Genomic DNA, 71,405 nt, shown 5'->3' with positions numbered 1-71,405 from the left:
TAGGAGTGATTAAAGTATTAACAGGTAAGAACTGCTCCCGGCCACTCTGCTATAGGAAGGGTACATTCATCGAAGGACAAACTGAAAACATTTCCTTCAGAGACTTATCACGTTTGCACATTCCACAGCCCAGGACCTGGCTTAGGGTGAGGGCTCAATAAATATTTATTGAGCATATTAAAAAGCATGCACCTTACGTTGGAGCAATTTCACAAATAGGAGAATTGGAGAGTGAGCAGTGTTGCTATATGGAAATTCCTATGTGTCCCAAGTGGTTGTTTTTAGTGAAACCGCAATTTATAAAATTACAAAAGTTTACGAGATTGATACCTGTCCGTCCTGTTGATTACTGAACAGCACACCCTATCTTGTTCTAGAAACTGCCTCACCAGTCCCCCCACCCCACCCCCCATGGCTCACCCTCACTGTCTATTCCCTAATCTGCCTTTCAACCCCCAGGACCAAAACCATTTTGCCAAGTGAATGAATGAACAAGAAGAAAGAAGGAATGACGAGATTGTTTCTGGACTCGAACATCTTTGAAGGAAAAAGACGCCTACTAAGTTCAACAAATATTTACTGGGCACCTACCGTGTGCCAGGTGTTAGAGGGATACAGAAATGAACAAGACTGGACTGATTTCCTGGCCCTCATTGCACCCCAAACCACAAATATCCACGGGAGATTCAGGTGTGCTTGCACTACACTGGCGAGACACCACGAACATTTAAGCCACGTGCACAGTGGTCTGGATCTCATCCCATATGGATTCTTGCCTTTCAGAGAAGAGCAAGTGAGAGCAGCAAAGACATTGTATTAAATCACAGTCTAGCCACGCACCACACCGGAAGCTCTGTCCTGTCCCGTCCACTCGGGGACGCTCTCCCTGCTCCCGTGGTCTCTCACGTTCTCAGCTTCTCTTACTCCCTGGAGTTGCCGTCCAGCCCACCGCAATGAGACAGAAACAGAGGCAGCCGTGGTGCTTTTGGAAAGGGTGGTTTCCATGATAAAGAAAGACAAATGGATCTGACACCAACTGCCCCACCTCTCCGGCTACCTAAACACGGGGTGTGAGTGCAGCCTGGAGAGCCATCTGGCCCCGGGGTCCAGGACAAGATGGTGCAGACACAGGAGACCCTGGGTTGTCAGAGCAGCTGAACCAAGGCCAGCCACCAGCCCCTTCCATGGCTTGTCACAGAGGACACAGGGAGTGTTGTGTTGCTGGCCAGACATACAGTAACGTACAAGGACATATGCACATGTACTGCATGGCACTGGGAGATGTGTGTTATGGGCTGAACTGTGTCCCCAAAAGATATGCTGAACTCCTAGGTCCCAGCGTCTGGGAACATGACCTTATAAGGGTCTCTGAAGATGATCAGCAGAGTGGGTTCACCCCAATATGACTGGTGACGAGCCATTTTGCCTATCTTAGTCCATCCAGATATCCCTAACAAAAATTCCACACACTAGGTGGCTTCTAAACAACAAACATCTATTCCTCACAGTTCTGCAGGCTGGGAGTCCAAGAACAAGGTGCCAGCAGATCTGGTGTCTGGTGAGACCCATTTCTGGTTCACAGACAGCAGTCTTCACCATGTCCTCCCACAGAGAAGGGGCGAGGGAGCTCTCTGGGGTCTACTTTATCAATACAAGGGCACTAATCCCATTCATGAGGGCCCCACCCTCACGACCTCATCTAAACCTATCACCTTCCAAAGTCCCCACCTCCTAGCAACATCCCACTGGGGGTCAGGTTTCAACATACAAACTTGGGGGGCACACAAACCCTGGGTCTATAGCATCACACGTCTACCTGAGGACAAGAGGGAAGTTAGTAAGGTCTCAGTGAGCGAGACTGGGAGGAGCAGCGAGAATAAACACGGAAGCAGAGGCAATTTCTTAGGGTCCCACGAGCTGAGGGACTAAAGATCCCGTTTTTCTTCTTTCTCATACATCCAGCCCCCCCACCACTCTACCTCCCGCTATCTCAGGCTAACGTTTCAGCAGGACACAAAGAAGAAGAAACAACTGCGATCCCAGCAGGGACACCCAGCTCTGTCTGGTCCACACCAGCACTGGCGCCGCCTCACCCCTGTCAAGCGATTAGGAAGAAATATACAGTTTCCGCCAACAAATTCGGCTCCCAAGGCGCCAGCTCTGAAAGCCTTCGGGAAGCTCTTTGTATTCCATTGTCCTAGGACTGTTATGAGCCATGCATGTGGTACCAAGAAGTACCATGTGGCAATCAGGGTGTCAGGAAAAATCAATTTATGGGACTGTTTGTTTCTTTATGTTCTTAATGGCATATCCAACAGCCAGCCCCCCAGGGTGTCTGCAAGCCTTCCCACTTCCCAGAGCAAAGCTGCTCTGGGAACACACAGCCTACAAGATGCTCTTGAATGCAAACTGGCCCCATGCACCAAAGCAGAGGGGAAGGCACTCAAAAAACAGACCCCTCGGGGACAGAGAAGACACTCACCACTATGGATTATCTTACATGCCCTGTAGGTCCAGAACCTCTAACAGCTCTGTTCTTCTATGTGACTCGAGGGTCCCCACCACATTCACCTGGCAAACACTCCAGGAACCCTGATCACCTCTTTACCTAGAGCACCTCTGTCTCCCATTAGAAAGATCCAGACTCATGAGGCTGATGGAGCCTCACCCTCAGCCCCGGGTCCCCGACATCCTCATGAACACATCCTGCAGTGTCCTGCTCTGTGGCCTGACCTCCCCAAAGAGAAAACATCTCTCGATTTGCTCAGATCTTGCTGGAGAACAGAATGTGAACCCTGATCCCATCTCTTTGTCGATAACCTGCCTCAGGTTCCCTTTTGAACCAGGTTTCTCTATCTTGGATTCAACCACAGAGCAAAAATTCATTTAGAGAGAGCACGATAGGCACTGAGGGAATGCAAACATGAAGAAGTTCCTACCCTTGCAGAGCTTATAATTTAGTAAAAGAAATGATAAAGTTACAGGAAAATTAGAGTAGAGAGGTTTAAGAGCAATTACAGGTTCTGAAAAAATGTTGCTGTGGAAACACCTGGTAGAGAAGAGGCTCCCAGCTCACGGGAGAAGAGGCTGGGGCCTGGAAAGAAAGGGGCCTGGCTGGAGCCCCAGTTCTGCCATTCCGTCCTCTCTGCTCCGTGCCTGCACTTTCTCATCTGCAAGACGCCAGTGCTGGAGGAGTCAGCCTCTACGGCTCCTACGTTGATGACCCCACAGCTTTAAGAAAAAGGCAACATGTGTGCGAAGCCTGGAAGGATCATTAGGAATTTGGCACGTGAAGGTGATGGGAGAACGTTCCAGGGCCTACGTGTGGAAGCCGCGGACAGATCAGCCTGGAAAGACCGGCTGGAACCAAGTGGGGAAGAATCTCAGAAGCTCGATCCAGGGGCACATGCGTGACTTAACAAGCAACGGTGTCTCAGCAGGAAAGTGACAAGAGGTCAGTGGTGAGCCTGGAGGCGGACACCACTGGGAACCGCAAAAGTCGTCCCGGGAAAGTGAAACAATATCTGCATGATTCTGGCCTCAGAACACCTACTGAAGAGACTGTTCTACCTTGAGGTCAAAGAGGCCCCTAATGCAGAGGTCTGCGCACTTTCCACCCATGAGCGGGGCGGGGGAAAGCAGCCTCTCTGCCCAGGAGGCTGCCCTTCCTGTAGGGTGTGTGCGCAAGCCTCCCCGCGGAGGGGGCAGCAAGGGGTGGCCAGCGGGGCTGTTCTGGAACGTGGGAGCACCTGAAGACCTGCCAGCTACAGAGGACAAGCAGGGAGGGGATGCACACACCACCTGCTGCTGGCCAGGGACCACGTGCCAGACGCAGAGACAGACCGTCAAGGAACGGCTCCCTGGCTACCTGCGTGGCTAGCGGGTCAGTGGAAGTGCGAAAGGCATTCTGTTCTCCTTCGATGCAGCCTGCACAGCCCACCTCCCTTCAAACCACCTTTACATGCTGCCACCTCAACATCAAACATGCTCTGTTTCAAAGGACTGTTTGAAAACTGACCCTTCGGAGGCCAAAACATGTCCCAGGTCAACCATATCATCCCCTGGGTCTGGAACTCCCTGCCCCACCAGCTCTTCCCGGGTTCCTGCCTGCAGGGTGGAGCCGGCAGGAGCAGGGGTGACCCCAGTCTCACTGCCATCCTTCACTGGGGCTCACTTCCAGCTCGGAGCTTCCCCACTGCAGGCCCGGCTGCCATCACCTGGGGAATCACAGCAGCCTTGCTCAGGTGACCCCGCAGACAGAGCGTGGCAACGCTGGGTTGTAAAAACCATGGCTGCTGCTGGGCTTCCTCTCACCTTCCCTGAAGCCTCTCTCCTCTACCAAGGAAACTGGGGGCGGGAAGGGAAAAGGAGGGAAGACTTCTAGGACAGAGGCTCCAACACCAAAGAACGGAAGTCCCCCGCACTGCTGGGATGGTCCAGGAGATTCCAGAAATGAAAGCAGCGGCGTTGCACCCAGGGGCTTGGTTTGAACAGGGTTCAGAGATAGCCGGGCCACCCTCCAACAGGACAGGGGCTCAGCCCCGCCGTGCCGGCCCGAAGTTCCCTTCCCACCCCAGGCAGTTTCTTGCTGTTCCCAGACCCAGAATTTGACCCTGATCTTCTCATTCGCCTGGTTAACTGGGACTCATCCTTCGGGTCCTAGCCAGCATCAATGGCTCCAGCGGGCAGGCTGCTCACCACGCCCCACTGCATGCTGCACACCGACCCCAGAGCTAGAACAATCTGTGACTGTCTACCTTCCGCCCCCCAGACCGTTGCCTCCTCAAGGTCACGGAGGATATCCTTTTCCACAGGACTCTGAGTTCCATGTCAGCTTCAACATGTACCACGTACCTGGCCTTGGACGCCACACCTTCTCCTTGTCCATCTCACCTTGGTAGGCTGGGGACAGTAGAGATGCCTATGCTATGGGCCACGTGAGAACTGGGTCCGAGCATACAGAGCACTTCCTATCAGCACCTGGTGATGGAAAACGCTAAATGAACACCCACTGTTCCCTGGCTCTCCAGGGAGCCAAACTCCAGGGGACTATAATATGTTGGTTGACATGCTTCTTCATGCTATCCAGGAACTTATTTTTTCTCTGTAACACTGCATCCAGCTTGTCCACTTGCTTCTTGGTGAAAGCCCTACTCTGCGTCTATCTATAGGCCATTCAGGAAACACAATCCGATTCAGGCTTTAGATTCCAGGAAAGAAGGAAGATGCCAGACTCTCATCACCAAGGAGCCACCCTCTTCAAAGCCCATCTCTCAAATTATCATCTTTGAGAAAAGCCATTGTTCTGAAAGCAAAAATATATATATAATGTTTTTTCTTGCAAAATTCTTTAAAAATGGTTGCATTGGCAATATTGATGCTCCTGGAAAAGACCTTTAAAGCAGCACATTTTTATATCTGGATCTTGGAAATCATTTAGACCAACACCTTAGTTTCACAGTTGAAGGAACTGGGGCCACACAGGGAGGTTAAGACAATTGCTCAAGGTCACAGAGCTGGGTCAGAAAGTTGTACAAGCTCTGCCTTTTGGCCCGAATCCCCAGCAGGTATGGTGCTTCCGTTTAATTTCTTCATCTAATTAAGAAAAGGTATTCATGTGTGTCAGTAATGCAGAAACAAAGGAGAGAGGAGGCTGGTTCCAGAAATGATTGCCTCACGTGACTTTTCCAGTCTTAAAGGAAAGAACCTTCAACTTAGTTCTCGGGTCTCCAAGGTAGGAAACTACCCAAGGGAATACGGGGAGGGTCCATCTTCCGTAGAAGCATTCCATTCTACTCACAGCCCCATGGCTGCCTCTGATCTTCCACACCCCAGGGATCCAGGGGAGGTCCTTATTGGCCAGATGCGCTGGAAGAGTCTGGGGGGCTCCAGACCACCAGACCCCAGGGCAGCTGACACGTCTTCATCCTCCCAGTTCTAGGGTGGAACAGGAGAAAGAACAGCAGACCGTCGGGAGAGCTGATGCCAGGCCCAGGCCAGCCATGGCCCTCTGTGTCGCTGGGGCCCCTGACCTCCCCCCTCCAGTCCACAAAGTCCTCAATCACAGTGGGCCGGCTGGCCTGGTGACCTGTGCTGACCAGCGAGCTCCGTGATGCTCTGTCTGCGGGTACAGACTTCCCCTGTCTCTACACCAGAGAGAAAGGCTCTCAAGAAGGAGAAATGTGCACAAAAGAAGGCACTGGGGACAAATTATGAACCACAGTGGAAAAAACAGGCAACGTGGCTCCCGGCGTCTGGCCCTGCCGCCGTCTGGCCTAGCGGCACGTTCACCCGCTAAATGCCAGCAGCTTCAGCTGAAGTGTGGGCAGTCCCTTCCAAGTCCAAAACAACATCGAGTCCACAAGCCAAGCCCTGAGCTCAGGTGAAGACCTGGATGCAGGGATTACACTCGATCAAAGTAAGGGCACCGGAACACGCTTCTAAAACACAGGGATTGGTAAGTGCTCTTGCAGGTTTCAGTACCCCCATCTTCATGGCCCGTGGGCGCCCATACCATCATCTGCCGGCTGCAGCTCTGCCCCCAGCACTTGAGTTCTCCCTTCATCAGCTCCTCTTCCAAGCGTCCTGACACTTGAATCAGAGCTTCTTTAAACAAACTCCCAAACCCCAGTGGTGCTGGATCTGGAAAAGGCCCCTCCCATTAAAATTAGGTCATCTGCACCTTGTTTTCTCCTGAGGTTCTGAATCCATGCCTGACCTTTCATAAGGGGCAAGGGCACAGGTGGGAGCCCACGCTGGGGACTAAAGGCGACACACCCCACACTGGACAGTAAGGTGCGGTCCCCATCCTTCAACCCCGCCTTCACCACTCTAAATCCGGGCCCAGCTCACTCTCCAAAAGCATCAATGGCTCCCACTGCCACAGGATCAAGGTCAAAGGAGCCTGGAATTCAGAATGTCACGATCTACCCTCATCTGACCACTCTAGGCATAATTCCTTTGCACTCTCTAAAAAATAATAAAAGCAAAAATTAAAAAGGTGCTGGAAAACTGCAGAAGACCAGGTCCTGAGTCTCAGTACCAGGAAAGGGAACACTTGGGCTGCAGGCCTGTGGGAAAGTTCGAGGGTCACACTTTGTGTTCCTTCCCCCTTCCTCCGCTGGGCAGTTCCTTCTGGCCTGGGGCCCTTCCTGTCACCTAGAACCTGCCCCTCCTTCAAGCTCTGACCCAGGACCAGGCTCCCCAGCAGCTGGGACCCTCCTCCCCCTGCCTCTACCTCCTGGGCACTCACAGAGCTCACAGCTCTTCAGGCAGGTGTCCACACACAGCACTTTCCTTCTCACAATTTACTAACCGCACAGCTATCTGCCAGCTGCCCCCGGCCAGATTCACTGGAATGTGTCCTTATCAGATCCCCAGGCCGGCTCCTAGAAAAAGGCTTTCCTCCCACAACAGTTCAAAGCAAGATGTGAGGTCCGTTTTTAGTTCAGGGACCAGAGCTCCCTCCCCGCCCAGGGCAGCAGGACCCCCTGGGGATACTCCCCTGGGGCTCCCTCACCCCGCCTGCCCTAGGCCTGGCACAAGGCCAGCATGGGATACTTGTTGAGCGAGATTTTTATTATTATTATAATTGTTCACTGGGAAAAGGGCAGGCAGAGAGAACTTCTGGAGTGCCCATCCAGAGGTCTGCCTATGGAGATCAAAAGGGTGCACGAGGCACCCGTTCCTCCCCGCGACCCTGAGCCTCCAGGCTCGCAGGAATGCCCAGGGCTGGGTGCCCAGGACAGTACGGGGAAGCTGGGGAGCCACCGCCAGAGGGTGGGGCGGGGAGACCCGCAGGGAACTTTCCGCGCGCCCCTGGGGAGGGGACGGCTTGGAGGAGCGAGGCTGGCGGCCGCGGGCATCGGGCGCCGGGATGTGCCCCGCGGAGGACGCGGCGCCGGCCCACTCTGGCTGGGCGGAACCTTCCCGACGCCCCCACCCCGCCCCGCGCCCCGGCGGCTCGCCCTCGCCAGGCCCCGTACACCGCGGTCGTCCGTCCCGCGGCCCCCAACCCAGGGCCGCTCCGGGACCGGCCGGAGCGCGGGGACGCGGCGCTGCAGACACGGCGGACCGGGGAGGCGGCCGGGGTCCCGAAGGGGCCGCGGCACTGGAGCCACCGAGGGGCAGGGCCAGGGTGGCGCCCTGGGCGCGGACCGGCCCTCGCCCATGCCCGATCCCGGCGCCCGAGGCCGGCTCGGCACGGCCACCTATCTCGGGCCCCTCGGCCGCGCCCGGCTCCCGCGGGGCCGACACAAAGGGGACGCGCGTCACCCACCTGCTCCCGCGCGGCAGGGGCCCCGGGGCCGCCGCTCCTGCTCGGCCACGGGCGGGGTTCCGCGCGCCGTGCCTAGGTCCGCGGTCCGGGGCCGGGTATCCGCGCTGCGCGTCCGCCGCCCCGCCCGGAGTTGCCCTTTATTCCCGTCCGCCCTCCAGCCGGGGCGCACGGCCCGCGGGGGGAGAGTGGGCGGCGGCGCCGAGTTGCACAAAGACGCGGGGAGCACAAGCTCGGCCCGAGCGCCCCCGCCCGGCGCGCAGCGCCCCCTGCCGCCCGCCCGCCGCGCCCCGCCCTGGGCCGCGCTGGCCCGTAGGGGAACCCGGTGCCCGAGGACCACCCGGACCTCACGCCGCCAAGAGGCACACAGGGCGCGTCGTCCGGCGGCAGCCAGAAGACTGTCCCAGATGCCAGTGCGCCCGGAAGAAACGATCAGCAAGACAGGAGAGAAATGGGTGATCCCAAAACACTCTTAGCGCGGATGATACAAAGAGCACTGCCTCAGAGCAGATCGGGGCTCCCAGAACCTGGGCTCGATGCCCCGGCGTGTGGGGACATTGAGATGAAGGCTGAGGGCCTTTCCACGCCAGCGTCACGTGAAATGTCTTTGCATCCCACTGCCTGATTGCTTGGACGGACGGAGAACTGGAGGCAACTTGTCTGGTCCTTCCTTCTGGGGATTCCCGAGATCCAGGCACAGCAGTTTACTTCCTATGCTTAGGGTTTCTAGCTTGTTAGAGCCAAAGATCTTTGAAGGTAGAATTTTCCTGTAAATTTTCTCTTTGCCACTCCCTCTAGTAGCTGGAAGTTGCACCAGTGCTAAATTATATGTCTCAGGCATGCGTATCTGAACAAAACCTATTGGGTATGAAAGAATGCCTCCTTCAACAGACAGACTCTTTTCTCCAGAAGTATGGGAAAACCCACCACCATAGCTTTCTTCAACACGAATTCTAATGCCATCACCTACGGGCCTAGTGACCTTAAGCAAGTTACTTAACTTCTCTGTGCTTTGATTGTCTTATCTGAAAAATACAGATGGTCATCGAGATCTTGGCAGGGGTTGATAAGGCAAATATGCATAAAGCAATCTCAACATAACTGGAAAATTGTAAGGATTCCATAATCCTTAGCTGTTATTTGTCTCATTTTTCCCCAAACTACAAGATTCTTAACTGTCTCGACACTGCATCATTTGTCTTCCTCTACTACATAACCGTCTTTTTAAAAATCACGATCATAATCATAATAAATCTTCTCATCTACATTGAGAAGTTATTCCAGTAAATATTTTTCCTCCCCAAATAGGAATGAGCACTACTGATGTCTTTGTCTAATTCTTTGTACAAATGTCATCTTTCAAGGAAAAGGCACAATGGCAAGAATTCTAACAACACTTGGTTACTCCAGCCTCTCGCCAGAAGATGAAAACGATTCTGCATAAAGGCCTGAGCTTCACAGAAAATAGATTCACCCCTTCTATACACTGGTTGTGGTACCAGGAATGTACTGGTGCGATACTGCTTATGAATGAATGATTAAATGAATGAAAGGATGACAGCAAATAGCAGGAAGGAGGATGAATGGGCCCATACTGAGATGCAGATGTTTGTATGGTTAGCAGGGGCATGGGAATGGGGATGGGGGGAGGGCTGGCAGGAAGAGGGCTGAGGTGCAAAGCCAACTTCTTACCCAACTGAGTCACTGAGTCCTTAAGCAGTGACGTGTGTGTGTGTGTGTGTGTGTGTGTGTGTGTGTGTGTGACTTCATTCCCATGTTTTTTTGTTTGTCTTTGTTAACATCATTTTTGTCGGGAAGATGGGGAAAAAGGACACCATTATTGACAATACAGTTTGCAGCAGGCCATACACTGCATCTCAAATGTCATTTTTCTCTGTGAAGTCTTCCCAATCCATCACTGCTTTCCCCATCTCCAGGAGTCTGAAGTTGTACAATATGCTGATCATGGCATCTCTTAGACTTCATGCTTTGGATATTTACTGCCTGATTTTATTAGGTCGTGAGATTCTGTAGAACAGCAATGAAGTAATTTTGTATGGAATTTCCCAGAGGGCCTTGAGCATAGTAAGTGCTCAATAAATAAAGACTAGGGTCATCTCCTCTGAGCTGTGCCACTGAGCAACCTTCCTGGTTCTCTCCAATGTCTCTCAAGTTCACGTCCACCCATCACTGGTTGGTTTTCTGTCCGACTGACCCTCTGCACAGGTCAGGGCTCTCAGCCATCTCACCCAGAGGTTTGTCAGGTCAAGATCACTTTAAAAAATACCCTTTGTTGCTAAGCGTTTGTGCCTGTGGGCAATGTGACTCATCATTCACTCTCTGTACAAACCCCTTTTTGATTACCTACTAAGGGCAAGATTCTGTGCTAGATGGTTACAGGCCAGGGAATCAGTGCCACAGTAAATAAATGGTCCAGAGGCTGGAGAAATGCAAGTGTATTATGAAGTTCCTCCTTTACATAGAAAATTGAGTGAAGCTCAAGATTCACACTGGTGGCTTAAAACAGAACAATTTTAGACAATGGAGTTTGTATGAATTCATAATCACACATTCTGAAAGTATAGAAAATTCACATTTCTTTAATTTTTAAAATTAACTTAAATTCAATTCCTCATTTCTAGAGTAGCAAGTAATCAGAATGTCAGTTGTTGTTCTATTTCTCTCTCCCTAGAGGCGCACAGGAATCTGGGGGATTTTACAGTGCTGAGATATGGGATGTAACCTGTCCTCTTCAGCCCATCACCCTGTCCATCCAGCAGTCCCTTCTCCAAGCCCTGCAGTCCCTTGCAAGCAGGCTGTGCTCAGCTTCTCTTCCAGGTACACAGGAAGCTGAGAGGTTCCCCACCTCGCAGGGTGGTGCCAAGTCTCTGCCGTTCTCAGGGCTTCTTGGGAAAGCTTTCATCGTCCCACCCCTGCCTCCCTTCCCACAAAGACCTCCTCTCTTTCCTTCCCAGCCTAGATGTCCCAAAGAATCTCTTCCGCAGGCAGAGCATCCGCATAAGGAGCCCGGAGAGGCTGTCTTCAGGCAGCTCTGCCTTCTGCTGTACAAAGACCCCTGGAGCTAGAAAAAGTGCAAGGCTCCAGGTATTTTCCCAGAATACGTGGAGAGAAAATGCAAAAAAGCAAAACTGCCTTACCGTCACAATTAAGTGTGTGGTCAAAAAAACAAAACATGGGGCTTCCCTGGTGACGCAGTGGTTGAGAGTCCTCCTGCCGATGCAGAGAACACGGGTTCGTGCCCCGGTCCGGGAAGATCCCACATGCCGCGGAGCGGCTGGGCCCATGAGCCACGGCCGCTGAGCCTGCGCATTCGGAGCCTGTGCTCCGCAACGGGAGAGGCCACAGCAGTGAGAGGCCCGCGTACCAAAAACAAACAAACAAAAAAAAGCATGATAGCTTAAGGAAGAAAAACAGAACTTCAGGAAAGAAAGTACAAGTGAAGGGGAAATTTATCCTTGCAGTCACTTAACAACAGCACTGCTAGGGGTGAATTGTGTCCCCCAAATTCATAGGTTGAAGTTCTAACCTCCACCACCTCCTGATATGACCTTATATGGAAATAGGGTTGTTGCAGATGAAGTCGTACTGGAGAAGAGTGGGCCCTAATCCAATACAACTGGTGTCCTCATACAAAGGGTAAATTTTGAGACAGACAGGCACACAGGGAGGACGCCATGGGAACATGAAGGCAGAGACGAGGTGGTGCCTCCACAAACTAAGCATCACCAAAGATTCCAGCTAAGACCCAGAAGCTAGGAGAAGGCCTGGAACAGATTCTCCCTCTCAGCCCTCAGGAAGAACCGACCTGGCCAGTCCCTTAATCTCAGACTTCTAGCCTCCAAAACTGTGAGAAAATAAATTTCTCTTGTTTAAGCCACTCAGCCCATACTATTTGGTTTCAGCAGCCCTAGCACACTAATACAAGTAGCTAGAAAGTGCCCATGGGTGACTACGATTTAGAGAATAATCTCATAACAAAAATAAAAATGTCACACCAAAGTGATAAAGTACACGCTAATAAGCAAGAAGGTTACCATGTTAATAAAAAAGTAAAGATAGTTTTCTGGCACTCTCTCAGAAAGTAAAATCATTTTCTGTCTTGTTCACCACCAACCCCAGCACAGTAAGAACAAGTTCTGGGCACTTGATAAATATTTGTCGAAAGAAACAGATGAATCTTGTCTTCCAGGACTCTCTGCTACCTTGTACTTCTATATGGCTCAGATGCAAAGGCCATAGGTTCTACGCAGACATTTAGACCAGAGAGAAAGTTTAATCTCATCTTTTCGTTTCACACATAGAAACACTGAGGTTTAAAGTGGCCCTTGAAGGTCCCAAGATCACTGCCAGTTAGTGACACCCACGGTACTATTACTCAAGGCTCTTGGTTGATTCAGTTATTTTCATGTTTTATTATATTGCTTTTCTAGAACAATCAATGGGATCTGACCCTTGTGGCTTGACAGAATTTTAAAAGGCTTTTCCAGTTCTGAAGGAATGACTGTTATATTCAACATTAGATGGACTTAATTGTGGGCAGACATTTGATACTCACTAAATATCTACGTACTTCCGCACGTCTCCCAGCCCCTTGCAGGTAGGAGGGGGCATGTGACTCATTTTGTTCACCAGACTGTGCGCAGGACTGTCACTTCTGAGCTGAGACAGAGAGAAGAATTTCAAGACCTCTAACTGACCTGGCCTGGCCCCATCACAGTGAGCACACAGCCACCTAGTGAGACGGTTGGACCCTACAGGGAAATCAGTCTGGGTTCCTGGGTTACCTCCTGTTAGGTAATTCTTCTGCTAATTCCCAGAAGAATGTACACTTGCACGTGTTAAGCTCTGGAAACCTAGTCTACCCTTACTAATGCCTTCGTTCTAGACTTGCTGTCGAGTCACAGTAATTCACTGTGGGTCTTAAGGAGAGTCAATGTGCAGTCCCAGGTAAGTAGAATGAGTCATCAAGTCTTAGATGTGAGAGCACGTTTGAGGCAGGTGGCCAGGAGCCAGAGAATATGGGAACCTGGAAGGAATGGAGGTATCAGAGAGGCAGAAAGGCAACACCGTGAGGAAATCAGGCGAGAATCAGAACAGAGATTGTGGTGCCCGGAGCTCATTCCTCATGCGTGTGGCCATGTGGTATAATGTCTTAAAGGTTTACAATAAAGGCTGAGAGGGGAACAGGACATGAGCTCCGTCCAGTGGACAGGGTTTGGGAGCAATCTGACAGGTCGATGCAGTGCCTTTGCACAGACCCGCCTATAGAACCTGCGCTCTTCCATCCTACCGTGGAACCATGGTTCCAGGCAGCACTCACTCCCCAAGCTGCCTGGAGTGAGGGGGTGTTGACAGCTCACTTCCTGGGAATTCTCCTCTGCCAAAGGAAGCTGCCTCACCCAAATGTCTGGAGGCAGTGCTTCCAATCATCGGTCCATTGGGAGTTAAAGGCCTGCTCAACTGCATTAATTTGGAAGAGTCCTGAAGGGTCCCAGCCAAGTCCCATCAGCTGAAGCTCTATCGCAACCTCCTCCCAGGCCCTCTTCTCCCCACTCCCTATGAGAGCCATTCAGAGAGCATTCCCTGCCAGGAAACATCCATGGCAGAGCCTGCCTCCCAGAGAGCTGATCCGGACATAGTGAACAGCGGGAAGAGCCCCAGCACAGCCACAGAGGGGAGAACCAGGACACATCAGGCGGGGTCAACTGGTTGGGCGAGGCAGTGGGTTTGTCTACCAGAAATGAGGGTGGATGGTGGGTCCTGGACAGCCAGGATCCACGGGGCCTTGGGTACCACCTGTGGATGGACAGTTCTGAGGGACCATGGGAGTAAGAATAGAACCGTGGCTACAAAGACCCTTTCTGGATCTAAACAGACCTGGAGACCCCTTTGGAGATTCTTGTTTCTGTTTGTTTCTAAGAACCATTTGATTTCTTTGTATTTAACTTTTATTCTGCTATGATTTTAAGGATACTTTATGTTAAGGAGATTATTCAATCTCTTTAAGTTCTCCAACCCCGGACAAGCTGGGAAACTTCTCCTAATATTTCAGAACTCAGTTCACTGCTGTTGCCTTTGGTGTCGTTAGGTCGTCAGCCTTTGTGCCTGACCCGAGCTCTCATACTTTCCTGCCTCTCGTGGTGTCCATGGCTCTGACACCATGGTTCCACGTTAGGATGAAAGAATGCAGCTTCCTCTTCCTCCGTCCCCATCCTGCATGTGTATGAAGGTCTGTATCAATTCTCTGTCTTCCCCTTTCCTCCCTGTCTTATTTCATATCTGTGTATGAATGCTGGATACCAGGCTGTATTTCTGAGAACTTTTTCTTATCACAGGATCTCAGGGTAAGGCCACATCTCATTTCCCTGAAAGAAGATGCACATTTAGAACATCTACTCATCAAGAGAAGGCTCCACAGACTCAAGCAAACAAACAAATAACAACCAAGCAATACCTGGAGTTGCTGAGTCTGGGTGTCCCGGGAGGTGGGGAGGCAGAGGGAATACCCCCCTCCCAGAGCCTGGAGCCCAGGCGAGTCCTCCCCAGTGTTACCGACCGGTGGTCTCTGCCACCTGAGGGCAGCAGGAATTGCTCACCCGGCACGCAATCAGCCAGCACCTTGGTCTTGGACTTCCAGCCTCCGGAACTGTGAGAAATAAATGTCTGTTGTTTAAGGTGTATTATTATGGCCACCTGAGCTGACTGCAACAGGTCAGTTCAGTGCAGACAGCACTTGAATACAGTGACATCTGTGTTATGATGGAAGGAGTGACGAGGTATCCCTTGAGAAAATACACAGCTCCTGCTTCACACACACACACACACACACACACACACACAGGTCTTGTGACTCCTCAGTAACAGCTTATGGGGAGGAATTCTTGGAAACTTATTACAACCCAAACTCCAAGAGAGAACTGGTAGAAGTCAGTCTATTCAGACATGGAGCTAAGGGGGTTCAGGGTGACAGATCGTAATTTATAATAAGAAATACATATTTGGTCTTCATCCTCATTCCTGGTGCAGAGCTCCTAAAACCCTTGGACTTTCCTAAGTGATGATATTACTAGGTTCTTGGATCACTTTAATCACTAGAAATTGATTAGAGGTCAGATGAGGAATTGAGGCAAGGCTTTATTGGGACTCATGCTACAGCAGGAGGGCGTGAAAAAAAGTAACAGGTTTCCTTGTTTGCTCCCCAGAGGGGGCGAGCTGGTCCCTTAAATGGGGTGGGGGGGCATAGATGGGTCCAGGAGGGGTGGCTTGGATGGTGTGCCCACCTCTTTGGTGGTGCTGTGTACAGGGGACACGTGCGGTCCCCTGCTTTTGCTCCCAGCACCTCAGAAGTGGCAGCTGGGTTTTAGCCTTTTTGTATCTTGTTCATAATTTGCCCCAACTGTGCAAGTGCACAGTTACTTTTAGCTCCTATAGTTTCTTTTTATTCCATTGTTGTAGGAGACATTTGTGCAGGTGCAAGCATTTCGGTAAGGGGGTCCCAGGTCCCAGGTCCCAGCCTATCTCAATGACATCAATATGGATGTCTTTTGCTACAGTATTGAGGGGACTTTGGGAAAGCCCCTAGGCCACCTCTGGTGGGGGGTGATTGCCAGGGCGCCAACCATGTGATTAGGGGGTTAGAACTTTCAGTCCCACCCTCAGACCTCCAGAAGGGGAGTTCAATCACCAGTGGCTAATGATCTAATCAGTCATGCTACGTAATGAATCCTCCATAAAAACCCAAAGGGATGGAGTTCAGAGAGCCTCCAGGTTGTTGAACATGTGGAGACTGGGAGAGACTGGTGCCCCTGGAGCGGCCATGGAAGCTCTGGGCCCTTTCCCCATACCTGGCCCCCTGCAGCTCTTCCGTCGGCTGTTCCTAAGCTATATCCTTTCATGGTACACTGGTAACCTAATAAGTAAAATGTTTCTCTGAGTTCTGTGAGCTGGTCTAGCAAATTAATCCAATCCTAGGAGGGGGTCCTTGGAACCTTCGATATAGCTGGTCAGTCAGAAGCACAGGTGACAACCTGCAGTTGTGATTGGCATCTGCATTGGGGGGAGGGGTGGTGAGGGACAGTCTTGTAGGACAGAGCCCTTAACCTGTAGAGTCTCATGCTACCACCAGGTAGAGAGTGTCAGACTTGAGTTGAATTGTAGGACATCCAGCTGGTGTGGGAGAATTGCTTGGTGGTGTGGAAAAACTCACACATGGGAATTAGGAGCAGGATCAGACAAGGACAAGACCTCCCTGGCGGTCCAGTGAGTCAGATGACATGCTCCCAATGCAGGGGGCCCAGGTTTGATCCCTGGTCAGAGAACTAGACTTTGCATACATGCCTCACCTAACAGCCCTCATGTCACGACTAAGAAGTCCGCGTGCTGCAACTGAAAGATCCCACGTGCCTCAAGGAAAATCCTGGAGTGCCACAGTTAAGACCCGGTGCAGCCTAAAAAAAAAGGAATCAGGCAAGGACAAGCCGAGATGGCCCCAGGTGAAAAAATAAATCACTTTTGGGCAGTTCCCTGGATCCTCCTGGAATGAACTTGCGCAGAGAACCTTTCTTTTCATTATTATATGTATATTTTCTAGATGAAGTGAATTCCCAGAGCACAAGTTGCACTCACATTCATAATCAAACATGTAAACAGCTCAAAAATGAAATCCAGTGATTTTTTTTTCAAATTAACTGCTTTTTTTAGAATACCATTGAATCTCTGCTCATCTTTTTGTGTGAATTGTTAAGATCTGGCTGTTCTCATTAAAGTGTAAGAATGCTAATTGGCTTTAAAACCCTTCATAAGATATTAGTGGAAAATAAAATTGAGTAAGAGCTCAATTCTATTAAAACTATGCATTACTGGACATATGCATGAAATTAATTAGCAGTTGCCTCTGGGTGATACAATTATGGGTAATTTTTATTTTCTTCATTTTGCTTTACTTTGTTTTTCAGATATTCTCCAAATGCATATTCTTTTTAGAATCATGGGGGGGGGGAATGTGGTTAAACTCTTTCTGGTCTTTCAAACCCATTTCAACGGAATCTGAGTTGAAATTGCTATGTGGGTTTTCTGCATAATTTCCCATCCTTTTCCCCTAACTGGTACGACGTGTGCCAGCAGTGGCTTGACACTGGGTTGTGTACCCCAGATGTGGCTGTCCGTGTCCCAGCCACGATGACAGAGGACCTTGGCTGCCCCTTGAGTCTCTTTCACTGTCTTCAAGCCCCTGGATTTGACCTCTGTCCTGGGGGCTGGAGCCCAGTGTTGGCCTGTATCCAGGATGGGAAAAGGTAGTGAGGCCATATCCTTCTTGAAGAAGTGAGTGCTTGTAACCGGAGATCAAGTGCAAGTACATGTCTGGGAAATGCCGCATGTCCGAGGAGGACGAGTCTGCGTCTGGAGGATGTGAGGTGGGCATTGGAGCTAGGGATGTGAAAGTCTTAGCTCCCACAGCCAGGAAGCAGGTGGGAGGGAGAAACAGGCTGACAGGGGAAGCAGCGGCAGGGCCGGCCTGATGCATCTGAGGTGACGGAATAGACCACTTGGAACTGGGTGCTCGGGGGGAGCTCTGCACGTCCTTGGACTCCGGGGTGCCAGACGCCTGCCATTTGGACTGCTGACCAGGTCACACTCAGAATGGTGGTTCTACGACCACTCGTACCCTGGGCTGGTACTATTCCTGCTGCCTGTCTGCAGGAAGTCATTCCTTCAGTAGGGATCAAGTTTTGGACACTGGGCCCCCAAGAGGCTGGCTTTTATTTTAGAACACAAGGAGTTTTTTCCCCAGGGGCTCACCTCTGCTCCATCTTGTTGTCCAGTGGGTTGGTTGAGATGTGCTTATTAATTATTGATAACCTTCTTGATTTTTAAAGTGTACTTGCCTTTAGCGAGGGTGGTTTGTAAAAGCATGTCATTACTTTAAAACACACGCCAAGGAGAGACTTCACTACATTGACCCACTGAAAGTGAAGGTAATGTACAAAAAATACTTTAATGTATTATAACATCTTACAATACAACAGACCAGTAGTCAAGAGCATCATATATGGAGAAAAAAATATACATATTTACATATATTTCTCTAAAATTAAGAATGTCCTAAATATACTCAAGAAAAAACCTTAAAATCTTATTGCATGATTAGTCTTCAACTAATCGCAGTGAATGAAACAGTCCTTTCAACAGAAGAGCAGCCTGCGGGATGAATTATTGCCTGATGGAGCCTCATTGAGAATTTGTCCGCCTGTTTTAGTATCATGATTCTCGTTACTGATCCAACAACGAGACTCCAAACTCCAGATTGTCATAGAATAGGAGCTGACATTTCAGATGATTCAGCCAAATGATCTCATTCATCTTCAAACTTAAACAGGCAACTTTCATAGCATTTATCACTAAATAACAGAGATGGTTCATCCTTTCTAAACCAGTACGCTGTTACTAATGTCTGATCTTTCTAGGTTTCTTAAGACAAGATTCTATTCATAGTATCACAAGCCAAACTAAGCAATAATTGAAAGCACCACAAAATACTTGCCTTTAACACTTACATTGAGATACCTCACTTAAATTACCTTTTATTTTCCTAATAAAAAGGAATATGTCTCACAAAGCTGATACACATATTTAAAAACAGAAACTATAAAGCAAAATGTTATATAATCCAAACTTGAATTTTACTCTAATGATAAATGTCCTGACTTCTCCCACTTAAGAAAAATGAACATTTGAATATTTTAAACATGAAGGCTTTGAAAATTCTCTCAGTGCATAAGAAAGGGGGTTGTGGTGTAAAAACAGCTGGAAAGTGCATTTAAAATAGCTTATTTGTTTTTCTCTTTTTCTGATTTTTGTTCATTTTTGTATTTTTTTTGTTTTTTTCTCTTTATATATATATATATATTTTTTTTTTTTCTCAAGTGTAGTGTTTTGTTTTATACTTCCCTTTAGAGAAAGAGAAATGCAGTTTCCCTCAGCTCGAGAGAAATTCACTTCAACTCAGAGGATTTGGGCTTCAGATTCAGATTTTGTCTCAAATTATAATGATTGAGCATCTACTGGATACCACACAATGTCTTCTGTGCTTTCACATATGTGCCCTTTCTCTGTGGAATAATGGAATGGTCAGCAAAGTAAACTCATGTTAAGTAAGAAACAAAAAACCTGTTTTATGGTTATCTGATTATATTAAGGTCGTCATGGTTTAGATACTATCAAGACCCACAGAGGAAAAATACTTTCTAATTCTTTTTTTTTTCTTAAAAACATAAAATAAAATGGAAACTACGTGACAACAATTCTATCACAGAAGACATATTTCAGTTGAATTACAGTGATTTAAAATTTGAAGTAGGAATATCTTTTCTGGGAAAAAAAAAAAATCACATAAACCACTTTCAAAATCACCAAGTGTTGAAAAAAGATTCTGAAGCGGAATTTCTGCATGGCTGCATAGCGGAATCAGGCAACATTTAAATGCCACCTAGTGGCCAACTCTGGAACTGCAGCTGGATTACAAGAGTTCTTTGAGCAAAAAATTGTCCATGATTTTGCTTTTGTAAAACAGTGATAGGAACTTATTATTTCCCAGGAAATGGTATACTGTCTAGGTTGCATGAACAAACTGAATGTGGTATTTCCAAGAAGGGAATTTTTTTTCTTGACCCAATTCAAGTGACATGTTCCCTTAAGCTCTTTCTTAGCCTAGCAAAGGAAGGCTCTGGATCTTATATTGACCTAGATTACATTCTTATTTCAAGTGATTCAGAGTTAAATGGGAAATATTATATTGTGCCACAGCTTCATTTACAGAAAATTCTGGTTCATCCTACACTCTTCGCCACACCCTTTGCTCCACCTTCGCCTGCTGCTTTTGCAGATGAGTTCATGCCAGTCCAGGAACGTGTCGCTTTTCAGGGACACGGGGACAACCAAGCAAGTAAACTCATATGCTGTTGCTTGACAGACTCAGCAGATTCACACAGCAACCCAAGCCCTGACCCCATGTCAACGTCCTCACTAAATTTAAAGCACACCTTGGTTTTGTTAAGAATCTTGGAAGAGAAAGGGGAGCAGCAGAGATCACTCACATTCCTGGAATAGCCAGCGTGGGTCAGGGCCATGCAGAGCCCCGGGGAGATGAGTTATCTCCTTCTAGGCACTTATCAAAGCCTGGTAAGATGAGCATTTCTTATTCTTTGAAACATGTGTGGACTATTTCTAAACTTCTGGGTAAAAAGCCCAAGATTGCAGTGATATGAAGGCCGAAAAGGAAAGAGCCTCACCGCAAGCAGAAATAATCGGGGGAGATAATTTGTAATTTTTCCATATGGGAAAATAACTATCAAATGAAAGGACTAGAAAAATAACTTCAAAATGGAAATATAGGAGTCAGTAAATACTACTCAAAAATTAAATCCATAATAAGCTAATTAACTAAAGTTGATGGTCTTGCGTGTTCTAAGGATTTCAATTTTCCCAGTTATTTATCTGTTCAGTTACCACAGGCAATCAGATTCCACGTGCGACGGAAAATCGAATTTGGGGCCGCTGGCAGTGCCTACGGGAAGCAGGGCAGCCACGCGCTGAGTGCCAGGGCGGTCCCCACAGATGGGCTGAAGGCTGTTCAGCCTTCAGCTTTACCAGTCCAGCTTCAGGTCCGCCTTGCTCCATACGTATTTCCCTCCTCGCTTGAGAAACATCTTTTCATCAAAGCCGCTGAATTTTATAGCTTCTTCTACGCCAACATCCAGGATGGACGTGGAAGGATCCTTCCGCCCGTTTCTGCAGTTCACGAAGCGCATCTAGGAAATTCATGACAGAAATTGGGATATTTCCTGTAAAACTCAATTCGGGGGATCAACTCAAAATGACTTTTGATGTTCCAATCATTTCAACAGATGTTTGTGGAGAGCTGTGAACCAGATGCTTCACTGGGGGCGTTGAACTCTGGGGACACCATCTCTGTACTCAGCCAGCTCCCATCACCCACGTGAACACCTGAGACCAGGTAAGGGCATGATAAACAGAATTATATACACGTGCCTGTCCCTCCACTGGGGGGCGGGGTAATCAGGAAAGGTTTCCAAAATGTGTTGCCATCTAAGTTATGTTTTGAAATTGTAAGCTAGAGAGAACAATATCGTAAAAGCCCAGAAGCGTGAAACAGTACAGTGAGTTTGGGAAATTTCAGGTAGATGATATTCCTGGAGTGAAAACTGTGTGTGCAGGAATTTAAAAAAAAAAAGTGTAAATAAAAAACAAAGTGTAAAAGCTTCTTTTAAGAAAGGGAGATAGCATGGTAAGAAAGGTGATACAGAGGCGGGCAGGTCCCACATCAAGAAGAGTAGCACATGCCCTGCTAAGGGTTTGGTTTTTATCCTAGATTAAGCATCTTACAGACAGGAACCAGATCTTCACACCTCTGTGACCTACCATGGCACACAGCATTTTGTAGTAACACTTGTTGAATCAAAATATTCTTAGATTGCCAAAAGTAAATTTTGTTCCTACTCTATTTATTCCAACTGTAAAGAAACCAGAGAGTTTGTGGAGGAACATTGGTCAAAATCCCCAGCCAAAAAAAACAATCCCCAGCCAGTCATGGTACTCCAAAAATAAATTCTGTTTGACTTTTCCTCTCTACCTTGAACCCATAAACTGAACATTTTTGTTACCACCTTTTCCCCTCTGTTCCTTAAAGAAAGCACATATTGACAACAAATGAATGACTGTGAATCATCACTATTTAACTTGAAAATAATAAAATATCAAAAGTCACAGCAAGCATTTCTCGAAACACCAAATTCAGTTTAAATATGGAAAAGCCATGGTTCTTGTTGGAGCTCATTTCTTAAAAACAGATCTTTGAATGGAATTATTTGTCCAGTGCTAGAAATATTGGCAAAAGTTTATGAATTGGGACAGAAAAAGAAAAGAAAAAGACACAAGGAAAGGGAGAAGTGATTTGTTTTTCAGTTTGGAGAAAGATGGCATATCTCTTCCTTTGGAAGGCAGTGGGGTAGGAAGGTACCAGTGGCTTTTGGAGAGGAACTGTAACCTCTTCCCTGCAAAGCCAAGAGCTATCTGTCAGAGGACAAGCTGGCAGCATCTGAGGTATTAAAGGCAATAACGTCAAGTGTGACATGTCCTTCCTGCAAAGATCACTGGGTGCCCCTTGACCAGAGAACCCAGCCGAAGATGGCATAACAAAGGACACTGCTTTGTGTGATGTCAGCTCTGTGCGACATCCATGGATCCATAGCCATAGGGAAAAGACCATCGAGTGCGGGTGTGTGCAAACACTGGGATCAGATGCAAGCCAATGCCTGCCCAAGCCCTTAGCTCAGAGATGGACACAGCGAAGTAAGGGCTCTATAATAGTAATGTTAGTCAGTGACAATAAAAATATGAAATGCTGGCCAGAAAGAATGAATATGGACTAAATGGTTATGCTGATTATAACTCAACCCTGACCTTGCTGCTTAATGAATTTTTAAGGGATCATTTTATAATGCATTAGACATACTCACATATTCATCCAGAATAAGGTAGGAATCTCTCATCTGCAAGGCAGAAATCACATACCAACTTAGTTTCAAGCATATTTTTCAGTATGTACGCTCAACTGTCTATCTTACCGCGTTTGTGCGTTTGTGCTTTATTATTTCTGGAGGCCACGTTTCTTAAATCTCTTGAGTGTCTTTAGATGCGTCCCTTACAAGGTGAGCCATCTGCCAGTGCCCCATACCCACCTAACACTCATCTCCGAGCCATCTGTTTGTGTCCATTCGGATTCTAGCAGATTCTAGCAGGCTGGCTTCTGCCCCATGCTGGAAGGGTCACATGCCACTCTGAAAGCTCCTCTGACAGTGAAACCCCCAGGCTAATTTCCTCCAGCTCTGGGGAGCCCTGTCCTTCATTGTTCAATATTCCCTGTGTCCGCCATGCCTCTGATGGACCGCCTTTTCAGTGAATAAAGCAGAATCCCTTTACTGCTATTACCTGGGAGCTTATCTGAGGATTTTAATATTACTTACATTACTTGTAACTAGTTATGCCTTCTATAGGTATATAGAGAGTGTGCCTACACTCTCATAGGAATGTATACCCTCTATACGTACCCCATAGAGGTAGGAGTCTGCAAACATTTTTCTGTAAAGGGCCAGAGAGTAAATATTTTCAGCCTCATAGACCATGTGGTCTCTGTGGCAACTAAAAGCCACTGTGGACAATGCTTAGAGAGGAAGCATGGCTGTGTTCCACTGAAACCTTCCTTATCGACCTTGAAATTGCATTTTGTATACTTTTCATGAGTCACAGATGTCATTCTTGTTTTGATTTTTTTTCCAACCGTTCTTGCCTTGCATTCTGGGTTTGTCTCACGGGCTGTAGTTTGCCCACTCCTCCTGTGCATGGCCAGTTCGGGACCTTGTTCCTGAATGTCTGGAGGTGGGCCAGGCATCAGCATCACCTGGGAGCTGGTTAAAATGCTGAATCATGGGTCCACCTAAGACCTGCTTGCTGGTTTGCAAACTTGGGAGTTCCCTGGGGGAAACCTTACCCACGGCAGAGGTAAAGTGAGCTGACCCCACCTATGTCAGAGGCAGAGTTCACCGACCTCATCTACATAAGAGGCATGGTTAGCTGACCTCACCTACATTGGAGATAAAGTTAGCTGAGCTCACCTATGTCAGAGATATAGTTAACTGACTTCACCTCCATCAGGTATAGTTAGCTGACCTCACTTACATGAGAGGCAGGGTTCGCTGACTTCACCTATGTCAGAGGTGAAGTGAGCTGACCTCACCAATGCAAGGGAACCGACACACAAAGCTTGTCTTGGGTGACCTGCAAGACAAGAAGACCTCAGCACCCTCTGCTAGTCTTAAAAGTTTATAGAGAAGCCTGAGCTGGGTTCAGTCACATGGGCCATCCAGATGGTCTCACCGTGGGAGGGTACGTCCTGAAGACAGAGGAGGGGTTAGGAGCCTCCACTTGCCCCAGTCCAGCTCTGGGTCAAATAGTGGTCACCTCCTCTCAATAACTTCCCCAACCCTGCTGACTCTAAATCTGCATTTTAGCAAGACCCTGCCTGGGGGGCGGGGTCTGTACAATGAAGTTTGAAATGAACTGACTAGTAAGCTTCTCAGGCTTTGGAGTTATCCAAACCCCAGTTTGTCCCTTGCTGGGCTCTAAGGGAGGTGAGTTAACTCTGCCTCTGACATGGGTTAGGTCAGCTAACTCTACCTCTGTCACAGGCGAGGTCAGCTAACTTCACCTCTGACACAGATGATGTCAGTTAATATACCTCTGACATAGATGAGGTCAGTTAACTGTACCTCTGACACAGATGAGGTCAGCTAACCATGCCTCTCATGTAGGTGAGATCAGCTCACTTTACCTCTGACATGAGTGAGGTCAGCTAACCCTTTCTGTCATGTAGGTGAGGGCAGTTAACCCTATGACTCAGCCTCAGAGTTTCTAAAACGGGGGTAATATTTCTGGCTCATGAAGCCTCTGTGAAGTGCTCAAAAAGCAGTAATTTATGACATATTTTCTTTGATCTCACATTACCTATGTAATTAAGGCAAATTTTAAAAAGTCAAATAAAATAGTGTATAGATATGAGTATTCTCCTCTGTTCTCTGGCTTCTTTTCAAAAGCTGCTCTGACCCCATTCAGGAATTTTTTTATTCGTACTCTGGTCAACATTACTCAGAAGTCTGAAGTATAAGGAATGAATCCTTGTTCTCAAATTTCTAATATGATGTAAGCATATGAGGGAGAGATTTTGCTGCATGTATCTTTTTTGGCAGAAGATGGGGAAAGTTTTGATTTCTAAATACTTTAAAAATAATAAAACTACCTATTTAGAAAAATTTAAAGTCCAAACAGTTATCAGGGTAAACAAGAATGACTGATAATCCCATTATCCCAAGATGACCATGGGATGTGTACATACACACAGTTTTTGCACATTAGGATTAAAGGTCAAATGAATTTTGCCTATAGTTCCTCATTTGTACCTAATATCATATCATGCAAATTTATCCTTGTTCCCTAATATTCTTTGAAATAGGTTATATAGTCAGTATAACATTCCATACAGGGAACATGAGCTTACCTGTTCTCTGTATGTTGAATATCAGGCTACCTTCAATTTTTTACTCCTGTTCCTAACACTGCAGTAATGTAGCTTTGAATAAGTTCTTTTTTCTTTACCTTCTGAGAACACACTGATTATTTACTCTGTCTCTGATAACACCTGGAAGCTCCAAACTGTAGACGTGCTTTGGCTGACCCTGTTTAAACTACATGATACATACATTTGGACTAACAGGATGGATCCAATTTTTCACATTGGAAACCTAAAGATCTAGTGAAACTTCCACCTCAGCCCTGAGACTACTCCCATCCGTCCACGCAAACCCTCCAAAGCCACAGTGTGTGCAGCCCTTGGTGGAGACACTTTCCTGTTTGGAGCTAAATGTGTGATGGGGAACAAAACAACATTTGCTTCATACAACCTTCTGGTTAGACTCGGGCACCAGGCAGGGCACGTCTTTGTGGCGGTCCAAGAACGCTTCAAACTCTTCATCACTTATCACAAACGGTTCTGCTTCTCTCAGAGCATCTTCTCCAGAATTCTCACCTTCAATTATGAGGCACTGGAAGACCTGAAACACAAGTGTGGTGTTGGCTTTGTGAAGAGCTTTCCATCTCTTTTTGCCCCAAATCTCATTTCTCCCTGAACCTCTCCTGAGCAAAGAAGACTCCTCCAACTAGGGAACATTCTAGAAAGACACTGCTCTGGGGAAATGAGAACATGCCCTGAAATGTAGGGATATGGTACTAGAAGCCCAAACATTCCCAAAATATACATTTTTAAAAACTGATCTAGATTACATTTGATCTAGTCTTAGAACCTAATATTTTCAGACTACAAAATAATGGTTGCCTGCAAGCCCAGGGCCTCCCGCGGAGGAGGCTGCCTGGGGGACCAGGTTCTGAACCACGTGAGCAATTGCATAACAGTTGACACCTGATCCAGGTTTACATCAACTTGCATCCTGCAGACCTCAGTGATCTGATGCAAAAACTGTTTTCTAAATGGACAGCAGCTAATCCTCTCCCTCCAAAAAAAGTCAGAATTTTGAAAAGGCAATTCTGGAGTGAATCAGGCAAGTGGAAGCCAGAGTGGGGATCGAAAGACTGGAGAAAAGAGATAGAGAACAAGTGACAAGGAGCCATGAGCAAACCAAAGCTATGAGAAAAAATATATATAATATGTATTTATAATATATAAGTATAGTACATGAGTGATGACTGGCAGGGGGCTCTAGAAGGGAAATCTAAGAGCTTAGAGCTTAGCCCTCTGGCTCTCCTCTGACACCTCCACACAGTGGGTCATAGCCTGGGGTCTTCCCATCACACCTGTTTCTGTAGCTGTTTTCAGTTCCTCCTGGACCTGGGAGAGTGGCTGATATTCCAGCTTACTTACATATATAACCAAATATCAAGCTCAACATACAAATTAAAACTTTTTAAAGTAAGAAACATTTCTTGTTTCCCATAACCCATTTCCACATGTTACAGGATAACCTCAGGAAAATAATACATTAATCCCGTTCCCATCTCCACAACCCTTCTCTGAATGCTAACGTGGGATTAACAGCACATCCCAGGCAGCTTAGATAGGAAAGGTTTTCTTGGTGTCTAGACAGGAATTCCTTCCCTAGGTCTTCCCTACCTGTGGAAATTCTGTCCCTCTGTCCAAGCAGGAGCCAAATACCTCCTCCTACACGAAGTCTTCCTGGCTCTTTGGCAGAAATAAACCTTGCCTGTTTCACCTTGCCACATTATCCCAGCACACATAGCTTTATATTACAAGAGTTTTCTTTAACTCTTTTACTTGCTAGAATTGAATTCTACATCTTATCTTTAGTTGCATTAGTCTGGGGTTCAGGCACAGACTTTGGATACCTGCATAGCAATCATCGGGGCAGCTTGTTAAGAATACGTATTCACACAAACCCTCCGGCTAATCTGTTTCAGGATAGTGGGTATAGGATGAGGCCCAAGAAGCTGATTTGAAACAGTTCCCTGAGTTCATTCTGAAGAACATCCAGGGGCAGAAACCTTCAGCTTATAATGCTTTGTAAGCATCTGTGCATGGTGGGTGCTGTAAGTCACTGTGAACTGGCTTACGAGTATTTGAACCTTAGACTTTTTAGTAGCTGATAGTGGGGCTAAGCCCTAAAGCACACATCTGGGTGAAGGAATCTTGGGAATGAATTTTGCTACCACTTGGGGATGGCCTTTCTCCTAATAGCTTCTAATAATTCTACGAAAAATGAAGTAACAGAATTTATGAAGAACACATGCCCATTTATAAATAGGCCAAGAGCTTTTAAGACAAATCAGTCTTATTATTTTAATAAACACATACGAGTTAGACTTCCTATGAACATATTCTTCAGAGTATCTCCAAGCACTTCTCATATTCTTTTATATTTACTTTCACAATTTCCCAGAAGGAAATCAGTTATAAGGGGGAAATTGAGGCAAAGAGAATGTAAGTAGTTAACATTTAGCAGAGCTGAAAGAAGGACCAAGGGCCTGCTTTCCCAACTGGCTTTCTGAGTCCATAGTTCTCTGTATCCTTATCATTTCGGGTTTTGCCGAAGTAAGCCTCTCCTGACCGTTCTCTTAATTACAACCAGCAAAAGCAACTCGGTACGTACCTTCCAGCGGATGGGGTTCAGGGCTTTAATCTGTTCCGTCATGTCCTCATCCACATTGAATCAATTGATGACAGAATTTATCTTGAAGGCCACTCTGTAATCTTTGCACCACGTCCTCAATTTGTGGAGATTTTCCACGTGGTTCTTGTTTCCTTGACCACGGCCAATAAGGACATTGACCTGCTCGTCAAAGCTGTCGCAGGAGATGGCGAGAATGTCCAAATATTCCCCTGAGGGAAAACCATCACCATTAGGCTTTTCCATCCAAGGATGCAGACACAGGCCTTTAAGCCAGAGGTGGAGAATTGGAGCCTTATGGACCACATAGGTAGACATAAACGTTCTGTTTGTTCCTCCAGACATCTAAAAATATTTCAAATTGTTTGCAACTATTTTTGGGGGGATAGATTTAACATAGAATGTAGATTTATGGTGTATCTTTAATAATTTGAGCATATGGCAGCACTAACCTTGAACTCCCATATAGGACCAGGATCAACGGAAGTTCATAAATGACTGTCCACGTGTCCACTATTAATAGTCCTTACACTTTCTTTTTGTCTCCCTACTGCTAATGATCCTTTTTCTTATGCACTTCCAAATTCACTAATTGCACCACCTCTCCCGTACAACATTTGAGCTTTTGACCCAAAGGTGCAGCAACCCTCCTGGTCCCTACTCTTTACACCATATTGCCAGCATGTAGAGCCATCCTGGAGAGAGCACGCTGCCCTGGGGACACAGACAGCAAACCCAACCAGTTCTTCTCTGATCACACAGCTCCCTAACCCTGTCTTACTGCTCGGAATCTGGTTCCCAAAGCTTACTTTTGAACTTCTGAACCCCCTCTTTCACTGAGTGACTCCCTTCACGGTCATTTTGATGTTGACTCATTGCCCTGTGGTCTTCCTGTTAACCTTCCTCAGGTGGGCTGTCTACCCACATCCACACCCAGATCCACATCCATTTCTTCATCATCTTGGAAGGAGGATTTCATCAGAGATCTCCTGTGAGTGTCCTCAACAGATCACAAGTGCAACTACCCTTTGGATGATTTCAAGGCTCAAACAACTTACACAAAGCAAACCACACTCTAAGAGTTCAGTTAGAACTGTTTCCCAAAATGATAGTAGTAATAATAGCTAACATTTTTCAAGTGCCTCCTAAATTCCAGGTACTGCTCTCTGAATATTAACATCTATGTAAAACTTAGCTTCCCAGTCTTAGGACCAGGGGTTTGTAACCCTGGGTCGTATAATGGAATCCCTCGGAGCACCCCAACTTGGCCTGTCCACATACCACGAGGCTCTGATATAATCAGTCTGGAGTCCAGTCCCAGTACAGATATTTTATAAAGTTCCTCAGTAGCCAAATATGCAGCCAAAGGTGAGAACGACTGTTCTAGTCTAATCACTTAATTTGTACACGAGACTACTAAAATAGAGTTATTTCCGAAAAGACTTTAAAAATTAAACATGAATAGCAAACGATAAGGTCAGGGCTTGCAAAACTGTACACTGCGTTAATTCTCCCCACTAGCGGCTCAGCTAAAACTAGCTACGCTGATAATGGACGGAAGAGTTCTGGGGCTAGTCTGTTCTGTTATCTGCCTTGCCATACTTGTTGACTTAGAGCCCTACCAGCTTGAAAAGAGATTAGAGTAAGCCCACTTGTTTCCTCCTCCCTTTGGATCCCCAGCAGGCCTGGCCAAAAGCCCGGGATGGAGGGAAGTAGAGCAACAGACAGTGACAGAGGCGGCCGTCCCGTGCCACGCGAGGCTCTCACCGTAGTTCTGGAGCTACCTCTCCCGGATCAGGCTCCCGTTGCTCACTATGCTCACGCTGGGCAGTTGCAGCTCCTGTTTGCAGAACTTCACCAGCTGGCCAAGGTATTTGCCCGGTCGTGGAGGAATGGCTCTCCACCGGAGAAGTTGATCTTTTCCATACCTGGGACAGACAGAGCGCGGCTTTTCCTTCTAGTTTTCCACTTCATCAACATCCATTATTATTTTAATGGCAAAAGTAGTATTTTCTCAATGTAATAGAATGAGATGAGAGAAAAGTGGCACTAGGACGTACGCCCAAGCTCCAAAGCCTTTGATCTTTCTAAGTGTGCAGGGTCGCCCTCCATCCTAGCTTTCCCAGGACAGTCCCGGTTTATGGAGGACCAAATCTCATCAGTTAGTTTTTCTAGCTCCCTCTTGTACTCTCAGATGTTTCTACAATGGGGCGGTGGTAAATTATAACACCTCACTATTTATAAGCTAACATGCTAGGAGGTGGCTTGTATGATGAGCATTATTATCCAATAAAAATACGATTCCCTAAAAGTGTGGTTAAATAGGGGCACATAACTAGAGAAAGTGAAACAGTGTATTGGCCAGTGGTGTAGCCTGTGAGGAGTTTGAGGATTAGGTTAGAGGTGATGAAAGAATGAGAAAACTGAACAAACAGGATGTAGAGATGTTGCTAAGAGCTTAGACGAGGAGCAATTAATTCACAGTGGTGCCAACATACAAGCCATCCTGTCACAGCACGGATCAATAGCTGATGCTCATAATGCTTGAGTTCTATTCAGCCTGTTCTGTTCAAAAGCCAAAGAGGTGGGCTTCCCTGGTGACGCAGTGGTTAAGAATCTACCTGCCAGTTCAGGGGACAAGGGTTCGACCCCTGGTCTGGGAAGATCTCAGATACCGCGGAGCAACTGAGCCTGTGCACCACAACTACTGAGCCCGCACACCTAGAGCCTGTGCTCCACAACAAGAGAAGCCACTGCAATGAGAAGCCTGTGCACTGCAATGAAGAGTAGCCCCCCTCGCTGCAACTAGAGAAAGCCCGCGCGCAGCAACAAAGACACAACTCAGCCAAAAAAAAACAAAAAAACAAAAAACCCAAAGAAGTAAATAATATATTTTAGAAGCATCTTCAGCCAGAGCAGTAATTTTAAATGTAATGTACTTTTATTGTTTAAATTTAAAAATAAATTTAAAATTTTAATAGCTACCAAAATAGATTTTCCTCTATTTGCCAGAAATCTTACTTACAGGACACATCACCCATGCTATACCTTAACCATTTTAACTAACTTTGGTTTTATTTACTTAAAACTGAGAGGTCATGATATAAAAGTATTAATTATAACTGTAATAGTTTATACTCTATTAAAAAACATATGAGCATTTATTTATTTGTGCCTTGTAACAACTTTTTAAGGTTGATATATGAGTTATCACTATTGTCTGTATTTTAAAGAATATTAAACTGATATTCAGAAAGTTAAATGTCTTGACACATTGTTTAAGTGCTAGAGCAGGAACTCAAATCCTGGCCGTGTGAATCAAGAGGCTAAGTTTGTTCCATAACCCCACACCTCTCTTCATTTGTTCATTCATGCACTAATTCATCCATTCAAAAACATTCATTAGATTCCTATTACCTTCTAGATACTTTGCTAGGCAGTAAGATAAGCAGAATGTTAGGTTTCAATCTTGGAACTCAAACTCTTTGGGGACCCAGATATTAAAAACAAAACACAAGAGCACAATTTTAAATATGCTGCAGTAGGCACTTAGGTTGCTTCCATCCCTTGGCAATGTAAATAATGCTGCTATGAACATTGGGGTGCATGTATCTCTTCAAATTAGTGTTTTTACTTCTTTCTGATATATATCCAGAAGTGAAATTGTTGGGCCATATGGTAATTCTATTTTTAGTTTTTTAAGGAACCTCCATACTGTTCTCCACAGTGTCTGTACCAATTTACATTCCCACCAACAGTGTACGAGGGTTCCCTTGTCTCCACACCTTCTCCAGCATTTGTTATTTGTGGACTTTTTGATGATGGCTATTCTGACTGGTGTGAGGTGATACCTCATTGTGGTTTTGATTTGCATTTCCTGGATGATTAGTGGTGTTGAGCATCTTTTCAAGTGTGCCTGTTGGCCATCTGCATTTCTTCTTTGGGAAATTTCTATTCAGTTCTGCCCATTTTTTAACTGGGTTGTTTGTTTTTTGATGTTCAGTTGTCTCAGCTATTTATGTATGTTGGCTACTAACCCTCTATCGGTCATATCATTTGCAAATATCTTCTCCCACTCAATAGGTTGTCTTTTCATTTTGTCAATGGTTTTCTTTGCTGCGCAAAAGCTTTTATATTTTTTTAAAAGTGTCCATCAATAGACGAACGGATAAAGGAGATGTGGTGTATATACACAAAGGAATGCTAATCAGCCATAAAGAATAATGACATTTTGCCATTTGCAGCAACATGGATGGACTTGGAGGGCACTAGGTTAAGTGAAATAAGTCAGACAAATATTGTATAATATCATTTATGTGTGGAATCTAAAATAACGCAACAAACTAGTGAATAAAACAAAAAAGAATCAAACTCACAGATATAGAGAACAAACTAGTGATTACCAGTTGGGGGAGGGAAGCGGGGAGGGGCAAGATAGGGCTAGGGAGAAAAAGGGTTATAATTAGGATTATATGAAATCATGTGTGTGAAACTTTTGAAAACTGTAAAGCATTATAGGATTTAAAGAATCATTCAAGTAAAAAAATAAAATAAATAAAACATGCTATAATACATGCATTTGTAACAAATGCCATGGGATCACAAAGGAAGGTGAGAGGGCATTCATTCTGCATGACGAGGACCAGGGATAATTCTAAGGAGCTTTGAAAGTTCACCAACAGAGACTGAGGTGACAAGCGTTCCAGGAAGAGAGAACAGTGCGATCACAGGCTCCACGATGCAGGTGTTGTGGGAGAACTGTGTCACATGATGTGTCCACAGCTTGGGGCCCTTCAGGAATTGGGGTGAAGGATGGCAACACTGAGCTTGAAGCCTGTGCTGACAAGTTTGGGCTGGGAAGCCATGCAAGAGAGCTAAGTGGGGAGTTAGCCATCAAAATATGTATTTTAGTAAGATAACGTGCTTTCAGAGGGGACCCAGAGACAATGAGATGAATTGCAGCAGTCCTGGTGAGAAATAATGAGACCCTGAACCAGACCCCAATGGGAACGGCAAGGTGGGTCAGGCATTGGATGAGCTGTGGATGACTGGGCAGGCGTATGGGAAGCAAAATGAGTCCGATCCAGTAAAGTGCAAGCCTATGATCTCACCGTATCAAGCACAAAATCCGGCAAAACTAGTGTGTGTGTTAGAGTAAGAGCTAGTGGCTATCCTGGGCAGGAAGGGCAGGGGCTGAATGGAGCATGCACTTTGGATGCCCTGCTGTTTTCTGCCTAGTGTTGTGTGCTGTTTACCTGGGTGTGTGCAGGTCTGTGCAAATGTATGTTACATGTCTGTAAAAAAGGCAAGCAAGTTGGGGCTTCCCTGGTGGCACAGTGGTTAAGAATCTGCCTGCTAATGCAGGGGACACGGGTTCGAGCCCTGGTCTGGGAGGATCCCACGTGCCACGGAGCAACTAGGCCTGTGAGCCACAACTACTGAGGCTGCGCGTCTGGAGCCTGTGCTCCACAACAAGAGAGGCCGCGATAGTGAGAGGCCCACGCACCACGATGAAGAGTGGCCCCCGCTTGCCGCAGCTAGAGAAAGCCCTCGCACAGAAACGAAGACTTAACACAGCAAAAATACATAAATAAATTACTAAAAAAAAAAGCAAGCAAGTTGAGAAAAAAGTTGGCCATGTGGCTGAACTTGCTCTAGGGAAGACAGGAGGGCAGATCTGGAGCGGAAGATGTCACCGTAGAACTGGACAGGCTGGGGTCTCTCTGATATGCCTTCGAGTTACTGACGTGGTGACACTGAGTGAGAGTCTCCAGAGCAAAGTCATTGCCTTATTTGAGTCGTAAATAGTTTCTCTAAAGTTTCATAGTAAGAACAGGCAAATAATCCAAAATCAAAGATTCAGCTATTGCGTTTCTTAAGTCAAAGTGTTTGTATTTGTTTGCAACCTTCCTCATTAACTGTTTCTGGGAAACCCCAAGTGCTTCGGGCCGACTCAGAGTGCAGCACGACCTTCCCGACCTGCCTCGTTCCGCGGGCTGGGCGGACCGGGACCCGGCAGGTGCAGGCGCGGCTCGCTTAGCTTAGCAGCGTCAGGAGGATGGGTTTGCTCCACTTACCCCCAGGTCAGCCGACTCCGCAGGCTGGGAAGGCCTAGACACCCATCCCCAAATTCACCTCCACATCCTCTGGAGGGAGGGCATCCTCCCTGTGCTGTGGGAACCGCTAGGATTCTGGGGGAACCGTCCAGCCCATGCGCGCTCCCAGCCCCCTCCTGTCAGCCAGCCACGTACCAGCTGAGCCCCTGATCTCGTACTGGGTCCGGACTCACCCGCTTCCTTCAGCAGCAGCAAGCCTCTCTTGGCCTCCGCCAGCGGCAGCACGAAGGACGTTTTGGCCGTGTGGAAGCAGAAGCCACACTTGTAATTGCACTGGCGGGTGAAGTGATAATTTACGCTGGTGGGGGTGATGGGCAGATCGCGGTCCTCTTCGTCTTCCCTGCTGGGCTTCCTTGGTTTTCTCCTGCCTGCCCCGCTGCTGCTGGCTCTTCTTGCCCCCTGCCAGCCAGCCTGCTGCCCTGAGCCGGGGAACAGGGTCCCCAGGCTGCTCCACATGGAGCACGAAGGCGCTCAGCAGCTTGAGAGTGAATGACACGGGTACCAGCATCCACATGGTGGCCAGGTTCCCTGAGGCCGCCCTGCAGCTGCAGGCTCACTTTACATGTGCCCGGCAACCTGTCACACGGGGAGCAGGGACACCCCTTCCTTGACTAACTCTCAGCTGAGCACAAGTCTGGATTTCTCTTTTCATGAAAATGAAAGTTGGAACAGGGCCAAGACTGAAGGCTCAAGACTAAGACTGACATCTGCTTTCCCTGCCCCGCTGCTTCCCCCGCCTATAAATAATAGGGGTATAAATAACAGCCTCCTAACTGGATACAGATGGAGAAGGTATTGATAGCTAATCTCTATCTCGATCTAGCAGTTAGCAGTAGAACTAGACAGAGACTTAGCCACGTCTGTAGCTGTTGTATTGCTTGTGCATGACATAACATGTAGAAGCTTCCACTCCAGCACCCTTCACCTGGGGGCACTCAGGTGTTTGTTAGGAGAGCCAAATAGTGAATAGAATGAATTACCCTTGGAGGATGAGACCCTACTCCATGAGCCTCAGCATCCCCTTTCAGATCACAGGCAAAACGCATAGGCAGAGCTTCCCTGGTGGCGCAGTGGTTGAGAGTCCGCCTGCCGATGCAGGGGACATGGGTTCGTGCCCCAGTCCGGGAAGATCCCACATGCCGCGGAGCGGCTGGGCCCGTGAGCCACGGCCGCTGAGCCTGCGCGTCTGGAGCCTGTGCTCCGCAACGGGAGAGGCCACAACAGTGAGAGGCCCACATACTACAAACAAACAAACAAACAAAAACAAAAAAACGCATAGGCACATAATGACACTGATGCCTGAATCTTTCTTTAGTAATTTATCTTAATGTACGCATTTTTACATGTTCAAATTTAGACATTGTATTTCCCTGCATGTCTATGCATTTCTATACCTTTTTTAATAGACAATAGGAAAATCAGATGCTTTTCTAAGATGCTTCCTTTTTTTAAAAATTGAAGTCTAGTTGATTTACAACGTTGTGTTAGTTTTAGATGTCTGCAAAGTGATTCACCTATACCTATCTATCTGCTCTTTTTCAGATTCTTTTCCATTATAGGTTATTACAAGATATTGAATATAGTTCCCTGTTCTATACAGTAGATCCTTGTTGATTGTCTATTTTATATATAGTAGTGTGTATTTGTTAATCCCAAACTCCAATTTATCCCTCCCTGCCTTTCCCCCTTTGAAAACCGTATGTTTTTTCTTCTGTCTGTGAGTCTATTTCTGTTTTGTAAATAAGTTCACTTGTATCATATTTTAGATTATACATATAAGTGATATCATATGATATTTATCTTTCTCTGTCTGACTTATTTCACTTAGTATGATAATATATAAGTCCATCCATGTTGCTGCAAATGGCATTATTTCATTCCTTTTTAGGGCTGAGTAGTATTCCATTGTATGTATATACCACATCTTTTTTGTGTGTGTCTTAGACAGTCATTTATTTATTTTATTTTTTATTTATTTTTAAAAATTTTTATTGGAGTATAGTTGCTTTACAATGTTGTGTTAGTTTCTACTGTACAGCAAAGTGAATCAGCTAGATGTATACATATATCCCCTCTTTTTTGGATTTCCTTCCCATTTAGGTCATCACAGAGCACTGAGTAGATTTCCCTGTGCTATACAGTAGGGTCTCATTAGTTATCTATTTTATACATAGTATCAGTAATATATATATATGTCAGTCCCAATCTCCCAATTCATCCCACTCACCTCCTTTTTCCATTCATCTGTCGATGGACATTTAGGTTGCTTCCATGTCTTGGCTCTTGTAAATAGTGCTGCTATGAACATTGGGGTGCATGTGCCTTTTTGAATTAGGGTTTTCTCCGGATATATGCCCAGGAGTGGAACTGCTAGATCGTATGGTCATATCCTAGATCATATCTAGTTTTTTTAGTTTTTTGAGAAACCTCCATGCTGTTTTCCATAGTGACTACACCATCCAATGTTTCTTTATGCAAATACAAGTAAGTACGAATATATATAAAGTTTACACAACATTCAGTATATAATATCCACATTCTATACTCTGGTTTTTTAAAGGAACCTCCATACTGTTCTCCATAGTGGCTGTATCAATTTACATTCCCACCAACAGTACAGGAGGGTTCCCTTGTCTCCACACCCTCTCCAGCATTTATTATTTGTAGACATTTTGATGACAGCCATTCTGACTGGTGTGAGGTGATTCCTCACTGTAGTTTTGATCTGCATTTCTCTAATAACCAAGATTCTTCTTAGTTGGCAAGAATTATTGTGTTTTTTTATTATCTATTTTCACAGTTTTCCTAGTAAGTGTTGAGATTTGTACTGAAATTTTCTATCCTTTAGCCCTCTTTAATGGGAATTGGGTTTGATCTTGAGTGTGTGGTTTTATGTTTTCATGAGACTTGTAGCAAGTTGGGATAGCCCTAGTGGTTAAGTTTATGAAACCACAAGCCTAGCTTGTCACTTACTAGCTAGGTGACTAAGTGACTTTATTTCTCTGGATCTTCAATTCCCATCTGTAAGATCAGGTATCTCAAGGGATATTTGTGAAGAGTGAGAATTCTAATTTATGTGAGTCACTTAAAACAGTGCCGGGAAAATCATTCAATTAGGGTCAGCTTTTGTTCTTCTACTCGTGTTATGTTTTGAATAGAAGCAAAGATGACTTTTATTTCACTGAGAAGGAAACTGAAAGCAAATTCAACACAATAACCAGCGTATGCTTGATGATTACCAAGCCTGCAATGAGAAATATGACTTAGTCAAAAGTATTTTATAACCTTACCATGGCCTGGCTCAATCAAGAAATACATTTTTTTTTCTAGATCACATGTGTATGAAGAAACGAAAATCAAATCAGTTTCCATTACAAATCAAATATGATTATGACAAATATGTCATAAAGGGTAACCACACAGACTTTTGAAGCCAAACATTTTAAGGTTTGAATCTTAGGTCAGCCAGTATTGTTTAATTCGGGGTAACTTTCTTTACCTGCCTGATTTTGCTAACACACCTGGGAAATATGGGTATTAATGTCTATTTCACCCAGGGCATTCTAAGGATTAAGTGACATGAAGTTTATCAAGCACGGAAAGTAGAGTTCGACATTACCAGTTAGAAACATCTAGCATGTGTATAACATTATGTACCAGGCACTGGGCTATATTTTGCAGGCACTAACTTATTTTACAGTTGGGGAAACTTATGTCACACAGGGAGTGAGGATTTGAATCGGGACTTAAACACTTGCAATACTGCTTAATAATTGATAATTACTATCACATTATTTTATTATTACTTCTTTTTTTTTTTTTTTTTTTCTTGCGGTACGCGGGCCTCTCACTGTTGTGGCCTCTCCCGTTGCGGAGCACAGGCTCCAGACGCGCAGGCTCAGCGGCCATGGCTCACGGGCCCAGCCGCTCCGCAGCATGTGGGATCTTCCCGGACCGGGGCACGAACCCGTGTCCCCTGCATCGGCAGGCGGACTCTCAACCACTGCGCCACCAGGGAAGCCCTATTATTACTTCTTAAGTCTGTTCTATCCAGGCCAGTTTCTTTTATATTCATTCATTTGTTTATTCATTCACTTATTCACTCATTCATTCAAGGATTCTTTCTTTCCTTCCTTTCTTCTTTTCCATGGTTTATTGAGAAGCTCCTATGTATCAGATAAAATATTAATAAATATGAATAAAATAAACAAGTCCAAGTCCCTTCTGGCAAAGAGCTCACAAAAGTCAACGTCACTTTGATATCCTCTGAACATATGCTTATTCACTCAAAACCTGTCTTCCTCCATGCATCCAAGAGTAAGGCTCAAGAGAAGTAGACTTTCTTATTCAAAGTCATGGCTGACAAAGGCCAGGGAGGGATTTCTTCTCCCAACTGCTCAAGATGGGTGTGGGCTGGAGGGAGGTCAAGGCAGCCCCTTCTTGGTCTCTACCTCTCGGGAGTCAGCCATCTCTAAAGACATCTAAATGCAAACAGGTAACAGCCAAATGTCACTACCATTTTTCATTAGCCAGGGACTTTTTTCTTCAAAGACTTGCACATCCCCAGGGTACTCCCTGCTCCCTGATGTGGACCATCCTGCAGTAACATCAAACAGCGGCTGGCACACATTAGCAGATTGCAGAATCGGTTCAGTTACTTGCAATCTTCATATTATTACTTTGGTAAGTCTTTTTCTGAAGCATCTTGTGCATAAAGAAAAGTGCACAATTCATACACATACAGCAGGACAAATTTTGGACCGAACGAGCACACATGTGTAACAACCATCTTGATCAAGAAACAGAACTTTGCTCAGACCTTCGCGTGTCCAGTACCTTCCCCCAGGCCCTAAGCCCTACCTCTGCCCCAAAGATAACCATGTCCTGTTTTCTAAAACCATCCTCTAGGTTTGCCTGCTTTTGAAGATCCTGTGGACATAATAACACCTTATGTACTGCTTTCTGTATAGCTTCTTTCACTCAATGTTATATTTGTAGATTTACTCATTTTGTTGTGTCTACCAGTACTTTGTTCATTTTCATAACCATCTAGGATTTTATTGTTGGAATATACCACAATCCATTGAATTGCTCAATTATAATGAGCATTTGGACTATTTTGCTATTAGGCCATGAATTTTCTTGTACATGTCGTTTGGTCAACATAAGTATGTATCTGTGTTGGGTATACACCCAGGAACGGGATCACTGGTTCCTAAAAAATATACATATAGGGCTTCCCTGGTGGCGCAGCGGTTGAGAGTCTGCCTGCCGATGCAGGGGACACGGGTTCGTGCCCCGGTCCGGGAATATCCTACATGCCGCGGAGCGGCTGGGCCTGTGAGCCATGGCCGCTGAGCCTGTGCGTGCGGAGCCTGTGCTCCGCAACGGGAGAGGCCACAACAGGGAGAGGCCACAACAGTGAGAGGCCCGTGTATCGAAAAAAAGGAAAAAAAATATATATATGTACATATATACTCCCCTTTAGTACATAGTTCCATAGAGTTTTCCAGAGTGCTGGCCCGATGTACACTCCAACCAGAGTAATGTAAGTATTGCTCCACATCTTTCTTCTCACTTGGTGCTGTCACTGTGAGATGTTTGCTTTATCTGGTTTAACTTTAGCCATCTCAGTGGCTGTGGAGTGGTGTCTTGTGGCTTTACTTTCCAGTTTCCTGACGACTAATGATGTTAAGCATCTTTTTAATATATTTATTAGCTATTTGGATATTCTCGTTTGTGATGTGCCTATTCACATCCCTTGCCCCTTTTTGTATTGGATTTTCTGCATTTTTATGATTGATTTATAAGAATTCATTGTATAGATGTACTTTCTTAGTTATATGTTTTGCAAATATCTTCTTTAACTCTTTGTCTTTCCTGTTCACTCATTTACTGGTTGTAATTTAATTCATCCAATAAGTGCCATTTCACTAATTTACAGAGTTGTAATTATGTGTGTGAGTGTGTGTATTTAAATAAATACAATGGAATATCAAAGCACTTCAAAGTAAGAGTTCCTTGAACTTCTAATTTAATTTCCATGTGTGTGTGTGTGTGTGTGTGTGTGTGTGTGTGTGTGTATTGGGTTGTGTTTTAGGAGCCTTAAGACCACCCACGTGTTTGCTAATCGGCTATAAGGACTCCTGGGACAGGAACAGGTCACACTCACAGGTGGGCTTTATTCCAGGGAAGAGATGCAGAGCAAGAATAACAGGAAAAAGATGAACATCAGAGGAGTCTGGAGAGACGGGCACAGCTTCTGAGTCCTTCACCACCTAGGCTGCATAGATAGATGTGCTTTCTTTCTAGAAGCACTCCCACCCTGGGTACAGGAGTGAGATGGCTGGTCAGGAAAGCCCGCTTGGGTCTCAGGTTTGCCATTACGTGGTGGGCTGGACACGTAGGCACATCCTGCTGTGACCAGTCTTGGTCACCTAATCTCAGGACCCCATCTGTGAATGAGGTGCCCATCACCAATCTTGATGTTTGTGCGAAGCAACCCCGACAAGTTGCTGTGGCGTGTCCATTGTTCCTGGTGCAAACACAGAACCATCAATGACTGATATAAAGAAGTTTTTGAGGGCATATTTCTAGGATTTGGCCACGATGAATCATGGCTCCAGGCTCCCCAGTAGAGATGCCAGGAGTAAGTATCTGCACCTGCTGTGTTAGCTCTCTTCTCACAGGGAGCTGTATAAACTATATTTCTTAGTGAGAAAAGATAGTGTACCCTTCAAATCAGAAGCCCACAAGCCAGGGGTCTGGCCCCCAGAGCGGTTTTATGCGGTGCCAGCTGGTCTCTGGAGGCCAGAGCCTGGCCTGGAAGGGATCCCAAAAAACCAATCTCTTTTTCAAAATAAATGTTATTTTCTCATTTTATTGTTTATTAATTACAACATTTATATTAGTTAATTCTCCCTTTCTGCTTTTTTTTTCCCTAGGAGCAGAATGACTAGAATCTTTCATGTTTTCCTGGTTGACGTTGTTAGTGTTGAAGACTCTGGCTTTTTAAATGAATAAAGTCGTGCTGTTCACTCATTCAAGGACCTCTTTCAAGTGTCTTTCCAGGCCCAGCTTCTTTCTTCCACACCCACTGGATAGGTTACTACAGGCAAGTTTATTCAATCTAAACATGCACCCAAGCTGGGTCCGTCAGATTCTCTGTCCTGGGAATTTGAAATCGGAGCTCAAAAATATGACAAAGATTTTTTTCACTTCATGAATGAAGACATTGTATCTTCAATCTTCGACTCCCAGTTAACATTGAGCGAGACCAGATCCTGCAGTGTCACTAATTTCACAGTCTTCTGGTAGGGAGGAGGGTGAGTGAAAATGGAGAGGAAAACTTAAATTAAGAGCAGATATGATTGGGGGGGGTCATGGAAAAAAGGTCAAGAAAGGCTCACGGGAGGATGCAATCCTGTCCTAAGGAACAAAAAGGACTTTGTTCTTTTCCTATTTTCTTATGTTCCACACAGGTGACAACATCTCTGCTCCCTAAATGTCCAAAAGTCAAATTGCTCAGAGTATAAAAATGATCCTGTTCTCAAAGAGCTGAAAACATCTTAATCTCAGAATTATTCCTTGCCTATTAACCATACTTCAACCACATATCTGTAATAGTTCATGTCTATCATAAAGGGTTTTCCTTTCAGAATTAAACTTAATCCCACGCTAAATGCACATTTGATGAAATCATAACTATATGCTTTCAGTTTATCTAATGTTTTCCATCTTTGTTTCAATTCTAACTTTTGGGTCTGCTGGACAATCATTTTCACAGATATCAGTCAATGAGTAAAAACAAAACACCCAAATAATCTTGTCAATGCTGCTTTACTATACAAAGGCAGCAATACATCTGACGCCGGCTGCTGGCTGATAAGGCGCTTCCAGGCCATCAAGCTGCTGTCTCATTGGACCTGCGTGCACGACTTTAATTTGGCGTAAGTCAACTTAGAGGTGCCAGTCTGGGGACACTTCTCAGTTTGAGAGTCAGCAAAAGGAGGGGTTAATTCCAAACGAGCGGAAAGCGTGTGCAAAGCGGGGTGAAAACGCTCCAGCGGCTCCCAGGCCTGGAGTCCGGGCGCGGGCGGGGAGAGCGCTCGGGGCGCAGGGCTGGGGTCGCGAGCGGCCGCGTCTGCGAGGCCCGCAAGGCGAGCCCAGGTGAGGCGTCGGCGGTCCCAGAGAGCGAGCAAGAGCCGGTGAGCGTGGTGGCGCAGGTGAGACACACACACACACACACACACACACACACACACACTCCCAAGAATTATTCAAACGGGGCCTGGCACCCCCTGCCCGCTCCCCATCGATCGCAGCGCGGGTCCCCATCGGTGGCAGCCTGAGGCCCGGCCCCTGCTGGGATCCCCTCCCGGCGGCTGCCTGCTCCCGGCGCGACCTCGCGGCTAGGCGGAGGCGGAAGCGGAGGCCGGGGAGGGCGCCCCATCCAGGGCCCCGCCCGCTTCCCGCCACTGCCCCCGCTGCCGCCGCCGGCGCTTCGCTTTCGCTTTTCCCCGCGGCGCCGCCCGCCGAGTCCCGGGTTTCGTTTTCCACGCGCGTGGCGGGACCGGGAGGCGCCCATGGTCTTTGGCCGCCGCCCGCGCGCCCCACTGCTGCTCGCGCGTCTCTCGGGGCTGCGGCGCGGGGCCTGCGGTCGGGCCATGGCGCCGCCGCGCTGCTTCGCGCTGGAGCTGCCCGGCTGCACCCTGGCTCACTTCGCAGTGGGAGACGAGGCCCCGGGCGCGCGCCCCGACCCCGGCGTGGCCGCGCTCCTGGGCCCCCCGGGCCGCAGCTATTCTCTGAGCGTGCCGGTGGCCGGGAGCGCGGGCTGCGCGGCCCGGGTGCGCGCGGCCCGGCTGCACCAGCGCTTGCTGCACCAGCTGCGGCGCGGCCCCTTCCGGCGGTGCCAGCTGCGCCGCCTGCTGTGATACCAACCGGGCGGCGGGGCGGGGGTCCTGCAGCACGGCTTCCTTCTCTGCGACCCCCGCGACAGCCCCGCCACCCGGAGCGCTCTGCTGGCACTGCTGGATGCTTGCCCGGAGGCTCCGCGCCCGCGCCTGGCCGAGTTCTCCGGCGACCCGCTCTGCCGGCTGTGGCAGCTCCCGTGGGAACGGCAGGACGGCCTGGGGTGGCGGCAGCTGGGCCGCGAGCGCGTCGTGCCCGTGCCGGAGCCCGTGCTGCACCCGGTGGTGCCGGACCTGCCTAGCTCCGGGGTCTTCCGCCGCCGGGAGGCCGCCCGCGCCGTTCTGGAGGCGGTAAGAGTTGGATCTCTTCCCAGCGCTCAGGGTGGATCCCCCAGGCCAGGGAAGTGGACACCGTGCGCTCTCCGCGGGGCTGGCCTGTCCAGACCTCCCTTTGCCAGAGAGTTGCTTTACTCCCGAGCGCAAATCTGGTGGTGAAGGTCGCCGGTGGGCCAGCCTCTGTTTAGACACCGTGGCTCTTTCCAGATTCTTGCTCGCCAGGGACCCCCAACCCCATGGGGGAAACTGACATCCCAACAGGAGCGGTGCGGCTCCCGCGCTGGCGGTGCCCGAGGTGGGGGTGGGGGTGTGCCGCTGGGTACAGGGAAAGCAATGCCATCTTGGAAGTGAGGACCCTGTTCCGGGAGGTCGGGGTGTAGAGAAAGGGCATGAGCTTGGGGTTTTAAGAAACTTAGATTAAGCGGTGCCTGCTTGCTTACTGGCTGCCACCCAGACACTCGGCTACTCCGTGTTGCTTTGTGCCTTTTCATCTGTAAAATACCTGCCTTGCAGTGTTAGGACAGGGAAGCATCTGACCCACAAGAGGTGCTCGGTGCGGGACAGCTAAGATTCTGCCTGAGCGCAGCCTGGGCAGGTCCCTAGGCTGCACTATGGGTCTTAGATACCTTGTATGAGCCTTGGGATAGTATTTCCGAGTGGTTAAGATTGCAAGACCTGGGTCTGAATCCAAACTCTGGCATGTATTACCTGTGTTACTTTCAGTAAGTTTATTAAACATGCTTCTTTGCCTTGGTTTCCCTGATCCGTAGATGGGGTTAATAACGGTAGCACACTCACAGCGTTCTCTTCAACAGTGGCCAGGTTAATACTGTGAAAGCACTTAGACTGTTGCCTGGCTCAGAGTAAGCACGTAAGAAGAAAATACATGTCTGGGCCTCTCTGTAGAGGTGCTGTGAGTACACGTGAGGTCATGCACAGTTCAAAACCTGGAATCTCCCGGAGAAGCCGCCCTACCCGCTTGTTGATTGCAGTGCTTGGCACTCTTCTGAGCCCCCAAGAGCTTAGCAAAGGACGGGATGCTGACTGCTTTCTTTGGAGCCTACAGTGTGGCTGATTTCCCACATTTGTGACACACAGGGCCCATGGTTCCACTGTCGCTACGTGACACTGCTTTGCAATTATACATCTTTTCTGCCCTTCCTCCTCTTATGTGGCTGGCTTTATTGTGATACTCATTTGAGTCTGCAATATCTCCGAGGTGTGCGTGTATGCATAATGTGTGCTTAGGTATAATATGTGCTGATTAAATACATTTGGGTAAATCCTTTTAATGAAATGCTACGCGGAATGCACCTGAGAAGGTGTAAATTATCAAAAATACTTTTCTCTCAGTGATAGCCAGTGATTTAAATTTCAGCAACAACTGAGGATATAGCTAAAACCCTTTTAACCAACACAAGTTTGGCTGACTCAGAATGGAAACTCTACGTAGAGCAAAAGTATGGCTTCAGGTATGCTGGGAGACAGGGTCTTTTATGTCTTTGGTTTGTTTCACATTCAAGCTGTTCTTTTTCTTTGAATTTTGAACGCAGAGGTCAGGCACTAAACTATAACTATGCCTCACATGGGCCCGTATATCCACTAGCAGACTCGTTTAATCTTCAGGCTTCTGTAAATGCAGCTTTGTTCATATGCTTGTTTTCTTAGTATGAACAGGGAGAGGAGAAATCGATGTTGGCCTTTTTTTTTTTCCCCCAGGAAGGTTTTTTTTTTTTTCCTTTTCTCTCACTTTAAAAGCATAGAAATTTCATGAAACTCATTCAGCCTACAGCTGCAACCTACAACTAGGAAGAAACACTGTCCCTTTATATTGCCTATAAATAATGTGGTCTTTCTCATGAGCAGCCTAACTGGTCCATAGACACAAAAATATTTAGCCCTATCAGGTTTAAGCCTTAATATCATTTGATCTTTTAACAGGCCCTTTAGGTGATGCATGCTCTTTTTTAGAGAGATCAGGATCTCAGATTTCTCAGTCTTCAAAGGCCATGCTGGCCTCTCCCCAGAATGGCATCTGCCTGGGGCCAAAAGTGTCGATTTAGGCAACATTGGGGCTGAGTGGAGGGTGGGTCTATGGTCACATTATCCTCTCTCTAACTGGATGTGGATTGCCCCGCCCACGTAGGCAATGGAAATTTGTTTCTTGTGGCTGTTTCTGTCGAACTGGACCTCGGCTTGGGTCTCCTTGGTGCTGGGATCTCTTGAGTGTCATCCTTCCATGCAGGCCCACCCACAGTCCCCGTCCAGCTCTAGTTTCATGGGCACTGGACCCACCCCCGGGGGCCACATACTCTGAGGGCGTATTCAAATGTCCCGGAACAGAGAACAGTCAAGAAAGTAGATGTTAAGACCTCCTCTGCTTAATCATTCTGCCCAGTCTGGTTTAACCTGACCTTGTTCCAGGTTAGTTCAGAGGAGATGGATGCTCCCCATGTCCCCCGCACTGAGCTGTGGCTCTGTGTTAAAGCCGGGAGACAGGAAACTGGGGGACACGCACCTCACCATCTCACACTTCAGTTTTTTCCCCTTAGAAAACAAATAGAATCTTCCATCTGCCCACTGGGTTCTGAATTTCACAATAGTGTAATTTGATGTGGGTCTGTTTTCATCCATTTTCGCTGGGCCCTTGATGGGTCTGGTAACTCAAGTCGTTAAATTCTTGGAAATTTTCTTGACTTGTTTCTTTGATGAATTCCACTCCTCACTTTTTTTCTTTTCTCTCTTTCTGTATTGTCTGCTATTCAGATGTTGGACATATTGGACTGGTTTTCCAATTTTCTTGTCTTTTCTCTCACATATTTCCTTTTTATACCTTTACTACATTTTATAATATTTTTTGAACTTTGTGTTTTCAACTTGTTTTTCAGCTCTTTTACGAAGACTTTCATTTCTGCTCTCAGGTTTCTAAGTTCTAAAAGCTTCCACTCTCTCCCATTTTTTCTTTCTTCCTTTCTTTCTCTTGTTATGTAAATATTCTTTTCTTTTTTTTTTTTTTCCAGTACGCGGGCCTCTGACTGTTGTGGTCTCTCCCGTTGCGGAGCACAGGCTCCGGAAGCGCAGGCTCAGTGGCCATGGCTCACGAGCCCAGCTGCTCTGCGGCATGTGGGATCCTCCCAGACCAGGGCACGAACCCGTGTCCCCTGCATCGGCAGGCAGACCCCCAACCACTGCGCCACCAGGGAAGCCCTAAATATTCTTTTTAAAATAATATTTTTTCTTTCTTATTGGATGCAGTGTCTTTACTTACTATTCTGAGACTTTAGTGATGGCTTTGTTTAAAGTTCCTCATGCAAAATCTCCATTTCCCCTAGGGTGAATTTTTATTTATTTGTTTTTTTGGAATTTTTAAAATTAAAGTTTAGTTGATTTACAGTGTTTCAGGTGTACAGCAAAGTGATGCCGTCATATATATGTATATGTGTGTGTGTATATATATATTCTTTTTTCAGTTTCTTTTCCACTATAGGTTATTACAGATATTGAGTATAGTTCCCTGTGCTATACAGTAGGTCCTTGTTGGTTATCTATTTTATATATAGTAGTGTGTATCTGTTAATCCCAATCTCCTGATTTATCCCTCCCCCCTTCCCCTTCAGTAACCATAAATTTGTCTTCAGTGTCTTTGAGTCTATTTCTGTTCTGTAAATGAGTTCATTGTATCATGTTTTAAAGATTCCGCGTATAAGTGATATCATATGGTATTCGTCTTTCTCTGACTTACTTTCCTTAGTAATGGTCATCCCTAGGAGCATCTGTGTTGCTGCAAATGGCTTTCTTATGGCTGAGTAATATTCCATTATCTATATAGACCACATCTTCTTTATCCATTCCTCTGTCGATGGACATTTAGGTTGCTTTGTTTGTTTTATTTGCACCTTCCAGGTAGGATGCTCCGCTCAGATTCTGGTGATGCTTGGCAGTGGCTCATGATTGGTGTGGAAGATTAGCGACACGTGATTGGTGTGATCGCATTGAGTGAAGCGCTCATCTTCTGAATTACTGCTGTAGACATCCAGCCGACCTCCTTAGTGATCGCCCTTTGCCTTGTTCACTCTTTAGGGTGTGTAGATCTTATTACAACCCTTACCTGGGAAAGAGGACCCACCAGGGCTCTGGTCGGATTGGCTAGCAGGCTGAGTGGAGCCAGCCCAGTGTTATTTGATTTTATCTTAAAGAAAAAATAACTTTTCAGCACAGTGATTTTGAGTCAATTGAATGTGAGTGCCTTTGAAGTCACAGTCTCTCCAGCTGTGTCACTCGATTCTTCTCCAACCGGAAGAGAAACACAAGGAGGGTGAGAAGCTCCCTGTAAGGGGCTCCGTGTCCAGATGGGGAGGTGGACATGCACACACACCATTGTCGACTTGCTTTCTGTGGCTGGAGGAGGTGTTTACGACAAGTCAGGGTGCAATTTACTTTGCCTGGGGAGTCAAGAAAGGTTTCACAGAGATGGAATCAGAAGACACATAAAATAAGTACCTACACGTAAACTGGATTGAAATGGACATTTCTTGCCCCAAAGCCCTGTCTTTAGCTTTCCTGTCTTAGGGTTTGCTTCACTTGTCCTGTTTAGTGACTGCTTAGACTCAGTAATTTTCATAAGTGAACTGATTTTAGCATTCTTGGGGGCATAAATTAAATACAAAATATCGAATTTGGACCCGTGTATTTCATTTGCAGACCCTGGGTGGGTCTAAATCTACTTTGCAGGCTTTCATTGTTAATCTTGAATTGTTTTAAACAAGTAAAATATTTAAGACATTTGTGTGGGACAACACTGTAGCAAATTGTGTTTGTTTGATCCCGTATTAGGACTCAGTCATGCTAGCTCTTTTTCTCTGTTTTGTTTGATGAAAACAAATCAATTTCGTTTAGAGTAAGTACATGGCATTTCCACTAGAGTAAGTACATGGCATTTCCACTAGAGGGAGGAGAAGTGCTAATTTTAAACATTGAGGGAGGAGCTGTTCTTTTTGCCAAGATAATCACTCCCTTCATTACACACAAACTGTGCTTGGAAAAACAACGGTGGTTCCTTTCTTTTTTTTTTTTTTTTCCTTTCATTTTTATTTAAATGTCTGCTCTAATGGGAGAACAAAGGACAAACCGTGGAACATTTCTAGGTCAAAGTAGCAAAAAAGTGGCTAATTTCTTGCTTCAAGAATTCTAAACACAGCCCTGGGGTCAGAAACATTTTCAAAAGAAGACCTTAGTGATCAGAGAACTCCATCTCTCTCTTTAATAGTTCTGGAAAATGAGGCCCAGAGAGAGACCTGCCCCGTGCAGGTTGGAGAATTTGCTAGTAGCAGATGCAAAAATAGAAATGTTGCCCAGTTCTTTTTCTAGTGCTCTTTATAATGCAATAGATTTGGTCAGCATATCTGATGCCATAAATATTATAGACACATACCTACATACATGTTTTTGTACATGTATATGTATGCATATATTTTCCTCCCTCTGATGTTTATGATTTGAGATCTGGCATTAAGAAATATTCTGGGGCTTTTATGTGTCCTTGTTTACTTGCTCTTAAAACCTCCCCATCCCAACTCCCCTCCTTGTATTACTCTAGATGCAAAAAGCATTGCTTATGTAGGGTTTGGCTAATGGATTCAGCATGGTCCAAGAGCTGGTAATTACTGACCAATCACCAAAATACCATGGTTTAAAAAACACACTATAAACTTTCCTGTGAAGTCTCCAAAATTTTTATTAACATGCATGACATTAGTGGCTGTACTTATTTTGCCATAATTGAGGGTGTGTCCCGTTTCTTTAGAATAATAAGGCATTTGAGGGAGTTTCATATTTCACTTCTGGCTGAACCTGGTCTGTAAGCTCTTACAAACATAATGCATTTTGTGCTCATCTTTGAGGTAGGAAAGATTATTTTCTGAGTTTTAACTGAAAAAACAACCATACGCACACACCCAAATTTTCTATTCTGAAGTTTTTTTTAAAAAAAACAACAAAGCGAGGCCATTAACCAATGAGTGCTTTTTGAAGCCATAAAAGATTTTTCAATTTTCTCTAGTCAGAACTTTCAATAAGGAGTTTTCCCCTTACCTGCGCCACCAGGGAAGTCCCATCCATCATCTCCTATAGATATAAAATTAAATAAATAGAAAAATGTTTTTCCTTGTGATGAGAACTCCTAGGATTTGCTCTCTGGACAACTTTCATTTATAACATACGGAAGTGTTAATTATATTTATCGTGTTGTACGTCACATCCCTAGTACTTACGTATCTTACAGCTGGGAGTTTGTACCTTTTTACTACTTTTATCCTATTCCCCTCCCCCCTCCTCTGCCTCTGGTAACCACAAATCTGATGGTGGCCACTCTTTTAATGAAAAGATGTATCATCTTCCACTTTTTTGTGCATAAATATAAGTGAAGTAATGAGTGAAAGCTAGTCAGACTGAATAGTCTGACTAGCAGTTCTGGTCTATTTCTACCTGAGGAGAGCTTCATTAAAAGTGAGTGTTAGGCTTAGTGTTGGGGAATGTGGAGATGCATGTATAAAACTGTGGTCATTCTTTTTTTTCCCTTCCATTTTTATTGAGATATAATTGACACACAGTGCTGTATATGTTTAAAGTATACAGCATAATGATTTGACTTAATACATCATGAAATGATTATCACAAGTTTAGTGAACATCCATTATCTCTCTCTTTTTTTTAAATTAATTTATTATTTATGTTTTGGCTGCGTTGGGTCTTCATTGCTGTGCGTGGGCTTTTCTCTAGTTGTGGCGAGCGGGGTCTACTCTTCTTTGTGGTGCGCAGGCTTCTCATTGCGGTGGCTTCTCTTGTTGTGGAGCACGGGCTCTTGTTGCGGAGCATGGGCTCTAGGTGCGCAGGCTTCAGTAGTTGTGGCACGCGGGCTCTAGAGTGCAGGCTCAGTAGTTGTGATGCACGGGCTTAGTTGCTCTGCAGCAAGTGGGATCTTCTCGGACCAGGGCTCGAACCCGTGTCCCCTGCATCGGCAGGCAGATTCTTAACCACTGCGCCACCAGGGAAGTCCCATCCATCATCTCTTATAGATATAAAATTAAATAAATAGAAAAATGTTTTTCCTTGTGATGAGAACTCCTAGGATTTGCTCTCTGGACAACTTTCATTTATAACATACGGAAGTGTTAATTATATTTATCGTGTTGTACGTCACATCCCTAGTACTTACGTATCTTACAGCTGGGAGTTTGTACCTTTTTACTACTTTTATCCTATTCCCCTCCCCCCTCCTCTGCCTCTGGTAACCACAAATCTGATGGTGGCCACTCTTTTAATGAAAAGATGTATCATCTTCCACTTTTTTGTGCATAAATGTAAGTGAAGTAATGAGTGAAAGCACTTCTGGCTGTAAGCGGACGTAGGTGTCATTCCCAACTGGGTGGATCTGTGACTGTGCGTAAGTTACTCTCTCTGTTTGCAAACCAAAACCATCAGGCTGGAAGAGGGCCAAGGGCCCTCCACTTCCATTGGCCATAGTTTCATAATTGCATAATGAATGGAATTCACCTATGACCCTAAATGCCTTATAATTTTTAACAAGATTGTAACACAGGGTTTGTTGTTTTTATACCATTTTGTTACTGTTTTAATAACTTGGGAAAGCCTGGTGTTGGTATGTAATGTGTTACATTGTGTGTTGGTTCCCACAAAACGTCTAGGTAAATTAGTCTTCTGTAAAAAATTACCTTTAAATTCCTTAGGGGAGTCTAGTGTGACTTACAGTGTGACTAAGGAGGCAGCTGTCACTCCCGCTCAGTGGAACCTCTGTTTTCCTCCTAAGAACTGCGGCGGTAACCTCGACCCTGGTGTTTCTGCTGACACTCTGCTGTCCCCTATAGCCTGCTCTTTGTGCAGCACCCAGTGTGATCCTTAAAAGTCACCTTGTTCATCACACTCAGGGGTCTTCCTTTAAGTCTCTTTTTGGTATTTCTCCTAAAAGGCCTTCCACATTACTTGATCTGAAATACCTTTCATCATCCTCTTCCACTTAGCGCTAACTCATGACTACCTGTGTCTGTCCATGTCTGTGTCCATGCCTGTGTGTTTGTCTACAACTATCACATTTATATCCATACCCAGAACTATATATCTGTACTCATAACCATATCTCTATCTATGTCCACACCCATACTTATAGCTATATCTCTGTGTATAGTATGTGCGTGTTTATCTGTACTTTTGCACTAGAATATGCCCTCTCTGAAGGCAGAGGCTTTCTTTTTCTCATTGCTTTAATCCCAGTGCCTAGGACAGTGCCTGGCATATAACAGATGCAAAATAAGTATTTGTCAAACCGAGGAACAAATATCCCGCTTGTCAGGATTTGGGTTTTGGCTTTTATTAGCTCTGTGGACAAGTTACTTAACTTCACTGTGACTTTATTTTCTCATTTCTCCATCAAGGACGTCATCATTTCCCTCAGAGATCTGATGTGAGAATGAAATGAGATGATACAAGGAAGAGGAGCTGCTGGTCCTGGCCCAGAAAAGGCACCAAGTTAAGGTTAATTCCCTACTTCCTCCTTCTGTCTTGCTGAGCACATTCTGACTTTCACAAATCTGTGGGCTCAAAGGGAAACACACCTATTAGTATTCACTGCTGAGTCATTTCCAGAGCTGGCAAACTGAGCCTTTCCAGCTCTGGAAGATTATAAACATAAACACTCTTTTCCACAGGAGAGACTGCCAAAACACAGAGCTGATTTGCCCACGAATTTAAGCATGGCAGTGGTAAATATATATATGTATATAAAGTCAATAACAATGGCAGCTTATTATTTAATTTTATTAATAGACAAAAATTGAGAGTTAAGAGCTATACTTTTGCTATCTAGGTGACATGAGCTTAAGCATTTCCCCATCACCCAGCACAAGAGATCATGTTTCAAAAATGAAAAGCTTTCAGGAAGGCCTCTTTCCATTTGTATTTAAAAACCAAATGTTTCCAACAGAGAATTATCTCCCTTAGAAAGAGAAACCACTTTAGTCAATAAAAGTATTACCCCTAAACATCTGCTAAGAGTCTCACATGCATTATTGCACGTATTGTTCACATGAAATCTATGCATCATAATACTGCTATACACTTATATCTATTTTGAAGTGATTTAACCAGCCCGAGGTCACAGGGCTAGTTAATGGTGGAGCCCCAGGAATCATGCTATGTTTGACTGACCCTGGAACCAGCGAGGGCCCCTAAGCACTGTACTTGAAGGCCTCAGGTGACAGCAAAGCCAGTCCCAGTGACCGTTCAATCTAAATATATAATTAAATCAAAACCAAAGATGAAAACTGAAAAACAAATATACCCAGATTTGTATAGCTTTGTATTTGTATAGCTCTTTGTTAGTTACAAATGGTCCCTTTATAAGTTGTCTCAGTCCATCCTATGTAGGATTGGGTGAGACTTTATATCACTTTATAGATGAAGGAGGAGAGGTTATACAACTTCACTGAATGCCCCCAGGTAATAACGACTAGAGCCTGGACTCCACCTTCTGACTGTAGATCCTTGTTCTGTCCCCTGCTCTCCTTGACTTTCTAGGAGAAAACCTCCTCTTCTATACTTAGAGACTTGTTACCCATTGACAGAGTATCTTCTAAGTGTCAGTTACTCTGGTAGCTGTTGTGAGCACACAGGTCTTAGATAAACACAGACACTATCCCTCCTCTCTGGAGGTCAGAGACACAGATAAAAAACAAATAAATACATACGATGTTAGTGCCCTGGTGGTGTTCGTGCCACAGACAAAATTAAAATATGTGAAGTAGACAGGGAGAACCAGGTTGGGGAGAGGGTTGAGGTTTTAACTTGGGTGGTGTGAGGAGATTGCTCTGCTAAAGAGATATTTGAATACCTGGAAGAAGTGAGAAGTTCCAGCCGTGCGCTTATCAGGAGTGATGTGGCTCCAGACAGACACGACTGCACATGCCAAGGCCCTGAGGCGATAGGAGGATTCTTGGTGTGTATGAGGAATCAGAAGGAGGCCATGGGAGCTGCATCAACCAGGCAGCAGATGAGTCTACAGCTCCGAGGGTTGTGTCTTCCACCGTGGAGGGCAAGCACCGGGAAGTTCAGCAAATCCGAGGCTTTGGTGCTGACAGACAGGCACGTGGAGGGAACCGCCCTCAGCAGGTAGAGAAGGGGCCCTGAAGTAGCGGGAACTCAAAAGTGATTCAGGCACAGATTATGTTCAGCCTCTCCTTAGAGGAGTGAGTTGTGTATCGTAAATGTGATGAGCATTCACTGAGGACGGTGAAGCCCGACTGGATGAGCACCAGTTACGAGCATTTGAGGAAAAGCCCTCAGCAGGAAATGGCCGTCTCTCTCCACAGACTGAAACCTTCCTGGCAGAGACCACGCGCTTTTATCATATTTCCCAGAAGAGCTCGGCTGCTCTGGGTCCGCATATATGAATTATCTAGAGTGAAGTCAAATGGGGCAAAGTCATGCGAGTCTTTTTAATTAATAGGATTCATAAGTTCTCACTGGAAGGCAGCCCTATGGATCCCATTTTTTCCCTATTTGACATTTATGTAGCCCTCTTTACCATGTAAAATATCTTATCCCTTTTTATTGTCACAGCAAAACTGTGAAGTAGGGGAGTACGAGCGATATCGTCTTTCTCTCTTTCCCTCCCTCCCTTGAGGAAATGGAAAGTGAAATGGTATTTGATATGATGGGAAGTGCTGGAACTCCAGAGACCTCAGTGGCTTCCTCTGTGTGGCCTGGTCAGACCCCGCCAGAAGGGGACACGGTGGCAGGTCAGGCTGTGACAGTGTGGGGCGGGACAACGGGGACCCTTCCAGAATCTGCAGGCCCTCTGTGCGGCCCTGTGGGCTCCCAGGCCACGTGGATGGTGGACGGAGCATCTGGAGACCAGGGTCCAGGACCCGAAGAACACAGAGCATCTGAACAAACTTGGGGAAATCACGCTCCCGCTTCAGCCTGCCCTTCTCTCATCTGTAAAGGGGGGAGTTAAGGTTACATTTATTTAAGTAACATTTCTATAGCTCTTATTTCCGGCCAGTTGTGGTTATAAGCACTCTACAGACATTAACTTGTTTAATTCTGCAGGCGGCCCCCTGAGGTAGGTCATACTATTATCCGCATTTTACTGGTGGGGAAAGGAAGGCACGGGAGGGTGAAGCAGCTTGCTCAGGGCCGCAAGCTAGTGCCTGGTAGGGCCGGAATTCAAATCCGAGCAGGCTGGCGCCATCATCTGGCTTTAAGCTCTCACTCTGCCGCCTCCCAGTGCAAGATCTGTACGTTCCCTCTTAGCCCTCCCATCTGGCGAGGGTAATTTTATGAGCTGAGATTTCAGCCCATACGGGGAACTCTTGCTCTAATCCATTACATCAAACTGCACGCTCTGATCTGATCACCCGGCCTTCCCTTGAGGCAGTGTTGGCGTCGGAAACGTCCACTGTGTGAGTTGGCCGGGATGCTGACTTACACAGAGGTGAGAACTCAGGGCCTCTGTGTACACTGATATCACCAGTGATTTCTATCTTTAAGCTAGGAGACTGTAGGTGCTGATGTAGGTGAGGTGCCTGGCCCTGGGACTCCCTCTCCTTTCTCATGAGCTCCCCTGCTCCCCTGTTGGTTCCACTCACCTCTGCTGGGATGACCCCAGGCTGTGTCACTGTGTCGTTAGCGCTCACTCCCCTCAAGGTTAAGTTATGTTAAGGAGGAACCACAAGCACACCTCCTCTCCTGCTGCCTGCTGGCCCTCTCTCCTCCCCCGGAAGCTGGAACACGCTCACAGCGCCCCACAAAGAAGTAGAGCCCCCTGCACATAAGTCTGCAACCCACACTGAGGCCGGACCTGCCGGGGGTTCTTTTCCAGCCCCTACTTCATTTCACCTCTCGAGGGGCCCACGGGAAGCTCCACCCCTCCTCTGGGGACCTCTGGAGACAGTTCTTGGGGTTCTAAGGTTCCTTTTTATCTTTTTGCAGACAAAAGTACATCTTATTCCTGAACCGTAGCTGCAGATTTGAATTTCCTTTGTACTGCCGGCCTCTTTCACCCGCAGCTCTGACACAGCTGAACCTCAGCCTCACCTCCTGTCAGGTCGACTCAGGTCCATGTGGTCAACGGCCCCTCCGTCCTTGGAGTCTGGGATGCTTTGCCCGTGCGGTCCTGGATGTCTGTGATCATGGTCCCTGACCTTCCTCCTCTGAAGTGACCCTGTGTTTCTCTCTCACTCTCTGTCCCCTTGTCCTCTTTCCATGGAAAAACGAAGCCACTGTAGCCTCTTCCCAGTTACAGGAATAATCTCTCTGAAAACAGCTTCACTAGTTAAGAGCTCTCATCAAAGCCCTTTTCTTTTTCCATGCATAAAATAGCTACACAGGGGTTTGTATTCTGTTTTATGTTCGTTTTGCTAAAACACATGGCAGCTTACGATGCCTATTTTTTTACACCTTGTTTTTCACAAGGTGAAAAATACATCGTGTAATTTTTTCACATGAGAACACAGATATCTACCTGGTTCGTTTTCACATCTGTATAGTGTTTTATTGTATACATAAATCATAATTTATTTAATGGATTCTTGATGGATGGACAGTTGCTTCCAGTCATTAGCTATATTAATTGATGCTGCAAATGAACTTGAGTGTGTGTGTGTATGTGTGTGTATGTGTATGGGTGAATATATGTGTATACCTTCCTATAATTGTGCAACTCTGTGAGTATATCTGTGGAATAAATGCATAACAAAGTAACCACTGAGTCAAAGAATACATTCATTTAATTCACTTTTAATTTGCTCAACATCGATTCATTTGGCATCCAAAAAAGTTGCATCAGTTTAGTCAGCCAACAATGTTTAATATTCCCTCATTTTGTTTTTCAAGTTTCATAGGTAAACAATCTTATCACATTGTTTTAATTTGTACTTTTTAAAATATATGTGAGTCTGAGGGTCAATTTATATTTCTAAGTCTTTTGTCTTGCTTTTTCTGTCTGTTCACATACACTGCTGAGTACTCTGTTGGGTCTTTGTCTTTTTAGAATATTGATTTGTAAGATTTCTTTATATATTTAGGTGCTAGTCCTAGGTTATATGTATTGTCTTATGCTATTTTTTTTCTGAAAATGTGTTAAAATTTTAGTGTATTGAAATCTGTTCCTTAATAGCTTCTGTCTTTGTTTTTTTTCTTAAACACATTATATTTTCAGAGAAGTTTTTGGTTCACAGCGATATTGAGAGGTGGGCACAGAGGCTGCTCACATAATCCTCCTGCCTCCACGCAGGCACAGCCTCCACCATCATCAGCATCCCCCGCCAGAGTGGTCCATTTGTGACAACCGAGGGGCCTCTGTCGACCATCACGATCACATCGACCCACAGTTTACAACAGGCTCCGTTCTTGGAGTTATACATTCCATGGCTTTGGACAAATGTATGATGACACATATACACCGTCACAGTATTAATCGGAATAGTTTCGCTGCCATAAAACTCCTCTGTGTTCTACCTCTTCCTCTCCCCACCCGCCTTCTACCCCGACTTGTGACAACGCCTGATCTTTCTTTCTGTCTCCACAGTTTTGCCTTTTCTGGAATGTCATAGAGTTGGAAACATACAGTAGGTAGTCTTTTCGTATTGGCTTCTTTCACTTGGTGATATGTGTTTAAGTTTCCTTCATGTATTTTCATGGCTTGATAGATTGTATCTCTTTAGTGTTGAAGAATATTTCATTGTGTGAATGCACCACAGTTTATTTCTCCACTCACTTACTGCAGGACATCTTGGCTGCTTCCAAGTTTTTGCAATTATGAGTAAAGCTGCTGTAAACATCTGTGTGCTTCTGCCTTTCTTGTTTTGCTTTGAAAGTTTTTCTCATTTCCAAGATAAATTAAAATTTAATGTCCTAATTTTCTTCTATTTGTGATTTTACTATTTGCTTCTATTTTATAATCCATTTGAAATTATTTTAGTGTTAGAATATATATTAATGTTTCTCTTCAGCTGTCTTTTGAGTTATTTTGATGGCAAGAGTTACATTTTGCACTTCTTTGAAATTTACCTAAGATGTACCAAAATGCTTGGCATGTACATAGCACTAAATACTTATTAGCTGTAATGATACATATTTGCTTTAATGAGTATTAAGCAGTACCACTAACATGTAAAGGCTGCTAATATAGTAGTAATAGCTACCATTTATCGAGCAGTTGTTATGTGCTAGGTAGATTCTATAAACTTTACCCATTTTAAATCCAACAACCTGGCAAAGTATGTATTATTGTCTCTATTTTATACATAAGAGAACTGATGATCTTGAGATCACACATCTTAAAAGTAGCAAAGCTGGGGCTTGAACACAAGTTGATGTATCTTCAAAACACCAAGATTTTCCAACACCTATTGCTGTCGATAAGTGGAGAGAGGAGGTGAGTGATGTATGGAAATACAGAGTAACCTCTTTCTGGTCTGCTAACTGGAATTTATAGTCCTAAGGATTCAGTCTTAACATCAAATATTTTATTGAATTGGATTTAAACCTCTTTACCGCCTACTGAGCCCAATGAGGTAATACTTAGTAAATGCTACATGTTGGCTTTTGGCCCAGTGCAGGGGATACGAGCACTTCGCAGTGATAATTTTCTCCTAATTGGTTGTAACTAATGCACTGCCATTCTGGAATTTGTCACTTACCTAAATGTACCTTAGCAAATGGACCATGGTCTCCACATAAATGCACATTTACACACACTAGAAACAGCTTGGTGAGAGGCAAGTGGGATGAAGAAGGATGTGCCTGAGTGGGCAGTAGGTGACCTGGTGGACCGCCACCTTCTACGAAATCTCTTTTGGATGAGGGAGGATGGCTGGAAGAACAGGAATTGGGACTCGAGAGGCCAATGGAGAGGCAAGGCTGAGCCAAAGTCACTGTGTCTCCTGGGCTAGTCTTCCTTCTTCAGAGGCTTATTTTCTCATAAGTAAAATGGAGAAGCTTGGTTAGACCTGCCACTTCAAGCTGTGCTCTGTGGAGGTTACTTGGGGTCATCGTAAGTAAGAAATGAGAGCCAGAGGGATCTGAGTGCTCTGCTCCCACTCAGGCCCATAGCTCTCTGCTTTGCCCATCTTACGGTTTCTGTGGCGAACAACATGCAAACCACTGAAAGTGAGCCTGCCCCAGAATGGCTCCAGGGAGGACATTTGAGAGCTTACCACTTCTCTCCCATCTCCAAGAGCCCCCAGTGCATGTGCTCTGATGAAGGTTGGCATGACTAGCACAGAGGACGCTGCCTGTGTGGCTTCCCAGGAACTCCCACCGGCCAGCGCACAACAGAAGGTAGGGAGGGTGGCAAAAAAGAGAAGCCGGTGGAAGTAACCTGGGTTAGTCTCGGCCCCCATGGGAGGAGGTAGACAAATGCTCACCAATAGCCATCCAGTCCCCTGTGAAAGGAGCTAATGTAGTAGAGGGTGGTCAGGGCATCTGTGTCCCCATGAGGAGCTCCCAGGGCTGGCAGGGGCTGAGGACATGTGGAGTGCCCACCCACCTGCCCAGCTGACCTGCTTCAAGCAGTGCCAACTGCAGCCAGGGGCAGCTGTCCTGGGCCAGGGGGACATCTGATTCCTGGAAGGGCATACCAGGAGCCTCAAAGGGAAGGCATACGAGACAGATCCAGGAATCGAGGTGACATGAAACTTTCAGAGGGAGAGGCACCTTTAGCTTTCTTTTTGTTAAAATATCAATGAATTCATCTCTCTGCGTATCTAAGTCTCCCCCTTCTTTCTCTGTCTCTGTCTCTCTTTTTTTCTGTCTCTGATTTATATTCTGTTGAGCTGTGATTTTCAGTACTCCAGGGATCTTAAAGTTTCCACACCAGCTTTAGTAAAATTGCATAAGACGTCTTGATGGTAGTGTGAATTCTCAGTGCCTTGGGGCCAGGCTGAAACCCACAAGCTTGAAAGATCTGGACTTTGTAGGAGAAGCAGAATTGGAGAGAGAGAGAGAGAGAGAGAGAGAGAGAAAACGAATTCAGGAAGATCCACAAGGAACCTCATTTCTGTCTTTCTCGAGCTGGTGGGAAATTAGCAAATGACTTAACCTGTCTGAGTGTCATGTTCCACATCTGTTAAAAGAGAATTTAGATTAACTTTAGATTGCTAAAGCTAATAGTAATATCTACCTTCCAAATTTATTTTGAGAATTATTAGGAAAGAGTTTGAGTAGTCTAATATTTCCAAAATGAGCTCCGTAGATGGCAGCTGTAATTGTACACAGGTTAACACCAGCTCTGATGGCTGTCTTTGTCTGTGTGGCCCTGTGATCATGATTGTATTGTGTTCTGTTCCTTTTAGGCAGACGGAACCCACCATGCACATGTGGTATTGTGTCAGCATGTCGCTTTCTTGGGCTTGTTGAAAAGGTCAAAGAATACAAATTTGGAGAAAAAGTTAAAAGATTTAGTTAAGTCTGAAAAAGCAGTTGTCTACCTTCCAATTCTTATCTTTCCTCATTGCCTTTTCCACCAAAATTCCAGCCTTTCCAGGAAACCTTTCCAAATCAATCAGAAGTCAGAAGTGTGCGCTGGCATCCCCAAAATGTGAGCTCCAGAACCATCATTCATTTCTTGCCTGGTTTTGGGCACCACTTCTGGTCTGGACCGGCCACTTTCCTCTTCTGGAAATCCAGCCTATTGGACTTCATGGTTCTGAAGTCCATTCAACCCGGGTAAGTTCTGCGATTCTCTCCCTCTTCATCCTGAGACCACGGTTTCTACACTCAAATTCAGAGACCTGGTCTGATAACTCCAAAACTTATGATGGAGAAATTAAAAGAATATTTTAATTTTAAAATATTGAATATTTTAATTTTAAAATATTGAATATTTTAATTTTAAAATATTGAATATTTTAATTTTAAAATATTGAATATTTTAATATTTGAAATTGAAATGGTTTGTGGTTGGCCCCTTCTCAGAATCTTTCTGATGAAATTTGATTATGTAGATCCAGCATTTTATCAAAATTGAGGAATATTTTCTATTTTATTTTTTTAGTTGGAAGCCCTTTGGCTCTAAGCGTCAGAGGAAATGAAGAAGGGACGTGAAGCTGTTACCAGGATGGACTGCATGAAATCTCATTAACTGAGAACACAAGGGACCAGACAAAACAGATTTTGAATTAATTAGTTTGCAGTATGTGAAAGCATTGCTGAGAAATATAGGACATTTTATTGGCTAAGAAATTCCCATTATATTACTCGATGCAATGTTAAGTCAAATGATAAATGGGAATGATGTTTCTTTATTTTTGGGCAAATGATAGGTGGTTTGGGAAATACCTTATTCGGTTTTCAGCTATCTGGATGAAATTTATCATATTCTTGCTTATTGTCATAATTTTAGGTTGTATCCTGACAGCTCTCAAGTTCTGTTCTTTAATAAATTTTTTCCTTTCCATGTGAATCCCGAGTGATCTAATGGATAACCAGACATCCCATGTTTTGTTTTATTTATTTTTTAAAATATTTATTTATTTAGGCTGCGCCAGGTCTTAGTTGCGGCACGCGGGGTCTAGTTCCCTGACCAAGGATCGAACCCGGACCCCCTGCATTGGGGAGTGCAGAGTCTTACCCACTGGACCACTTCCCCCATGTTTTGTTTTAAATGTATTGATTCCTAAAGATTCAATACTAGTTTTTCACTTTAAGATCTTTCTTTTTTCTTCAAATGTGGCTCGTGGTCATCAGAGAGAAGCTTGGCTTCTTCACCTTGTGTTTGGAGGCCCTTGCGCTTTTCCATTTCCAGCTCCGAGGTTCCCGGACACTGGGCTGCCTCTGGCTGTGCTCTGGCCGCCTCAGCAGCGCGGCTCACAGTGCGTTTTGGTTGCTGTCTCCTGACTCACAGCGTGTGTGGCGAGGTCTATGAGGAATTTTCACGTCTGTGCTTGTTAACCTTTCCTCCTTGTGTTAGAGTCGGCTTAACCCAGGGCCTTGAGAAGATTAAGCTGTAATGAAATACTCCACGTAACAGGGAGGAAACAGTAGCCCGGCTGAGCATGGAGCAATGGGGCTGAGCGAACGGGAAGAGTGTGATGGGGATGCTTGGGCTGAGCTGATGCGTGTCCCCCGCAACTTCTGTAAAGTCCTCTCCCACCCTCTTGGTCGGAGCTTCCTCTCTTCCCTGCTCACCCTCCTTCTCCTGGCTAAGCCTCCACGTGGTCTGGGACTGAGCTGAGGCCTGGCTCAGGCTGCCCCCCTGCTCTGCCCAGCACGGGGCTTGGCTTGCCGGCCGGATGTTTGTCTGTCTCCCCACGTGAATCCCTGCTTCCCAGTTCCACAGCCCCTGGCCCCAGCTGCAGGCTTGGTGGAGCCGAGGCGCTTGAAAACACCTGCCAGGAGCTTCCCTGGTGGCGCAGTGGTTGAGAGTCCACCTGCCGATGCAGGGGACACGGGTTCGTGCCCCAGTCCGGGAAGATCCCACATGCCGCGGAGCGGCTGGGCCCGTGAGCCATGGCTGCTGAGCCTGCGCGTCCAGAGCCTGTGCTCCGCAACGGGAGAGGCCACATCAGTGAGAGGCTCGCATACCGCAAAAAAAAAAAAAAAAAAAAAAAGCACCTCCCGAATCTCACCTATGATCAGATGGGTAGAGAGGGACATGGTGCTATCTCAGCAAGGAGGTGTGTAGACACAGACTCCCTTCTCTCCTTGACGGGGCCTGACTGTGTTCGCCCTTCTCTTCACATCTGTTTCTACCTGTCACGTGCCCCACACCTGGCTGTCTCTCCAAATGTGGATGAAGCCCCGAGAGGAGCAGCTGGGCCTCAGTCACCAGGACAAGCTGTCTGCAGAGCACGTGAAGCTGGCTCTGGGGACCCGCCTGCCCCCGCGGCCTGGCCTCCGGGCCCGGCCGGCTCTCTGGGCTGCCCCTGATCTTCCCTCCTCTGCCCATCTTTCTAGAATGAGAAGGAAGGAGGGAGAATGGAAGGTGGTTGAGCTCCTTTTTTGGTTTTTTTAGATGTTGGGGGTAGGAGTTGATTAATTAATTTATTTATTTTTGCTGTGTTGGGTCTTCGTTTCTGCATGAGGGCTTCCTCCAGTTGTGGCGAGTGGGGGCCACTCTTCATCGCAGTGCACGGGCCTCTCACTGTTGTGGCCCCTCCCGTCGCGGAGCACAGGCTCCGCTCGTGCAGGCTCAGCAGCCATGGTTCACGGGCCCAGTTGCTCTGTGGCATGTGGGATCTTCCCGGACCGGGGCGCGAACCCGTGTTCCCTGCATCGGCAGGCGGATTCTCAACCACTGCGCCACCAGGGAAGCCCTGAGCTCCTTTTTTTTAAAAAAAAATAACCCATGGATTGGAGAAATCTGAATAAGTTCGTAGGGTCAGGGCAAAGGAACCAAGGGAAGGAACAAGATGGGAGGCGTAGGGAAGAGCAGAGCTGAAGCAGAGTCCTGAAAGTGGTGGAGACAGGGTGGGATTGTTATAATGAATGGGGGAGGGACTTGGCTGGACAAGTAAAACAGCTACTGTGTTCCGTTGTGTCAGGAGAGACGGGACAAAAAAAATCATTCAGAGAAAATTTGTGTCAGGGCTTATGTTTCTTTATCTTATTTTAAAATCCAGGCCAGTTTATCATTTTATCAATTTCTCACTCACTCTCTTTTGAACACTTAAAGTGATTTAAATTTTTGATTATTTCCTTGCTTTGGGTTAGTGGCTCTCAACAACAGGTCACATGACCTGCCCTAGGACACCCTCTCACTGCTTTACCCTGGGCTGGAGAGGGAGGGGTTTTTCCCTCTAAATCTTCAGTGGGTGCTGCGTGACCCAGTGGATTCAGAAATGGGAAAACTGATTGGCATCTTAGCCTGAATGAGCAGGATGTTTGATGTTGTTGCTGAAGAATACTGTACATTTAAATGCAGATTACCTATGATTTTTCACAGCCTAGAAATAATGTCTTCTGAAAGCAGAGAAAGAAAATCTATTAAGCTTTCTGAAAGATATTGATTAAATGGGCACATGCTTCAGCCCCCCCGGGGGACAGGGTCAGGGAGGGCACTGATACCTTCTGGAACCTGCAGAGCAGGGGTTTAGTTTGGACGATGTCATCACTATATGTTGTGCCTCACTTTCCCTCCTTTGTCAAGGGAGAGATGTACGTTCCGGGTGGGCTTGAATGGACAATGCTGTTTGCACGTCATTAACTGGATCATCTTAAGCCTCCTTACTGGCTCGAATTTAGTCTGTGTGGGACAAATAAATAATCCTGAAATTTTCCAGAGCCCGTTGCCGCTGGATGGACAGGGACCCTCCCTCTGTGACACTGAGACATCCTGTGCTCTTCGTCACCAGTCCTCCGTCTCCTCCGTGTCACTCTCGTCCCTGGCATCTTCCGCTCCATCAGCCTGTGACTGCAGCCACGACTCCCTGGAGTGGCCCCAATTGCTGAGCAAACCACTCCAGCTACTAGAAAACCATATCCCTCTCACCTGCTCGCCTCACGCTGTCAATACCTGTTGCCATGGAGCTGTCTGAAGGAGCCTTATTGCTGTCTTAGTATCAAGTTCTCGTGGAAAGAAGTCCAACGTTTGTGCAGGTGTGCCAGTAGCCAGATGTGCACAAGCCACCAGCAGGAGTGTGTGCCAGGGAGGTGCTGGAACTGGCCCAAAGCAAAAGAATGACCACCGTCCCAATCCAGCACCAATCTTGGTTAACTGAGACTCTAATTAGTTTTTGCTGTGTCTAGACTCACAAAGTTTCTAGCAAAGACCTCTGTCTTTCCCTGGCTCTACCTCTGGCCACACTGGGGATCAGATATGCTCTGCCATATCCCTCAGCTACATCGTCTTCACTCCCAGCTCTCAGTTCAACCAAGACTCCTCTCTCTCTTTCCCATTACTACACAAATTCTCCCCTCTGCATCAGTGCCTGCCAGCAGTCCCCAGTGGTGTTGCACTGTCTATACTAGCAGCATCCTGGAGGCTCTGAAGGCCTCTGCTGTACAAAGTCCTCTGGGCTCCTTGAATATGAACAAGTTGTTTTCTGAGCAAACAATCAGGAAACCGGGGCAAACAAGTTTACTGGTGGGACAAAGGGACAGACCATTTGTAATTAGGAGTCTCCAGAGGAATCCTGAAATCTGGGCTGATGCAGCTGAAAACTCTGCCCTCGGGAGGGAAATGGGTTAAAGCACGTTCGGAAAACAGGCTAAGCTTGGTCACAGGAAGCCCTCCGACTATGCCAATGACGTGGACAAAACGCAAGCATCCCACTATGCGCCAGATGCTGTAGGAGGGGCTCGCGTATGTTACCTGATGTTCATAAAACCACAACCCAGGCAGGATCATCTTCACGTGGAGATGATAACATTGCATCTCCCCGACGTGACTTTGCCCAAACACACACAGCCGGCAAAGCGTGCCGACATAGCTCTAACCCAGTTGAGACAGGTTACGAAGCCAGATCTTGTCACACTGCCATGTGCCAGGGACACATCCAGTCATCCTGATCCCTTTTCTGGTCCAGGTCACCCCTTCCAAGGACCACATGGTCTGTATCCCATAAGAATCAGATTCTGATATATCAGCCCTCTTCATAGCAAGACTGCTGATGCTCTTGCCTTTGTAACTTGGGATCTCATCTTGAGTCTCATTTCCAGATTTCCCTGACTTTGGGCTTGTGCTTTACCCTCTTCCTCAACCCTCTTACTCTTATACGAGAGGACGCGTTTGTTTTCTTTGATCTGATGTTCCCTGATCCACCTCCATGAAGGTCTGAGCTCACCCTGGAGGCCTCTGGCTCCGACTGACCCAGCTCAGTCCTGGGACCTAACCTGTCATGGGACATCTTGACCCCCTGCCCCATCTGCATTCTCTGCCATCCTGCAACGTCAGGTGGCAGTCAAGTGTGAGGTAGGAGTCCTCCAAGAGGCACTTAGAAGAGGGAGAAAGTGGGCCCAGAGCAGCAGGAGCTCTGCTCGGAGACCCCGAGGTGATGCACTTGGCCACGGAGTGAGAGGAGAGGCGGTCTGTCACACAGTGCATCCCCGGCAGCCGTCAAAGGGGAGCTCTACCCTTACTGGGACAGAGCCTGAGGCATCTGGGCTGCAGATATGCCTTTATTGACTGCTTGACCCACTGTTCCACATGGCCACCCACTGTCTTAGTCAGAGGCTTGTGGTGTCTTGACCGGCCCTCGTGGGCTGACTTTCCTGGCATAGCCTGTGACATTATGAATGGCTCACGTCGAATCTGACCTCTTAAATGCTTCCAGTTTTGTGATTTGCCTAATGGAAGCAGAGAAGACAAGCTATTTCAGAATATGCCAATAAAATTGCTCATGGATTGAAAGAAACACTGGACCTTTTGATTTATACCAACACACAATGCTGTTTGTCAAATATGCTTGGAGGTTCTCCTCTTGAAATTTCAGGCTGTAAATAAGACAAGCATATTTGCCTGGGGAGTACCTGCCTCCATACCCCCATTTTGATAATTAGTATAATAAAATCAATATGGTGGAAACTGATAGCCTGACAAGAAAGAGGAATGTTGTGGCTGGTTCTTTGAATTAAACCTGGCATATGCTGGATCGGGAGCTCTTAGATGGTGCTGCGGAGGTATTTTGATAGCTATTTGTAAAGAGTTGATAGATTATTATTTTAAGAAAAATTCAGGGAATACCCATGCTCTTTGTGGCTGCAAAGGGAAGAACTAAATCTTATTTTTGGGCAGTGGAGGGTACAAATTTCAGCTCACTATAAGCTTCATTCAACAATGGAGAGCTCTATTTTGAAATGAATTAACCATCACTGGACTGTCGTGTCCTAAGTATATCGTGGGTTGTTGTGTTTGGCTAAGATGACCTCAAATGTCACTTTGAACTCTGAGATCCTGTGATTGTTTTCTAGACACGTTCAACGGAAGAGAAGAAGACAAAAGGCAAGGTGTGAGGAGGTATATTTCATTTTGTTTTCCCACAATTTTTATCAAGGAAAGTAGAACCACTCTGAGTAAGGAGAAAACAAAAATTTTAACATGTATATAGTTAATAATTCATCCCATAAATAAGGATTTCAACATCTCCCGTAATCTCACCATCCACACCTAACAACTATTTTCACTGCTTTGTATTCACAGAAAACATACAATTTTCACGGTTTGGGATTATCGTGCAGTTGTAATCATGGCACAAAGAAGATTGGGTAAAAATCAAGTTTTTTGAGTTTCCCTTCAGATAATTAGGAATAGAATAATTCCTTAGTCTCATTTTATGTGGGAACTAACAATATTATAAATCATAATGTTTATTAATAAATGTATATCAATAATGGAATTGTGTACACAGTTATGAATAAATAACATTCCTCTTTAGGTATGTCTATTTCCTGCTAGCAATTGTTTTCGGTCTTATGTTATCTACAGCATATATATATATTTTTTTTTTGGTACGCGGGCCCCTCACTGTTGTGGCCCCTCCCGTTGCGGAGCACAAGCTCCGGGCGCGCAGGCTCAGCGGCCATGGCTCACAGGCCCAGCCGCTTCGCGGCATGTGGGATCTTCCCGGACTGGGGCACGAAGCCGTGTCCCCTGCATCGGCAGGCGGACTCTCAACCACTGCGCAACCAGCGAAGCCCGATGGCACCCATCTTGATGGAATCCGTTTGTTTGGGGACTGTGGTGTTTTGCTCTGGCATCCACAGGACATCCCCGTTTCTTAATCTGGCAGAAACAGTTGACACGTCTTCTGCATGTACTCTTCTTTTTCTTTTTTTTTAAATTAAATTACTTTTTTTTATATACAGCAGGCTCTTATTAGTTATCTATTTTATACATATTATGCAGGTACTCTGGATCTGGACTTGACAAGTATTCTCTGGGGATTGGATTTTTGGAAAAGAAAAAATAAGTTTGACAATAGGGAACTGGGCTTGCAGATGGCTGGTGTACGAAGTACAGCCTCAGAGAAACAGATGAGGTCAAGTTTGCAAGATGAACCTACATGTAAAACAAGGGCACTGTGATGAATGAGCGTGTGTGTGTGTGTGTGCACATGTGCACTTGTGCACACTGGTGGTAGAGTTGTGTGGAAGGGGATGAAAACTCAGCAAGATTGGGAGAATGCAATGGCTGTGTTTCAACTTTGGGTTTACCAGGACAGCAGCAACTTGCCTGACACATATTCCTGTGTATAAAGTTTGCTGAATTGATTTCATAGGTATAAACAAAATTCATAGAAGAGAAATTAAAATCTAAAAATCTAATTGAAGAATTAAGGGAGATCACAGGTAAAGCACTTCCTGGAGTGTTGACCACATGTCAGAGCTCACGTCCCCAAGCTCCCCACTCTTTTTGGTGGTGCTGACAGTTCAAAAAGGCCCTATCCTAGGTAGGGTGTTTGTGGCTCTTTCTTGGTGTCTAGTGCCTTTAAAAGGGCATTTCCTGTCCACAAAACCCCATTTAAGGAGCACATGGAACCCAGTGGGGAGCTCACTGATGTGGCACAATTCTGGGTTGTTGTTTTTTTTTGCGGTACGCGGGCCTCTCACTGCTGTGGCCTCTCCCGTTGCGGAGCACAGGCTCCAGACGCGCAGGCTCAGCGGCCACGGTTCACGGGCCCAGCCGCTCCGCAGCATGTGGGATCTTCCCGGACCGGGGCACGAACCTGTGTCCCCTGCATCGGCAGGCGGACTCTCAACCACTGGGCCACCAGGGAAGCCCACAATTCTGGGTTTTGAAGTGAAAAGACCTGGGTGTCAATTCCAGCTCTACCCTCTGCAAGGGATACCTCAGTGCCTTCTCCCCGTCTGTGCACAGGGATAATAGTCACTGCTTCCTGAGGCCATCCTGAGGATTGTATGAAATGCTGTGATCTGCATGCTAAAGTGGAAGTGAGGTAGTTTTCTTGCTCAAATGTCCCAGGAACTTCCTTATGGTGAGAGTTTGGGCAAATGCATCATTCCCAGCCAGAGTTTGCTCATCTGTAAAATGGGGATGATTCCCCCTTGTCTCCCAAGATGGTGACGATTAAACGGAATAACCCATGTAAAGTGCATTAGGCAGAGGAGGCACTTAATAAGCAGCTGCTATTAGACTTGCTGAGAGACAGGGATCAGTTTAGTCACATGACCTGGTATAGGGTCATGATTCCAGTACCGGAAAAGCACCAAGAAACGGGAGCTGACTTCTCTACTGCCTGTGTCCCTAGCGCCTTCCCAGTGCACTTACTAAATCAACCAAACTATACGTAGAACCAAAGAGGCAGAGGGAGAACGAGCGCCAGACATACAGCCATCTTGAACCTTTGGTGGACCAGGCCCAGGCTCCTTCCGGGGCACAGAGACATGAACCAGACATGGGTGGTGATTGCCTGCAACGGCTCAAGGACAGCTCTCTGTTTATGCCTGACAGAAATACACCCAAGATGCATGTGGCTGGCAGAAGGGCCTTTCGGGTGAGTTGTGTGTTCTCTTTTCATCAGACACAGAATACAGAGATGTTCCTTCTCCACTGTGAGGTTTCATGGTGTTCAGTGAGCATGGTTGGTCTACTAGCTCATACTTTGTAGCATCAAAAATATTCAGGAGATCAGCCAAAGGAGAACATGAACAAAGTGGTGTGTACCTCCTGTGTGATCTCATGAGGGTCACCTGGTAGGGCTCTTGGGGAAAGGTGGATGGCTGTGTGGTGCTGGGGAACGTGCCCTTGGGGGTGCTGTGCCTCCACTGGATGTTAGATGATGACAGGCATCTGACCCCCGTGTGCTCCGATTTTCCCCATCCATTGATACCTGTGGGTCTGCTTTTGCTCTTCCCACTTCCCTCTTGGATGGAGGAGGAAAGCCGAGTGGCACTAGTATTGGGCGCTCATGGAGACTCTGGCCGGTCTGTCCACCTGCCACGACTGCTCCTTCGAGGCTGGTGTCATTCTCAGCGCTTTAGCAACGAGAAAACTAAGACTCGGAAACCTTGATTTGTCCAGAGCCACAGATCAGGAGGCAGGAGAGACAACATTTAGATGCTGGGCTTTATTCATCGCAAATCAAAGCCCTTTCACCATCTATGAAACTCTCCTGCTTGGCTCACAAGCAATTGAGTCTTAATAATAGATAATGTTTATTGAGTCTTCACCCTGTACACTCATTATGTATGCTGTCGTCCTTCAATAATCTCACAAGGGAAGATTTATAAACCACTAATGTGATGTCTGTTTTACAGGTAATGGAATGGTGCCCCGTAGCTGAGTTAAGTAACTTGCTTAAGGAGACAGCTCATCAGTGATGGAGTTAGCATTTGAACTAAGGGATGGGGCCATCTTTTTAACTATGAAGGTATGTAATCTCCCATTTTTCTTTGATCTTTGCCTCAAATCTTCTTGGTCTGTTCACAAGTTGCATCTCTATTGAAAAACTGAAGCAATTACCGAGAGTTTCTGACCTGCATCCTTACTAATTCATGCACAGCCTCAGTCTGTTACAGAGGATAACACATTTGCCATGTTGAAAGTGAAGTAGGAGCCCATTCATTAAGAATATGAGCTCCTGAGAGCCAACCCCCAGAAGTCTCTGCAGGACTTGACACCAGAGGGGACCCTGTTTATAAATTTTGCTCATAGCTGTGTACCGCTCACACCTGTGGGATCCCTGGTTGAATGCAGTTCCCAGATGGACTTGACTTCTTTCTCTTCACCGATCCTCAAGGCAGACAGTGACAGCAACAATTGGAAAGATCCTCATTTCATGTAATTTAGAAACAGAGACAGTCTGAAGGCCTTGCTGATTTAATTACGCCGTGTAAAGTGGGCGATGCATGGCACACGACTGACAGCTGATGGGAACCTCGAGTGGATATCCTTGTTTTCATCTCCTGAAATCATGCTGACAAACCTCAGGGGGGATTCTGATAGGACAATCGTAAACAGACACTCTTCTTTAACTGCCAGGGTAAATTACCAGGTAATTTTGGTGGAATCTTTTGTCAATATAACATGATCTCTCTTCCTGTCTTTCTTTCCTTCTTTTTTCCCCTTCTATCCTTCCAAGGTTGTGTGTCTGCCAGTAGGACGGTGAGAGGAACAGATGAGTTCTCTTTGATCAGGTATTTGTTGAGGATGCAGTTTCTCATTTATAGCTAGCCCGAAGCATTCTGAGCAGGGTGGTGATGAGTGCATGCCCCTCAAACCTGAAGACTTGCCCTGTGTGGGGAGCGATTGTCAAGCCTGAAAGGGAAATGTGTCCCGGGCTTACAGAGATGTCGCCAGTCGTGTTTTTAGTTTGGTGGCTGGTCATCCAGAAGCTCTGAGTCATGTTGGAAACCTATGGTAACTGTATTCTCTGCCTTTTATTTTGGCCTTTCAGATCATTGAAAAACAAAAGCACAAGACTTCATTCCACCCCATAGCAACCCCTCCTCCCATGCACACGTCTCCCAGCTCCCCTGACCTCACGCAGCATACCTGGACCACACATTCTGGCCCCACCAGGGGCTGCCAGCCGGTCCCTCCCCACCACACTGGGCTTGCTCTTGACCTTGGTTGGAGGGTTCCCTCAGCAGCTACGTGACTTAGTTCTTCAGCTGGAGCTTTTGATCTAGCCAGGAGGACACAGGTCTATGGATAACCCATAGGTCAATAGTTTCATGGGCAAGGGTAGTCCTTGATGAAAGTGTCACTCATGTCACCAGAGGAGAAGCACTGGAGTGACGGCAGAAGAGGAACTGTGACATCATTGGGATAGCTGTCCTCATCTCCTTGTGCATTTTCTTTACAGAACCTCAAGTACAGCTGACTGACTCCCTTTGCTTCCTTCAGCTGCCTTCTTCTGATCAGCTTAAACCTGAGCATGTAGCCCTTCTTCTCTCCTCCCACACACGGGTCCACCGAGGCTGCCTCCCCCGGGTCGGTGGAGCCAAGTCCTGTGTAATCCGGCCACATCTCGTTGCTCCTGTCAAGCTGCTCTGATGACATCACTGG

General features: G+C 46.2%; 2 protein-coding genes and 1 long non-coding RNA gene across 3 annotated transcripts; 1 reads left to right on the top strand and 2 right to left on the bottom strand.

Annotated features, from left to right (window-relative positions):
* Positions 1-16,742: 16,742 nt before the first annotated feature.
* On the bottom strand, positions 16,743-26,477 carry LOC149746256 (uncharacterized). The gene is made up of 3 exons (XR_016388948.1): positions 25,828-26,477; positions 22,831-22,863; positions 16,743-21,102 (listed from the first exon to the last, which is right to left on the bottom strand). It is a non-coding gene; the product is annotated as an uncharacterized LOC149746256 (long non-coding RNA).
* A 1,627-nt stretch (positions 26,478-28,104) lies between these two features.
* Positions 28,105-34,634, bottom strand: LOC149746255 (S-adenosylmethionine-dependent nucleotide dehydratase RSAD2-like). Its single transcript, XM_089901796.1, has 2 exons — positions 34,352-34,634; positions 28,105-28,274 (listed from the first exon to the last, which is right to left on the bottom strand). The coding sequence occupies exons 1-2, from the start codon at positions 34,632-34,634 to the stop codon at positions 28,105-28,107; spliced, it is 453 nt and encodes a 150-aa protein (XP_089757922.1).
* Positions 34,635-40,787: 6,153 nt separating this feature from the next.
* Positions 40,788-60,899, top strand: LOC149746254 (uncharacterized). Its single transcript, XM_089901795.1, has 6 exons — positions 40,788-40,827; positions 42,404-43,438; positions 51,871-51,970; positions 52,144-57,872; positions 59,973-60,163; positions 60,492-60,899. The coding sequence occupies exons 1-2, from the start codon at positions 40,788-40,790 to the stop codon at positions 43,387-43,389; spliced, it is 1,026 nt and encodes a 341-aa protein (XP_089757921.1). The 3' UTR covers positions 43,390-43,438; positions 51,871-51,970; positions 52,144-57,872; positions 59,973-60,163; positions 60,492-60,899.
* The last annotated feature ends 10,506 nt before the right edge of the window (positions 60,900-71,405 follow it).

Source organism: Delphinapterus leucas, chromosome 19 (genome assembly GCF_059928025.1).
Source record: "Delphinapterus leucas isolate spDelLeu-1000000601 "Yukka" chromosome 19, BTC_Dleu_Yukka2, whole genome shotgun sequence".
Taxonomy (NCBI): domain Eukaryota; kingdom Metazoa; phylum Chordata; class Mammalia; order Artiodactyla; family Monodontidae; genus Delphinapterus; species Delphinapterus leucas.
The sequence above is the reverse complement of the archived record's forward strand: the minus strand, read 5'-3'. Positions and strand labels throughout refer to the sequence as shown.

Coding starts and splice junctions, on each gene's coding strand:
- LOC149746255 (XM_089901796.1), bottom strand. CDS start 34,634: ATGTGGAGCAGCCTGGGGACCCTGTTCCCCGGCTCAGGGCAGCAGGCT. Junction 28,275..34,351: donor GCTGCTGCTGAAGGAAGCGG/GTGAGTCCGGAC, acceptor GTTTTCCCTCAG/GGGAATATTTGGACATTCTC.
- LOC149746254 (XM_089901795.1), top strand. CDS start 40,788: ATGAATCATGGCTCCAGGCTCCCCAGTAGAGATGCCAGGA. Junction 40,828..42,403: donor CCCCAGTAGAGATGCCAGGA/GTAAGTATCTGC, acceptor GTGGTGGCGCAG/GTGAGACACACACACACACA.